Source organism: Grampus griseus, assembly GCF_964374135.1.
Source record: "Grampus griseus genome assembly, chromosome: 5".
Taxonomy (NCBI): domain Eukaryota; kingdom Metazoa; phylum Chordata; class Mammalia; order Artiodactyla; family Delphinidae; genus Grampus; species Grampus griseus.
This window is the reverse complement of record NC_138998.1, coordinates 117,690,629-117,759,020: the sequence shown is the minus strand read 5'-3', so window position 1 is coordinate 117,759,020 and position 68,392 is coordinate 117,690,629. Positions and strand designations below refer to the sequence as shown.

At 41.2% G+C, this 68,392-nt stretch overlaps 1 protein-coding gene across 4 annotated transcripts; it reads right to left on the bottom strand.

Moving 5' to 3' along the window:
• Nucleotides 1-9,386: 9,386 nt before the first annotated feature.
• Nucleotides 9,387-62,880, bottom strand: CXADR (CXADR cell adhesion molecule; the record flags this gene model as incomplete). Of its 4 annotated transcripts, XM_082655149.1 has the most annotated exons (8): nt 62,766-62,880; nt 31,269-31,435; nt 25,445-25,649; nt 18,267-18,422; nt 16,973-17,095; nt 16,271-16,409; nt 13,421-13,604; nt 9,387-9,731 (listed from the first exon to the last, which is right to left on the bottom strand). In XM_082655149.1, the coding sequence occupies exons 1-8, from the start codon at nt 62,806-62,808 to the stop codon at nt 9,720-9,722; spliced, it is 1,029 nt and encodes a 342-aa protein (XP_082511275.1). In that variant the 5' UTR covers nt 62,809-62,880. The 4 variants fall into 4 exon arrangements, with proteins under 4 accessions (XP_082511275.1, XP_082511277.1, XP_082511276.1 ...); XM_082655151.1 differs by lacking the exon at nt 9,387-9,731 and having other exon boundaries at nt 13,276-13,604; nt 62,766-62,823; XM_082655150.1 differs by lacking the exons at nt 9,387-9,731; nt 16,271-16,409; nt 16,973-17,095 and having other exon boundaries at nt 13,417-13,604.
• Nucleotides 62,881-68,392: the final 5,512 nt, after the last annotated feature.

The following is a 68,392-nucleotide window of genomic DNA, read 5'->3' as shown; positions in this document are numbered from 1 at the left end:
CCACCTTTGAGAAGTCTGGCATCTGCTTAGGGAGAGGAGACAGATACATGAAGACAGGTGACCCTCAGCTTCCTCTGAGGTTACAATCTCAAGAAGGGAGAAGTTAGGAGAACATCTTAGAAAGGATTAGGATTACGTGGTCAGAAAAGGGGTAAGCCCATAAACAGAGTCAAAGAAAAAGGATAACCTGGCAAAAGAAAAGAAAAAGGGGGGGGTGTATTTCATATCACAAAGGGCTAATTTTATTAACATTTAAGAGCTCCTCCGAATTAGCAGAATTGTAATATAAAGAAAAATGGGCAAAGCATATGAACATAGTTCTCAAAACACAAATGGTTTTTAAACATAGGAAAAGATGCTCAACTGACCAAACAGAAATAGACTTTTAAACCATGACAAAGTTTTCTTCTCAGAGATCAGGAAAGATAAAAAAGTCAGATAAGAGTATTGGTGAGGATTTGGGTGGAGATAAGCACTCTTATCCACTACAAGCATAAGCTGCTACACTTATTAAGAAGATATTGTAATAATAGCTGTCAAAATACTCTTACTCGGGCTTCCCTGGTGGCGCAGTGGTTGGGAGTCCGCCTGCCGATGCGGGGCACATGGGTTCGTGCCCTGATCCGGGAGGACCCCACGTGCCGCGGAGCGGCTGGGCCTGTGAGCCATGGCCGCTGAGCCTGCGTGTCTGGAGCCTGTGCTCCGCAACGGGAGAGGCCACAACACTGAGAGGACCGCGTACCGCAAAAAAAAAAAAAAAAAAAAAAATACTCTTTACTCAGTACCTCCCCTTCTAGAAATTTAAGGATATGTTTGCACATATGAAAAATGATGTATATACAAATATACTACTTATAATTCATTATATCAAAAAGATGGGATCAACTTAAATGGTCAATTGGAGATTGGCTAAGTTACAGTGTAGCAAGTTGATGTATTATACAGTTTTGAAAACAAATAAGGTTGTTTTAGATAGGTAGATATATAAATGAGATAATACATATATACAGAATGATCTGAGGATTTGCTAAATTAAAAAAACAAGTGTGTATAAAACCTTATTTAAAAAAAAATATATATATATACGTATATATATGCAAGTGTAAGCACAGAGTCAGTGTTGTAATGGAGGGCTAGCCATGAAGTCAAAAGCTAGGCTAGAGTTTAGACTTTTGAGTTAGAGGTCCAGGAAAGCTTTCAAGCAAGGGAGTGAACCTAAAGCTTTAAGAAAATTAACTTCGAATTGGAGAGTTTTAATCAACTCTTGTCTAGGAAAAAGATAACTGTAGAGAAATGGTCATCTACTTGCTTCTATTGTCAGGTAGGTCATTTCTTTCTAAAGTGGTCCATCACCTCTTCATGTCTTCCTGAGATTAGATGCTTCCAAGTCCTCTCCAAGCAGTAGTAAATGAATGGGAAATAATGTTTCTTTTTATAAAAGCAGCAGAACTGAAACGAATCATAATTTCATACAAGCACGCTTTCACTGAATACTTAATTTTAGTCAGCTACAGTACCAGATGCTAAACAGGCCAGGCATACAGTCATGATCCAAGCCTCATCTGCCCTCTCAGGACCATTCAGGGTTCCTTTCTGTGTGTTAGCTTCTTCTCTCCCATGCTGCACCCGAAATTTCCTAGTTTCACCTCTTCCCTCAGTCCTCTTACTACCTAGCTACCTGCCCCCCATGTTCCTAGAGTATGACCTCACCCCTACTTCCTGGAGGAAAGTGAGATCATTTAATTATATCCCGTCCACACAACCACAAACCTATTAAATCTGCCCCCAACCTCACTGACTTTCCCCTCAACCTCTGGGGAAGATGTTCTCCTTGCCCTCTTCAAGTTAATCCCGCCCACATTCCGTTTTGGCTCCTTCCTCTTTTCCAGGCCCCTTCTCCACAGCCTCAAGTCTCTCCCATCCTCACAAAACAAGCTAACCTTTGCCCTACTCTAGTTGCTGTTTCCTCTGGCTTCCTCCTTCCCTTCATGGCCAAGAATATTGAAAGAATAGTCTAGTATAGTTTTCAAATTGCGTCTTGTGAATCAGACATCTCAAGAGCTGGTGGGAATCTTATGGGGAGACAAACAATAGCCATTTCATCTTTTATATAATTTGGACTCTGTAGGATTTAATCTCAGCGAGGCATGTTTTGCATACTATGTTTCTAGATCTTCCTTAGCTCTCATCCGCACTTCAATCTATGGAACTAAGGACTGGCACAACTGTTCACCAGAACTGGTCTGCATCATGAGTGACTTCATTCCGAGAATGGTTTCTTTCTGTCTTTTGTGACCCAGAGGGCTGACTGGGGTCCTCTTCTCATTCTAAACACTCTTTCCTGAGTGATCGCACTATCGCACTCTCTTTTGTAGATTTAACATATTAATTCACATGCCTTTGGCTTAAAAAGGCCAGAACTTCACTTTTTCTCTTTACCAGTCTCCTCAAATTGTAGTTTAGAGATCACTGCATCCACAAAAAGTAGCTTGTGAAATGTTGTGTATGTAAGAAACAACTTCATAGTGCTTTCACTTAAATCCCACAACTTAATCTGCCCTAACAACCCACTGCTTTAATACCTGTGCTCTGAAATACCTCAAAAGAATGGGAAAAAAACTCTAGGAAGCAATATTACCATATAATAGAAAATTGGAAGCCTCTAGGTCCACAAATAAGAAAAAAATGAATTATGGAACATCAACTTAATAAAACATCTTGCAGCTATTAAAATGGATATATACAAATACTTCTAACAATTGCTAAGATACATATACAAGTATGATTCAACACCAAGTTGATAAAAGAAACTAACAGAGGACATTCACTTTAAAAATAATACGTATACTTAAATATACTATAAGAGAAACAAAACAGAAAGGTTTTTGGTAGTGATGTCATTTGGGTGAAATATTTTACTTTCTTCATGCCAAGTACTAGATCACTACGACTCTATAAACACCCAAAGTTAGGGTAACCACAGATCTTACTGTCCAATCTGAGCCACTCTAGAGCCAAAGGTCTATTGCTGTTGTAATTACAGTGAGATAACAGGCATAAGACAGAACTGTCTTGGGAAACTGGGATATAGTCCCTAATCCTGTAAGATATGAGGCAAATATTGCTATTATAACACAATAACAATGATGATGATGACAGCAACCAGTGCTTACAGAGCACTGACATGTGCCAGCCTAAGTGCTTGACATGTTATTACTTTATCATTCCCAGAACCATTCCATGGGATAGATGCTATTATCCTCATTTTACTGTTATGGAGAAGGAGTATAGAGGTTAATATTTGAAACATTAAAAAAAAAACATTCATTTCACAAATATTATATAAACAATTTGAAATACAGACCTTTAAAAACTGTTTCCCTGGAAAAATAGTTTCATCTTTTCAGCAAGATTCTTAAGAAGACAATCCATAATCATTTCATCAACTACTTTTTCACTTGACAAGCAGATGTGAGGTTAATAGTGTATTATGGTCACTGCATATTTGAAATAACAATAGTATACTCCTGAGGGTAAGGATGGGGGAGACTGAGAACCATGAAATAACTATATTGGCATAGTTACTCAGGTGCTGCTATTTTTATTGTACCAACTAAGCAAAAAAACCTCTTTGGGAATGTATTCCATACTAACTTTCTCTGTTTTATTTATTAGTCCTGCTTCACAGTTTCCATCATCATTTCTGTTATGGATTGAATTGTGTGTACCCAAATTCCTATGCTGCAGTTCTAATCTCCAGTATCTGAGAACGTAACCTTATTTGGAAATAGGGTTGTTGAAGATACAATTAGTTAAAATGAGGTCATTAGGGTGGGTCCTCGTCCAATATGACTGGTGTCCTTATAAAAAGGGAAAATAGGACACAGAGATAGACACACAATGAGGGAAGGTGACATGAAGTGACACAGAGAGAAGACAGCCATCTACAAGCCAAGGAGAGAGAACTTCCCTCACAACGCTCAGAAGGAACCACCCCCTCCACCAAAAAAACTACTAGAACTAATAAATAAATTCACTAAAGTTGCAGGATACAAGATTAATATCAGAAATCTGTTGTTTTTCTATACACTAACAATGAACTATCACAAAGAGAATTCAAGAAAACAATTCCATTTACAACTGCATCAAAAAGAATAAGATACCTGGAAATAAACTTAACCAAGGAGATGAAAGACCTATACTCTGAAAACTGTAAGACAATGATGAAGGAAATTGAAAATAATACAATTAAATGAAAAGAAATTCCATGTTCATGGATTGGAAAAATTAATATTGTTAAAATGTCCATACTACCCAAGGCAATCTACCAGTTCAGTGCAATACCTATCAAAATACCCATGATATTTTTTTACAGAACTAGAACAAATAATCTGAAAATTTATATGGAACCACAAAAGATCCCAATAGCCAAAGCAACCTTGAGGGAAAGGAACAAAGCTGCAGGAATCATGCTCACTGATTTTAGACTATACTACAAAGCTACAGTAATCAAAACAGTATGGCACTGGCATAAAAACAGATACATAGATCAATGAACAGGATAGAAAGCCCAGAAATAAACACACACACCTATGGTCAATTACTCTGTGACAAAGGAGGCAAGAATACACAATGGAGAAAAGACAGTCTCTTCCAGAAGTGGTGCTGGGAAAACTGGACAGCTACATGTAAAAGAAGGAAACTAGAACATTTTCTCACACCATATACAAAACTAAACTAAAAATGGATTAGAGACCTAAATATAAGACCAGAAACCATTAAATTCCTAAACATAGGCAGAACACTCTTTGACACAAATTGTAGCAGTATTTTGTTGGATCTATCACCTAAGGCAAAGGAAACAAAAATAAAAATAAACAAATGGGACCTAATTAAACTTAAAAGCTTTTGCACAGCAAAGAAAACCACTGACAAAACAAAAAGACATCCTACTAAATGGGAGAAACACTTGCAAACAGTAAGAAGAATAAGGAGTTAATATCCAAAATATATAAATAGTTCATACAACTCGATATCAAAAAGACAAACAATCTGATTAAAAAATAGGCAGAAAACCTGAATAGGCACTTTTCCAAAGACATACAAATGGCCAAAAGTGCGCATGAAAAAATGGTCATCACCAATCATCAGAAATGCAAATCACAACCAGAACATCTCTTCACACCTGTCAGAACGGCTATCATTGAAAAGTCTACAAATTAATGTTGGGCAGGATGTGGAGAAGAGGGAACCCTCTTGCACTGTTGGTGGGAGTGTAAATTGATGCAGCTACTATGGAGAACAGTATGGAGGCTCCTCAAAAGACTAAAAATAGAATTACCATATGATCCAGCAATTCCACTCCTGGGTATACAGCCAGAAAAAATGAAAACACTAATTTGAAAAGATAAATGTACCCCAATGTTCACAGTAGCACTATTACAATAGCCAAGAAATGGAAGCAACCCAAGTGCCCATCAACAGATGATTGGATTAAGATGTGATATACATACATATATATATATATATAGCATCTATATAACACACACACACACACACATATATAATGGAATACTGCTCATCCATAAAAAAGAGTGAAATTCTGCCATTTGCAGCAAAGTGGATGGACCTAGAGAATATTATGCTTGGTGAGGTAAGTCAGAGGAAGACAAACACTGTATGATATCACTTATATGTGGAATCAAAAAATAATACAAATGAATGTATATGCAAAACAAAAACAGACTCACAAATATAGAAAGCAAACTTGTAGTTACCAGTGGAGAGAGGGACAACGGGAAGATAGGGGTATGGGATTGAGAGGTACCAACTACTATGTACAAAATAAGCTACGAGTATATATTGCACAGCACAGGGAAATATAGCCATTATTTTATAACAACTTTAAATGGAGTATAATCTATAAAAATATGAATCACTATGTTGTACACCTGAAACTAATATTGTAAATCAACTGACTACACTTCAATTAAAAAAAAAAAAAGGAACCAACCCTACCATCACCTTGATCTCAGATCTTCAGCCTCCAGAACTGTGAGACAGTAAATTTTTTTTTTTTTTTTTTTTTTGCGGTATGCGGGCCTCTCACTGTTGTGGCCTCTCACTGTTGTGGCCTCTCCCGTTGCGGAGCACAGGCTCCAGACGTGCAGGCTCAGCGGCGATGGCTCACGGGCCCAGCCACTCCACAGCATGCGGCATCTTCCCGGACCGGGGTACGAACCCGTCTCCCCTGCATCGGCAGGTGGACTCTCAACCACTGAGCCACCAAAGAAGCCCTGAATTTGTTTTTTAAACCACCCAATTTGTGGTACTTTGTTATGGTAGCCCTAGCAAACTAATACAATTATACACAGAATTAATTATAAATGACTAGTCTCTTCAGGAGACTAATCATTTTAAAAGACTTGAAAACAACTGACATTATGTCATTTTTTAAAAATTAAAATCTTCCAAGATATGGTGTTTTATCTATCAAAGCAGGTCTCCCTAAAAATTCTGAAATATTACTATATACAAATTAGGCAATGATATCTAAGCATGTAAGTTTTTTGGCCTCACTAAAGGTGTACTCAAATATTTCTGAAAGTTTGTGAGGTCCAAGAAAAAACATTCTACCTACTAGTGACTTAGCATGGACACCAGTCGTCTACACAGGGTTTCCTAAACAATTCAGAGGTTCCCAAGTTTAGATGATTATTGAAATAACCTGGGAGAGAAACACTGATCTTACCCCAAACCTACTCAGAATCTCTGAGGAGGATTTTAGAAGCTTATTTCTCCAATGTTTCTCCACTTCTCTAGGTTTGCATAATAATTAGGTTGTTTCTGTGTTGGGTCCTATTGAGTCAGGTCACCCAGTCTTTATTTGTGCAAGTTAACTTTTTAAGCCCTGTGCAGAATTTTCCCTTAACACCCATACACACTCACCCTTTTTCTCTTGATACTGCCTTCTTGGAAGAAAGCAGGCCCGTTGTCTTGCAGAACACATGACACACACTTGATAAATGCACACTTGCTCCTGATGCCCATAACGTCCCTTCTAAAAATTCATTCAGCATTTACTGAGCAATATGCAAGTCAGAGTTAGGAACTGGGGATAAAGGTGAATGAACCAGCTTCAAACTCATCAAGGAGGTCAATTAAGAATGTTAAACAATTAGAATGCAAAACGTTTTTGTGCCATAAAGACCCATACAATGTAGAGGGCCCAAATGCACCCCTAATTTAACTTGAGTGAGGGGCGGGGGTGAGAATAGGAAAAATGATTCCAAGGAGACAGAGTTTGGACTGACACCTGCAGGGCACTGGTCAGGTAAACAAGGATGGGTTCCTCTCTGGCTGAGGAAATTGCATGTTCACAAAGGTAGGAGACCACAGCCCCTTAGCTATGGAGTATGGCTATCACAAAGGTGCACCTAGAGGTGTGTAAAAAATAAACCACAGGGCTTCCCTGGTGGCGCAGTGGTTGGGAGTCTGCCTGCCGATGCAGGGGACGTGGGTTCGCGCCCCGGTCCGGGAGGATCCCACATGCCGCGGAGAGGCTGGGCCCGTGAGCCATGGCCGCTGGGCCTGCGCGTCCGGAGCCTGTGCTCCACAACGGGAGAGGCCACAACAGTGAGAGGCCCGCGTACCGCAAAAAAAATAAAAATAAATAAAAAAATAAACCACAGAGAAATAGAATGGTCATCAGAGACCTTCTGTGTCAGGTTAAGATGATCTGGTTTTTAATATGATCAGATTTACATTTTAAAACAACTAATCCACTGGGACTGTGGACAATGAATGACTTGGGGAAAGACAAGATCACGACTGCTTCTAGCACTTTGTTGAGGGCTGACATCAGGTTTTTCCCTCTGTAATTTCCTGTATCTCCTCCCACCTCTCTCATTCTCCATTAGCGTTAGAATTTCCTAGCTCAGCAGTGAAACGAGAAGCATACTGATCAAGCCCTTGATTAACTAGACTGAAATTTATTTCTCAGTTCTTCATTAACTTCAGAAATTCTTTTTCTGCAGTTACCTTAGGACAATTTTTTCTCCTATAAACAGTTATAAAATTTAGAAACATCATTTAAGTAACAAAACAACAAATCCCCTTTGATTTATACTGCAGAAATATCAGCAAGAAATATTGAGCTGAATTCCTAGCACTGGCTTCCTGATCTTTTCAGCTGCCTTTACTGCATTTAGAAACTACATTTGTTTAGGACATAGACTTAAAACCATTTTTTAATCAATATTTAACAACAGATTGTTTTATATTCAATTTTGACTCAATTTCAACAGTTTTGTCATTTGGTACTTAATTAACCAGAAATATCTGGCCTTTAGAACTTCATGATTAAAATATGATCTAAATTAAAGGCATTAAATTATACTTAGTAGTTTGTTAGCATATTTTATTGTAATCTTGATTCTTTGAAAATCTGTGTACCACTATCAGCATCCCAGCAAACAGGGACAAATGCAAAGAATTTTCATTATATCAATTCTATCTCTTTAAAATCCTCCAACATCCCCTGTGATGTGGGTATTTTTATCCCCATTTCAAGCACCAGGAAACCGAAGCTAAGTAAAGCATCTAGTAATAAGTGGTATTCAGATATGTCTGACTCCAAAGCCTATGCTCTTCTTTTAACCTCCGAGTAGAAAACTTCACATTAGTATAAACCACTGGTTCTCAACTAGGGGCAGTTTTGCCCCCCACCCCAGTGGCTATTTGGCAACACTGGAGACATTTTTGGTTGTCACATCTGGAGGAAGGAGGGCAAGAACTACTGGCACCTAGTAGGTAAAGGCCAGCGATGCTACTAAACATCCTGCAATGCACAGGATGTCTCCCACAACCAAGAATCATCCATCCCAAAATGTTAAAAGTGCCAAGGTTGAGAAACTGTAGTGTAAACAAAATATTTCTCAAAATACCTTCTTACAAAAGCACTGCTAACCCCATCCTGTTTTTTTTTCTGAAATCAACACTTAGAGTCAATGAAAATAGCTTTAAAGTATAACTAGATGTGTGTATTTAATACATATAAGTACGCACATTTTTAATTCATCTGAAAAACTCTTGAATTTACGCTGTAAATTGTGACACGATAACTTTGGAGGTTTCAACCCCAGATACATTATGTTATTTACTGTCATATAGATGCACAGGACTGGAGAAATTTCTATAAATATGTTTGATATGTTTTCATTGATGTCATTGTTCTGATCTTTACTTTGTTTAATAAAAGATGCAAAGGAGAGGGGAGAAGGAAACCCTGGCTCAGAAAAGCAGGGAGGAAGAGTATAATGAAGCTTATGAAGCCACACCATGAGGCAGAAAACTACTTTCTTGATTTTATTTTTTTTAAAGGTACACAAGGTCACAAAACCAGAGCAAGTTTTTGGCTTTTTTTAAAACCAAATTTTGTTCTTACAAATGTCAAAATCTGCACCATTGGATATTTAAGCCAGAAACTCGAAATACAAAAAATCATTTTTGAAACTGACACTATCAATTCTCTACTTGCATATATGAAGTGTCAAAATATTACTTCTCAGTAGTATAAGTGTATTTGTCACAGAAATCCACAGTTAGGGATGAAAATCAGTGAATTGTGGTTCTCTTAACACTTGTGTCATTAAGTTAGTAGAAAACAGAGTTCTTTGGAGCTTTTAGTGTTCAGTGCCAAAACCAAATCCAACCGATATTCACACCACACTCTGAAATTACAAAATAGGGTATTTTATAAAACTGGATTTTAATGAACAGTGAGAAGCCAGATGTAGCCAATATTCGCTGGTGTTACCATCCATAAGATAAACAGAACCACAATTCATCAGTTTATTTATTATTCTTTCCTGCTTCTATTAGGTAGAATTTGTGCTCAGTTATAGACCATTTTAGTGTCAAATGAGTAAAAAAAATCTAACTACAGAACACGTTGCCTGTATTGCAAGAATATCCAAAGGCATTTGAAATATGAAAACTTGCCCAGAACATTTATACTACTAAACACAGGAATATTATAAAGATATATATACATATATATAATATATAATGTCACAAGCCACTAAAAAGTTAAAAGTATGCCAACATTTTCTACAAACTACTCCTTACATGACACATCAAAGCAGTAACCACAAAAAAATAAGGACTTTTTCTGTTCACACTGGAATAAGGCATCTGAAAGCCCTAAATACTGTGGAGATGGAACAAGATTAGAAAAAAAAACTTTAAACGTTCATATAACTTCAGATTTACATGCTGCACGCACACAGAAAGACAGAGAATAGTTAAGAAGCCAAACATTACAGAATTTGACATCCAACTTCATGCAGTGAGTTCTTTTCATATTTAATCAAAATGTTTATTTGCCCCTTCACTTGCTCCAAATTTCCAGAACTCAATCCTAAAAATTATCTTTTCAATAAAAACCAGGTATTAATTCATACCAATAATCTAATTGTGTTTCTTGAATTAACCTCCCCCTAAGACACAGTCTGTGTTTCCATTGTAACAACTTCCCGGCAGATAGCCCAAATTTAAAAAAGTAATTTGGCCCGTTTATCAATAAGGTTTTTGTTTTTGGCCTTCTAACAGGGAAATATTAGTAAGGTTGCCATAAGAAAAAGAAACCTGTAATCTACATATGCAAAGCACAGAATTACGTCCTCTATGATATTTCTTTTGAAGTTATCCTGCATAACTCAGAAAGATGGTGTCAAGTCTCTTAGGTATAAAGTAGAATGGAAGAGTTTTGCTTTGAAGGTTCAGTGCCGTCCTTGACTGATGTTTGGCTACTAGTGGAAATGCTTGAATAATGATTTTTTGTTGACTTGCTTGATGATTACCAATAGTAATTCTAGAACAAATACTTGATCTCTAGTTCACCAGAAACTACCACTGAGAATTATTTAGAAAGTTATCAGTGCTATTTGACTTTTGGATTCACTGAAATTTACAATGAGTAGCTGGAGACATAAGCCTAAAACTGAGTTCTGTCCTCTAAACTCAACCACATCCAGTAGGTCTCTTCAGGTCACAACAGTAGTTTTTTTTCCAAGCTTGTTTCTCAGGCTGTAGCTGGTAATGACCCTGACCTGGAAGGAAGCATTTCTGGAAGAGATTCCAATTTACTTATAACCAAATCCTAGACTAACTATGAAGTCTAAGGAAAGGAAAGCCTTACATATGTCCACCTTTTGTAGTAATTTCTACTTAGATTGATAGCATAATTTTCATTATATGAAAACTGGGACTAGAAAGGACCAAAATTTTTATTAGTAATGTCTGTGCTCTGCTGTTTATTTTTATAATATCATAAATTTTATTCATATGAAACAGACCAGAGGCCTGGTATTCAAAAACAGTTATTATAAAATCAGAAACACAGTCAAAAGAGTGTAGGGGATGCTGAAATTTTAAAAACTTTATGAGTCACACAATCAGTTAACTTGCATCCAGAAAGATCAGAAAAGAGGCAAGACTGAAAGTATGAGGATAGAAAGGTATCACAGTGATGCATTTTTAGGAACAGTACCTTCACCTCTAAGCACCTTTCAGGCGATAGCTAGCTCATAGGCACCAGAAATTCATAATAAAAACTAAATTACCCAAAAGGCACAGATGAAAACGTTAACACAAGAGTAAAAGCAATATTATGTAATGTTAAAAACCTATTTTTAAAATGCTTCCAAATATGTAAAACTATACACGAATCCATTACACATTCAGCTTCAATTTACCATTAAAAAGTGTATACAATACTCTGCCTAAGAATAAATTCATGCCAACATTAATTTATAATGTAGCATTTACCACCACAGCACCCAAAGAGATGAAAAGAAACCAACTCCCTACTAAAATCTAGGGAAAAGGTATCAGAGCTAGTGAAATAAGTTACTGCAGACCGTATTACTATAAAGAAACTGCTGGCTCATTCTACTCAATCCACACTCCCTCACAATCTTAAGGAAAGTACAATAAATTCACTTTCATCTACTAAAACAGTACTTAACACATTTGGCAGGTAGGAGTATTCCTTTTATTCCTTTTCATTTCTCTCTTTTTTTTTTTTTTCTTTTTTTTTCTTTTTTTTTAAGATTAAGTCACTTCCACAAAACTAAGACAAACTTTTCAAAGCTCAGCTTGATTTTCTGCAACTACACAAGACATGCTGGCCATACAATAGCAACTGTACATCCTCCCAAGTCTGAAACAGAATTGATAGAAGACACTTACTAGTTTAAAGTGTATTCTAAGTCTATGAAGAAAGTATCCTCCAGGAACTGCATTCAAGAGGGTAATTTAAGATTACATTTCTAGAACATATAATGTACAACACCATCACAAAAACAAAACACTGAACCAGGAAAAAAAAATTAAAATTTAGAACCAATAATTACGGAATTACAATCTGTAATTGTCAAATAATAAATGAGTTATAATTTTTTCTTTTTAGAAAAATATCACCTAAAGTTGAGGACGAGCATTTACTTGGGAATTGCAAAATACTACACTTCCTTGATAGCAGGTCACTGTTCTGAAGACCACCACAGGCCTCAGGGCATTGGAACATTAATCAACAAAATTCATCCTCACAACTGCACCACTAGTGTCATCGCTATATGTAGCTGACAGCAAATTTTCTAAATGAATCAGATAAATGCTCCTTTATTTTAGCATACAAAAGAGCTTACTACGTCCCTGCTGCCCACAGCAATCTAGCAATTAAATACTTAAGTCATTTCATATACAAGGTTTATGAATTACTCAGAACTAGTGACTTCTAGTAGTGTTTTCTAGTTATTAGAGACTCGTCAAACACATTTAGACTTTTCAAAGAAGCAAAAACAAAAACAAACATAAATCTACGTGAGTATTTTTGCCATGAATCTTTCTTTACCAATTTTGGCAGGGGGTGGGGGTCATAAATTAATTGAAAAAAGCAATATAAAAATAACAGAAATTATAAAGTACCACTTTCAGATGATTCAAGTATCAACTTGGTATGCATGTAAGTTCACCAATTTATTTCTTCACCTATGATTTCATATTCAAAGTGCCACAGCTGACTTAAGTATTGATAGTCAGAAACCTATAAAGTCAAGCTCTTAAAGGAAATATTATTTAGATGGTGAATTTGTCCTTAGAACTTTAATGCCTTTACTATTTCAATATAACCAAACAAAACTTTTTGAAGTATTATTCTTACAGTTTTTGGTTAACTTTATATATATATATATATGTTTTTTTTGAGGCTGGTAGCAAAAATTAAAACAGGTGTTCACATCTCAAGAGGAGAGCACAGATGAAGGGTACAGAGGCTCTATACTATGGACCCGTCCTTGCTCTGTGCTGGAATCATCACGGGCACCGCTCCCATCCTACTGAGATTAGGGGCAGCTACCTTAGCAGTTGGGAGCGTCGCACTCTGAGGATCGCGCTCGAAGTCTTCGCTTGGCACTTGGTTATACTGAGTCTTGGAATACCCTTCCATGTTGGAAGGGGACATGGATCCCAGGGATGAATGATTGCTGCCGAGGTAGCTTCTGGCAGTGGACGTACGGCTCTTTGGAGGAGGCACGTCTTCCCTAGAAATAAAGATCCCAATACACGTTCAAAGAACAAATTTCTAAAAACCTACAATATGTAAGCTATGAATCATGGGTAGGGAAGAGCCTCTATTTAAGCATTAAGTACATAAAATCGTGTGTGACACACAAAAAACAAGCACAATAAGGCATAATGTCATAACTGTGTATCTGTGCCAAATTTGTCATTTACAGTTTCTATCTTCACAGTGAAATGTGTTTTTTACAAAAATGTGCTATTCTATAATGCTGTCTTGCAAAGAACAAACTTCAAATATTTTCATGTTCTAGTATCACTAATCAAGATAACCTGGTTACAGTCATGTAACACTCTATAATCAATAAAGCCCTAACACCTGCAGATATTTCTACCAAAAAAAGAACAAGACAAAATATCCTTTTTATTATGAAAGTTATTCATCTAAGACTTTAGCTGAAAACTTAGCAGACTGAAGTTTGCAAAAACTGAGAATTAGGCATAAGAATTTTCACACTAAGCACTGACACAGAACATATATCTGAGTTACTTCTGTGCATTTAAAAAATAAAAGTGCCCAGACCCACCAAATGTCAATTTTCTGGGTGTTACTTTGGTCATATGTTATTTTTACAAGTTCTATAATCCAATGTGTACTTCTAGTTAAGATCTACTGGTTTAGAATATTTAAAAAATAAAAGAAAATCACATTACCCATAGTTCTATTAACTACCTATGTCACTTGATACAATCAGATCTTTAAAAAAAAAAACCCAGGGCTTCCCTGGTGGCGCAGTGGTTGAGAGTCCGCCTGCCGATGCAGGGGACGCGGGTTCGTGCCCCGGTCCGGGAAGATCCCACATGCCGCGGAGCGGCTGGGCCCATGAGCCATGGCCGCTGAGCCTGCGCGTCCGGAGCCTGTGCTCCGCAACGGGAGAGGCCGCAACGGTGAGAGGCCCGCGTACTGCAAAAAAATAAATAAATAAATAACAATCCCATGCTCTGTAGATTAGCTGTATAGAGAAATCAAACCTTAACATCTCCATTTTCTTTTTTTTTTCTTTGTGGTACGCGGGCCTCTCACCGTTGCGGCCTCTCCCGTTGCGGAGCACAGGCTCCGGACGCGCAGGCTCAGCGGCCATGGCTCATGGGCCCAGCCGCTCCGCGGCATGTGGGATCTTCCCGGACCGGGGCACGAACCCGCGTCCCCTGCATCGGCAGGCGGACTCTCAACCACTGCGCCACCAGGGAAGCCCAACAGCTCCATTTTTTGAAAACTTTATGCCTGTACTTTTTTTCCTTTCACATCTTTATTGGAGTATAATTGTTTTACAACGTTATGTTAGTTTCTGCTGTACAACAAAGGGAATCAGCTATATGTATACATATATCCCCATATCCTCTTCCTCTTGAGCCTCCCTCCCACTCTCCCTGTCCCACCCGTCTAGGTGGTCACAAAGCTTTCAGCTGATCTCCCTGTGCCATGCAGCTGTTTCCTACTAGCTATCTTGTATTTGGTAGTGTATATATGCCCATGCTACTCTCTCACTTCCTCTCAGCTTACCCTTCCCCCTCCGTGTCCTCAAGTCCATTCTCTACATCTGCGTCTTTATTCCTGTCCTGCCCCTAGGTTCATCAGAACCTTTTGTTGTTGTTGTTCCACATATATGTGTTAGCATACAGTATTTGTTTTTCTCTTTCTGACTTACTTCACTCTGTATGACAGACTCTAGGTCCATCCACCTCACTACAAATAACTCAATTTCGTTTCTTTTTATGGCTGAGTAATATTCCGTTGTATACATGTGCCACATCTTCTTTATCCATCCATCTGTTGATGGACACTTAGGTTGCTTCCATGTCCTGGCTATTGTAAAGAGAGCTGCAATTAATATTTTGGTACATGACTCCTTTTGAATTATGGTTTTCTCAGGGTATATCCCCAGTAGTGGGATTGCTGGGTCATATGGTAGTTCTATTTTTAGTTTTTTAAGGACCCTCCATACTGTTCTCCATAGTGGCTATATCAATTTACATTCCCACCAGCAGTGCAAGAGGGTTCCCTTTTCTCCACACCTTCTCCAGCATTTATTGTTTATAGGTTTTTTTTGATGATGGCCATTCTGACCAGTGTGAGGTGATACCTCATTGTGGTTTTGATTTGCATTTCTCTAATGATTTGTGATGTTGAGCATCTTTTCATGTGTTTCTTGGCCATCTGTATGTCTTTGGAGAAATGTCTATTTAGGTCTTCCGCCTATTTCTGGATTGGGCTGTTTGTTTTTTTGATATTGAGCTGCATGAGCTATTTGTATATTTTGGAGATTAATCTTTTGTTAGTTGCTTCATTTGCAAATATTTTCTACCATACTGAGGGTTGTCTTTTCATCTTGTTTATGGTTTCCTTTGCTGTTTCATGCCTGTACTTTATTGGGAGAAGGTAGACAGTCTTGAGAAAAGCATTTTGCAATGGTTCTTAATGTAGAGCCCAAAACGGGGAGGAGGGCACAGTGTAGGTTGGTTGGCTCCACACACTTGAAATAAGTAAAAGCTTTCAAATATGTTGAGGGGAAGAGCTATAGCTTTCATCCAATTCTCATAGGGGCAAATGCTTCAGATGGTTAAGAGAATTAATGCTTTAGTGACATAATAGAGTATACATCAGTCAACTCCTGTGTCACTTAATTACCTGATATCATGATGAACTTCCTTTTCGTATTTTTCTTCTCTGCGCTTTTTATGACAGCAAAAGATGATAAGACCAATGAGGACTAGTGCAAGCAAAGTTCCTATAACAGCTCCTGCAATTGTCCCAGCTCTATTTGAAGCTAGAATAAAATGTTAATAAGAAAATAATTAATATTAAAAAACGCAAAACAAACAAACAAAAAAACTTCCATCTAGTCATTTTGAAGGTAAGGATACACAATGACATTGATTTCATCGCATATACTAACGTTAAGAGACAAATTAGTTAGCTTTTTTTCTGGTCTAGGGGAAAATCCACTAAAAGAACTTTCTTCTGAACTGTGTAAGCTATTTCAAGGATAAAAGAATGAAACCACTCTAGAGGATTTTAATATTCACAGCTATCTTGGTTGGCATATAAGAATGTTCTAAAAAGCTTGTCGTCACTGACATTGGCTAAATATGGTACAAGAGTCAATTTGACAACTCTTGCCTCTTTAATGTCACTACAATAATAAAGAAGGTTTTATTAATAAAATGTAGTACTTTTTTTCTTTCCATGACTTAGAAAAGCTAGCAACCAAGCCACAGGGTGCTTTGCTCAAAGTTAGCATCCCCTTGCCCTTAATACCCACACTCACTGATGGAACCAAAGGAGGCTGTATAAAGATAACACTAACAGAGCAGAAAGAAGATAACTTACGAGGAACAACATCCAGGCGTAGCAGGCATTGATCAGAGCCCACTCTGTTTTTGACTGTACAACTGTATGTCCCAGAGTATTCGGTAGTGGCATTTTTTACAGATATAACAGGTGAAGTCATTTCTATGAGAAGAAAGGGGGTAAGGGAGCAAAACCCATTCTTATAGTAACATATTGCTGAGTTTTTAGTAAAAGCAAACTCTACTTGGTTGACAATCCAGGTAAAAGTGAGACAAACTGAAGCTACATACAGAACAAACTTGGCAAGACACGTGCATGTCTCCGGGATGCAAACGACTGTGCCTCTAGTTCATTTATGTCAAAGCCAAGGTAATCATGACCCCTTCAGCCAGGCACAGAGAGTCTCTGCTGAAGCAGAGCCACGTTGACTATAAAAAACATTCTGTGCCACAAAGGCTCTTAGGTGCAGCAGTAAGATTTACAAAATGTATGTCATCCCCCCAGACAGAAGAAACATGAAAGAAAGTGAGAGGGGGTCGTATTGTTCAGCCTCTTAGTTTGAAAAACAGAGGTGGAGAGAGATCCTGCTTAAAAGCGGGGTGGGGTGGGAGGGAGGAGGGTGGAGCATGGTAACCAGTTTGAATAACAGGTTAATTATAACATACAGATGAATAATCAGATTTAACCAATTTGAATCTTGTTGGTTAGTCACAGCTGTTGTTTTGTTGTTTTAACAGACATGATGGTTAAATAACCATATCTTCAACATGAACCCAGGCAAAACACTCAAGATCCAACTCTTGCTGTAACTTAACCACTAATTTATGATAATGAACAGTTTCCATCAATATTACCATCAATTAAAAAATATACAACAGGGGCTTCCCTGGTGGCGCAGTGGTTGAGAGTCCGCCTGCCGATGCAGGGGACACGGGTTCGTGCCCCGGTCCGGGAAGATCCCACATGCCGCGGAGCGGCTGGGCCCGTGAGCCATGGCCGCTGAGCCTGCGCGTCCGGAGCCTGTGCTCCGCAACGGGAGAGGCCACAACAGTGAGAGGCCCGCCTACCGCAAAACAAAAAAAAAATATATACAACAAAGAAACCAATTATAATATCCTAAATGGTGATCATTATAAAAATATCTCTTCACTTATACTACATGACACCAAGTTGTCATTATAAAACACTGACTAATTCCCACAGAATCCTGATTGCTCTGTCTAGAAAAGGGAAGGTATCTGGGGATTAAAAAATATACACTTACATGCACAAACCCTGCTAGACTTAAGTCTAAATCAATGGCACACGATTCAAAGTGCATAATCAGCAGTACCTGGTAACCATGAGGTTGGCAGTTTCTGTGAGTTGGACAATTTTTGCCATTCATATCGTAATGGGAGTGAACCTTCTTTCGGTTCACATTTTAGTTTAAAGTCACTTCCAATTTCTTCTGATCCATCAATGTAACATCTTGTACCTGAAGGCTTAACTGAGAAAAGAAAATAAGTTATAACTTTATACAAGAGAACGGAATGTGTGTTTCTAATGATTACTTAAACACACAGCATGTCACACAACCACTAACTCAATAGCAGGGGGTCCTGGGTTCAGAGTGGACAAGACTGAAAGACTACAATAGGTTGCCAACGCCAGTTTACTCAGCTTGATCCAGCACAAAACAGGCAAGAATGAGCTCAGGCAAGCAGCCACTGCACAAGGCCAGGCAGCATCTCAGGTGCGGCTCTGCGCCCCTCCATCCCATGGGGCACATGTGAAAAAAGCAAGGATGATGCGGGCTGGGCTACTTCAGACCCAAGGAAGCTTCTTCCCCCCACCCCCAATTCCCAACCTATTCTTCTACTTGGAGCGTGACGTGTAGCCCTCTGGGAGTATATGCATTGTCACAACCCTCTCTGTGTGCTGTTAACCCAACAATCAGGGGGTTGACGATAAATTATGCTGATAGGAGGGACAATTCACTTAGTACAGGAAGGACCAATTATTTTCCACATTTACAGCGATCCAAAACCACCCAGAGAGCAGTGTTATAAAAAGGCAGATCTGAGGTTATATTCCAGGTCTAACTCCATTATGTGAAACCCACCTGAACACTAGGTTAACACCCTGGCAGTTCAGACTCTCTTGCTGAACTGCATTAAGGCATAATACACATACAATAAAATGAACACATTTTAATCATGCGAGCTGATCACTTTCAACACTAAGCACCACTCCAATCCTCTCCCAAGCAATTTCCCTCAAGGTGACTGCAGTTGATCTCACTGCACAAACGGGTCCCAGACAGCCGCTGATCAGATTTCTATTGCTATAGATTAGTTCTGCTGCTTCGTGAGTCCTATAAATGGAAAAATACAGTATGCGCTTTTGCTTCTTTTATTCATCGTAAGGCTTTTTTATGACTGATCCAATTGATCTATGTTGTTGTATATATATATATATATCAGTGGTCTGTTCTTTCTTACTACCGAGTTGTATCCTATTGCTTGTTCATTCAGGTATTGATGCACACTGTTTCCTGTCTTGGGGCTACTGTTAAAGCCTAATTAGCTAAACTGGCCAGGAGCAGGTGTGAAGTCTGTGGAAATCAGACTGACTGGCGAGGAGGTGCTATGAGGAGCTGGGACAAGGGAGAGAGGGATTCTGAAGGTTCTGAGAAGAGTCTTCTAGAGGCAGAGATCAGTTCTGAATCTGATGCCATTTCTGAGGCAGGATTAGGAGAAGCAGGGATTAAACTGGAGACGAGGGTCATTTAGCAACCTGAGTACCCCCAGTAAAGGATGAGTAGCGCAAAGCGGGTCTGGGGGCAGCAATGAGGAGACAGCAGTAGGCTATAGTTTCCCAGCATCCCACGACCTTGGAGAGCAACATTCCCCATAAACCCTGTACCTGGCTCTATTTGCATCTCTCTTCCCAACCTGATAAATGGCAGGACTGCTTTTCTTCTGTTTTTCTGATTTTCATTCTTTCAAGTCCTGAGTGGGCTTTTATTCTTTCACTACTAAGAATAAATGTGAATGGGTTTTACAGTTTGGCACTACGTGAACAGTTTGAACAACACTGCTTGTAAATAGTGGTATATGTTTTCCTTTTTCATACCAGGTAAGTAAATGTTTATCTCTATAAGAAAGTGTCAAACTGTTTTCCAAATCTGGCTGACACGGTCTGTCATACGCAGTGGGGCATCTTTACCTAAGGTTGTCAATCATGATCTCACTTCACACATTTCCTGGTAATTCTTAAATTTAATTGGATTTCTCCCCTTTGTTACTACTTATACTTTTTAGTAAGGATCAACAGATGCATTTAACTTCGTTGTTGACTTTCCTAAGCAAATCTCTTTCTTTTGCAGACTGATCAGTTGCCCTGGACATTACACCAACTGGACTTTTGAATCAGTTTTGCGCATTACCTCATCCTCTGAGTCTTCAACAAAATGAGCCTTGTTCTCCATTTCTTCAACCTACCAATAAATCCTTTATTACACAAACTAGCAGTAGGTGAGATACTGAAGCAATGCTTTGGACATCAAACTTCTATTGGTAATACAGCGTTCTAACCCTAAACCTTCTTCTTTTCTACTGAAAAATGTCCCCTCCCCAGACATATCCAATAACAGGCAGTTGTTTAAAGTGGCTGCTCAGGAAATCACGTCCCACTGAGTTTGAGATTTCAACACACTCTATGCACAGCAGAACGAGATTTTTACCAGCACTGGTTCTGAGCGGTGCTTAGGGCCGGCTGCCTGCTTTCCACTGGGTGGAGAAAGTGCAAGTCTTTTACATACCAGCCCCAGCATTACAAAGCCAGGAAGACAAACTGCTAATCCACGGCACTTAGCTGAATTGAAAGAAAGATGAAACCACAAAAGGAACAAAAATAAAGTCTCACCCACTAAGGTTTCTTTGGTCTGGGGCTCCAGGATATCTAGCTATTGTCCTCAGAACATGTGCCACCATGATCATTAGCAGAGCTAATAAAAAGTCATTCTCAGTTAAGGGTACATGGCCGTCAACTCGTATTCGGTCAGTGTCCCACCGATTTAGCAATGCTGTGCTCCATCTATGTATTGTATCATCATCCCTCCATGCTAGTGGCTCACTGCCTCAGTCTATAGGAAACACTCTAAATCTCTATTTGGGACAGAATATGCTTTGATCATCATGTCATCCATATAGGAATATTTTTGCTTAGTTCAAAATACCTTGACTCCTGGCAAAATCCGTGCATAGATGGTAAAAATCAATGGTCAAAAGTTTGAGGAGAAACAAGATATTTGCATAGTCTCAAAGTGGTTCCCCCACTGGGATTTTTTTTTTTTTAAAAAAACATCTTTACTGGAGTATAATTGCTTTACAATGTTGTGTTAGTTTCTGTGGTAGAACAAAGTGAATCAGCTATATGTATACATATATCCCATATCTCTTCCCTCTTGCGTCTCCCTCCCACCCTCCCTATCTCACCGCTCTAGGTGGTCACAAAGCACCGAGCTGATCTCCCTGTGCTATGCAGCTGCTTCCCACTAGCTATCTATTTTACATTCGGTAGTGTATATATGTCCATGTTACTCTCTCACTTCGTCCCAGCTCACCCTTCCCCCTCCCCGTGTCCTCAAGTCCATTCTCTATGCGTCTTTATTCCTGTCCTATCCCTAGGTTCATCAGAACCATTTCTCTTTTTTTTTAGATTCTATATATATGTGTTAGCATACGGTATGTTTTTCTCTTTCTGAGTTACTTCACTCTGTATGACAGTCCCTAGGTCCATCCACCTCATACAAATAACTCAATTTCGTTTCTTTTTATGGCCAAGTAATATTCCACTGTATATATGTGCCACATTTTCTTTATCCATTCATCTGTTGATGGACACTTAGGTTGCTTCCATGTCCTGGCTATTGTAAATAGTGCTGCAATGAACCCTGTGGTACATGACTCTTTTTGAATTATGGTTTTCTCAGGGTATATATATGCCCAGTAGTGGGATTGCTGGGTCGTATGGTGGTTCTATTTTTAGTTTTCTAAGGAACCTCCATACTGTTCTCCATAGTGGTTGTATCAATTTACATTCCCACCAACATGCGATTATTTTTTAATCCCAGAGGGAAAAGTAGTAATTTTTTTTTAAAGTAGTAATTTTATAGCAGAGAAACCTATCAGATAAAACTGAAACCAAGTGATCATGGTTAACAATAGACAGGACATCATGTGCCCCCTGACATTAACTGGAGACTACAGATGTCAATGCAGCAGGGATCTTAGATTTGACCCCAGCACAAAAACGCATTAACAGGAAGCTGTGGAATTCAAATTAGGCCTGTAGTTTAGTTAATATTATTGTCCCAACATTAATCTCTTGCTTTTGGTAGTTGTACTATGCTTTTATAAAATGTTAACATTAGGAAAAATTAGGTTATGGGTATACTCTCAGGAACTTTCTGGTATTTTTGCAACTTTTCTATAAAACTAAAATTATTTCAGAATAAAAAGTTGAAAAAAAAATCCCAGTGTTGATTGAGTTCCCACACATGCTGTTGCCACGTGTTCTTGTGATGTGGGTGCAGTCTGAGCGCACCATATACACACACGAAGGAAAGTTAACCTGTGCGTGCTCTCCTCTGCAAAACAACCCAGTCTATTTATACCGAAAGGTCTCAATAATAGGCTTTTTCAGAGTTCTCAGGGAAGGTGCTGGTAATGTGTGGTCACCATATTAACCCTCTGTCAATTCCCTTTGTTATCATCACCCCGTCCAGTTTCTTTCCTGAGTTGCATCCACATATACGTCTGGTGTATCTGAAAGAGCAGGGTGGGCCTCAGCAATGGAGCGAGGGATAGCAACATACCACCCCTCACACCGAGGCAGCTAACGGTCCACACAGCACCCACGGCTCACCGAACGAGCTTTCATTACTCCGTGAACACCATGGTGGCATCTTCAGGTTTCCCACAAACGAATCAAAGTATCAGGCAGAGCCTCTGACAGTGAACCAAGCAAGAGCTCCACTGGACTGCCATTCAGTCTGGTCCCTAGAGGGGACTTTATTTAATCTTTCCTCCAGATTGTCTAAGCAGAATTTTCAGAAAAAAGTGAGCAAATTAGGCTTCTGTCCAGCTCTCACTTTCAAGAGAAACTTCTAATGTTTTCTGTCACAGTGGTCATGACTCACCTGGAAACATGGAAGAGATAAAGAAATTCTCCTCTGGCTCTGAGACAGCCTCGCCAGGTCAGAGGATTAGTCATCCCCACTTCCCTTCAGCAACCACCGCCCCCATTCTCCCCTACCCCACATTTTAATCCCTCTCTCCCTCCCTGATTTGACTTCAGGGTTTGCTTGGCCACGGTGATGCCCCACGGAGCTAACAAAAGGAGTTACTGTCTCAATGCTTCCCACAGATCTAGGCTGAGGAATAAGATGTGAGGGGGGGGCTTCCCTGGTGGCACAATGGTTGAGAGTCCGCCTGCCGATGCAGGGGACACGGGTTCGTGCCCGGGTCCGGGAGGATCCCACGTGCCGCGGAGCGGCTGGGCCCGTGAGCCATGGCCGCTGAGCCTGCGCGTCCGGAGCCTGTGCTCCGCAACGGGAGAGGCCACAACAGTGAGAGGCCCGCGTACCGCAAAAAAAAAAAAAGATGTGAGGGGTGTGAGGTTTAATGTAAAAGGCCATCCCTCCTGCCCAACAGCCATGGCTGCTGCCTCAGCGTGCCCGGCCAGAGCCTGTTCCTAAGGGATCTCTCTCTTTCCCTCTCACACACACTCACACACACACACTCACACACACAGTGCCCGTCCACACCTCTTCCGGGAACATGTGCCAATCACATTCCTCCCAGTGTACCTGTCCCCCTCAGACAGGGATTTCACAATAAATAATTCTGATAAATATGTATAGTCTGCTTGGTACAGCATGAACTAGTTAAATTTTCATATATATCCTAACTCAATGCTTCCTGGAGAGCAGTGCTTAAAGAAGATATACTCAGGGTTATAATTCCAGGTATGCCTGGGCTAAGCGTTCAGACAAATTATTAAACTTTACCTGCTTTCATATTTATAAAAAAGAAAGGCAACTCCATGTTCGCTGAATGTAGACACAAAAGGCTAGAATTTCCAATGTTACCATATTCCTTTTTCTGGTTCCTTGTTCAGGTTCACTTGCTTTCATATCACAGACATATTCTGAATGAGCTCCATTTAGCATGGAGTGCCCTTTACCAGGACCCCCTTGTGTGCCCCCTTCAGTGATGTCGCCAGAAGACTGCCTTACCAACCAAGACAACCCCTGGAGTTGCCATTGGGGTGCAAAGAAATCCGCATTCTTATTCCTAATCTCTACCTGCTCTGATATTCATTCTTTAGAAAAGTATGCTACTCAGGATGAGTCTGGAACCCAACAGACTTAAGCTCTCTGCTCAGTTTCTAAAACAAAAGGAACGAAAGGTAGAAGTTGAGGTGGGGGCGGGGGGCCGGCGGGGGAATTGTCCAGATTAGTTATTTCCAGGAGTATGGCAGGTGATTCCAGCAACCAGCATTTCCTACATAAAGTGGGTGCCCAAGTGTCCCCCAAACCTGGCACCTTAGGTCGCAGGGGAATTTACTGTCACTGAATAGTGATAGACAGTTGAGATTTTCTACATGGCAGCCATTGTACTTTTGGGTAAAGCCTACCACGATAAGATTTTAGAAGTATATTTATGAATGGTACCTTTCAGAGTTTCTCAGTTTGCAGCGGTAAAGAGTGCTTGTGCATGACCACAGAATCTAGAGGAGGATAACAAACTCTGTGGGCCTTGACTGTTTATAAAGCAGTTTATACATATCTCCTTCTAAACTATCCTGGAGAGCTGCATCTTAGTGGCCACCTGTCTAATCTCCTCACTTTAAGGATGAAAAACAGTGATGCTCATGGAGGTTAAAGGACTATCTAAGGTCTAAAGGCCTTACACCAATTCAATATTCCAGCTACCATGTTCCATCTCCTCTGTTCTAAATACTCCAATTATTCATCATAGAAACCTCATTTATTCTTTGGGAAATGCAGTTCGAAAAAGCTTAAGGCACACGTCACAATTGTGAGCTGAATAAGACTGCAAAGAGATTTAATGATAATTATTTTTATGTTTCGAAAATATAGGCTGAGGCCCAGGAAATGAAGAGGTTCTATTTAATTCTCAGGGCAAACCTGAGAACAATGGGAAAAGCCTGGATCCCCTAACTCCTGCTTTAGGGTTCTTCTCCCATATCACATAACTCCTTCGTTTACTTTCAAATGCTTTCATGAACCTCACAAAGAAGTTGGTCGCTTATTTTTCCTACCCAAAGGAAAAACAAAAAGGTAGCTTTATGTTTTATGCTATTAGAGGACATTAGAATTATGTCAAGTATTTAAAATTATTACTCTAAAAACCTAAGCTTTGTCTCACATAAATGCTGCTACTATAGTACTGTGACCACTCACCCTGTTACTAAGTAACATTATTACAAATAACTTACCAAGAACTGTCAGCTGAATCTTCTTATTTCCAACACCGGGAGCTTTTTTCACTTTGCACTGGTATGTGCCAATATCTGACAACTGTAAATTTGTTACATTTATTGACGCATCACCAGATTTGAGATCAGTACTTGTAAAATGTACTCGTCCCTTGAGATCTTGATAGTAGTCGTCATAAATTTTGTCTCCAGAATATAAAATAATCTAAAAGAAAGCCAAGATAAGACAAGGAAAAAACAAACAAGCAAGCAAACTCTCTGTCTCATTAAAGGAGCTCTGGATACACCATGGTACTGTAGGATCCAAAAAAAGAATAAGAACACGGTATCATGAGGAATCTACAAGTATTCAAATCACAGGTTAAGAAAACAGAAAGAAACCACAATACGATCCCTAAGTATGGTCACACACTGTCATTGTAAATGGGGAAACCAAGCCCACCACATGATTAAGTAATGTAGCCCTCTATCAGAGCCATTCGGTGAGACTCCACGAGAGCATGGATTTGTGAATTCTGATACACTCTATTTTCAGCTGCCTCAGAGGATGCAGTATGCCAATCAACTGTATAAAATCAGGTACAAACCACCACTACTGCCCAAAAGGGGCTTATGATAATTTACCCGTGGAACTTAAAAACAAAAAAAGACATTTTTTGTCTTAATATACTAAGTTGGAGGCACTCGAAGGTTCCAGACTCTAATAGATAAAATAATAAAATAAACCTGTTAAGATGTGTGTGCCCAGCCAGGTTAACAGGACCTTCCAATTAATCTGTGACTAAGAGCAAAGACCTTTCCTAATTCCACTAAGTTTTCTGAACCACTGTTATAGGCTTTGATGGAAATAACTAAAGGCTAGATTTAGAGGGAAAATAAGTTCTGCTAAACTTGACTTGGAAGATAACTGATAATAGTCATCTCTAACTATCACTAAAATTAATGGAACACACTTTATAATTTTTCATTCGCTAATAAAATCCTTCATTCTGGCCATCTGAGACCCAAGAGCCAAAGAGCAGTGGTACCAAAGTCAAATAATAATCAGAAAAGACAACTACAGTCTACATCCTGCAAATAATTTTTTATCTGAGATGTTTATTATGAACAATAAGATCAGAATCAGTGCCATCTGTAGGAATTTCTCCAGGACACAGACTTGGGTTCTTCTATTATCACCTCCCCTACCATGATGACCCCACCCCCAATTCACTAAAGATCTTTTGCTTGTATAAAGTGTCTGCACTGCAGACACACTCAATACCGGTTTGCTAAGCAGTCTAAGGGTCCACAGCTGACTTACTCTGTAAAACAAGCCATCACTTTGTTTGTTCCATCTTCTCCCCACACCCAATTGAGAACAGCAACACTGAGAACTCCTCGAATGAGACAGTGTCTCTTCCTCTATATTAAACTGTGGACTCTCCTGAGCCACAAAGTTCAGTCCCTCATTTTGCTACACACACGCTTCAGTAGTCTTTCAAGGAGGGCCTGACAAATAAAATGTGTCTCCAACTGTCAGTCATTTTTGTAAACTAACTCAATGTTTTCCCATGAAAACAGTCTTATAAACAGTAGTTAAGAAACCGGGAAGTAACCTTTACCAGGCAATTTTGATTCCTCTTTACAACCCAGCAGCGATGGAGACACTATCCACATTTAACTTTTAACCTGAGGAAAGCAGGGGCAGTCACAGACCTTCTCTCCCAAAGTCACACAGCTGAGATGCAAACCAGATCCATTTGGCCTGCCACTGTATACTGACTGACTTTATAAACATTTCTTTATGACTTACAGGCTTACGAAATGCTAATGCATATTGTATTTCAGAGAATTCTTACCACAACCCCGAGGCAGGTGTACTTGGTCCTATTTTACACATGAGGAAACAGAGGAGGCAGTACACGTTAGTGCAGAGGATAATCAAATGCGGGCTGGGGGGTGGCGGGCAGGGCAGGGCAGGGTCAGAGAGACTGGGGTTCAGACCCCCAGCTGTGTCTGTTGCCAGCGCCGTGACCCTGGGCATGTTCCTTCAAATCCCTGGGCCTCACTTCCCTCCTCCTCACAGGAAATGATCCTCATTCCGGGATGCTGTTTTAAGGCTTAAAAATAAGTATATATAATTAAAGTATATAAAATGCTGCCCAGCACACAGTAAGTGCACAGTACATGGTAACTGTTTGCTGACTAAAGAGATCACACAGGGAATGATGGAAATTCCTCCAGCCCAGTCCCCCACCGCACTGCCTGCTAGCTTAAAAATATTAAAATAAGGATTTGGCGAGCATTATAATGTAGCTGAAATTCTATGTAAGCATCCTCTTCTGCATCAATCTCTCCCTAGGCCCTTCTTTCTTTTGGTCTTCCTTTACTGTGTTTTAGATTAGAGGCTAGGCTTTGCCAAATTTGCCAGAATTGCCCAGAAATGGACACTTCAACCCAGTTCCTAGTTTCACACGTGTCTCACAAGTCCTGCAGGCAGCAAGGTTGGGCCTCCCACTCAGCACAGAAGTCCTTGTCTCCTTACATGAATAGAAATGCAAGGCTATAGGGCACGCTGGACTTCTTGGTCTCGAGACGTACCTGGTCACAGGGCTTCACCCGTGAGTCTTAAGCCAGAAGCATTTATGACCTGTGCTCTTCATTCATGCATCTTAACCACGGAACCAGAGTCCTGGACTCTAAAGGGGGATGGCCACTGCACTGGCGAGGGAGTCTGGGGTGTGTAGGACCTCAGGTAGAAGCTTGCACTCAGGGTGCTGGCACTGCCATGGAAAGCGGAGAGGGGATGGGGCTCCCCTGGTGGCGCAGTGGTTGAGAGTCTGCCTGCCAATGCAGGGGACACAGGTTTGTGCCCAGGTCCGGGAAGATCCCACATGCCGCGGAGCGGCTGGGCCCGTGAGCCACGGCCGCTGAGCCTGCGCATCCGGAGCCTGTGCTCCGCAATGGGAGAGGCCACAACAGTGAGAGGCCCGCATACCGCAAAAAAAAAAAAAAAAAGAGAGAGAGGGGATGAAGAGCAAGATGAAAGGGGACAGGGTATCTGGGCTGAGTATACAGGATGAGTCAGGCTCAACTTATTTTGCTTAGGGGGAGAGAAGGAAGTTCTAGTACCAGAATCAGGGCAGAGATATATCCTTGGAGGGGGTGGCCCTAGACATTTACAACTTGGGAAAGCACCTTATTTTTTTCTTCACAAATACATCATGGACAGACTGCTTGTATTTGCCAAAAATAGTTAATTACCTAACTGCACTGATTCAGCCATTAAACGGCTGGATAACCCCTTCTTTAATATGGACCATAAGTAAAAATTTCCCTTCCAAATATATTATATATAATATTCCTCCAAATACTCGAACTTCTTTTTCTCTCCCTGGTTTAATATAATTTATTAACACTGATTTTTTTTAAATTAAACATATCAGGCAAAGCTAATATGAGGCACTCTAAATTAGTGGAATATTCTGGTACCATTAAAAGGCAAAGCGTGGGCTTCCCTGGTGGCGCAGTGGTTGAGAGTCCGCCTGCCAATGCAGGGGACACTGGTTCGTGCCCCGGTCCGGGAGGATCCCACATGCCATGGAGCGGCTGGGCCCGTGAGCCATGGCCGCTGAGCCTGCGCGTCCGGAGCCTGTGCTCTGCAATGGGAAAGGCCACAACAGTGAGAGGCCCACGTACCAAAAAAAAAAAAAAAAGGCAAAGCGTGATATGTGTATTTGGAGATGAGGTTGAAATCGTGCCCCAAAGGGTTAACAGAAACTGGTGACTAACAGGAATTCTTGAGCTTGTCTTAGAGAACAGCACATAAAAGCATGGCTTGTTCAAAACCCCTCCACTTGTACCCTACCTTCTCTGACCCAGCTCGCCTTAATTATTTTTTAACTCCTTAACCACCTTTATAGACAATGCTGATGTATGGGTCACACAGTGATGGGGGGGCTTAAGTTGTTTTCCAGGAACTGGGAGTTGGCTTCTGTCCAGTTCAAGCCGGCTAAGGTTGGTTGGGACCACCGACCCTAAAACTGAGTCTGGGCAGGTGTCCATTGAATGGCCTTTTGACGTCAGAGGGCTGAAAACTCCACCTTCAATCATGCTAAGTGTCCCCATTTCTGAACATGAATCTCAAGAAAAAGCATGTAACTAAGCTATATCTGCACAGAACACTGATGACCTCACCTTTTCCTAACTCCAAACACCTTTCCCCATGCCTAAGACCACCCTGCTTCTTTATCTCATAAATATGTCAAGCCCCTTGCCTTCAGGGAGGCAGATCTGAGATTTGTTCTGTCTCCTCACTTGGCTGCCTTGTGAGTAACTCTTTCTCAGCTGCAAACTTTGGCATCTCAGCTCTTGTCTTTCAGCATTTGTCTTGCTGCAAGTCAGGCAAGGGAACCTGGTTTAATAACAAGGTTATTGGGCAATTTTTCTCCTTTGTGCTACTTTTGGTTTTTCAAGTTTTCTACATTAGACTCTTATTAATTTGTAATTAGAAAAAATTCTATAATAATACAGTCATCCCGGGGCTTCCCTGGTGGCACAGTGGTTAAGAATCCGCCTGCCAATGCAGGGGACACGGGTTCGAGCCCTGGTCCGGGAAGATCCCACATGCCGCGGAGCAACTAAGCCCGCGCACCACAACTGCTAAGCCTGAGCTCTAGAGCCCGCGAACCACCACTACTGAAGCCCGCGTGCCTGGAGCCCGTGCTCCACAACAAGAGAAGCCACCGCAATGAGAAGCCCGCACGCCACAACGAAGAGTAGCCCCCGCTCGCTGCAACTAGAGAAAGCCCGCGTGCAGCAACAAAGACCCAATGCAGCCAAAAATAAATTAAAATGAATAAATTAAAAAAAGAAACTAGATCTTAATTATAAAAAAATTTAAAATAAAAAAATAATAATACAGACATTCCTCTGTACCCCCGGTGGGGGTGGGGATGGGGGTGGTCCAGGACCTCCTTCCCCCTCCCCTCCTCACATGCCAAAATCCGCAGATGCTCAGGCCCCTCATACAAGATCGCGTACTTACGAGATGATTTAAAGTATATGCACCCTCCCATATACTTTAACTCATCTCTAGATTACCAACAATACCTAATACAATGTAAATGCTATGTAAATTGTTGCTGGCATGTGGGAAATTCAAGTTTTGCTTTCTGGAAGTTTCTGGATTTTTTTTTTCCCGAATATTTTCAATCCATGAATGGTTGAATCCACAGATGGGGAACCCACAGATATGAAGGGCCAACTGCTGTTTTGATTTTTAAGGAATTCAATGTATAGGATATTTAACTTGCAAAAATATGGAAAGCAGACTGTAATAATACAGTCTGTAATAATAATACAGTGTACGTTCATTACACTGTTAGACTTGACCCTTACACTGGTAATGGAATCCTTCTGTGAAATGTAAAAATTCAATTCTACCTAACCTTTCACAAAGCCTAGTTTACCAGGCATCTCCTAACACGTTATGCACATTCCTGCTGCACTGTCATACCCGCTCCATATACGCCTCCCCTGCTCCCTGGCTCACATATACTTCCAAGTCCAGATTTTCAGGACGTTCCCAAGTTCCTCTCCTTCCTTGCAGCCTTCTCTAAGAAGTCTGGTGACCTTTTCTTCCTCTTGAAATCGGAGGTCACTTATTATCCACTTCACTCCATTACATAAGTGTCCTCAATTTCCACAGCATGTGCCTTCCTCACCTACACCATAAGCTATGACTTTCTTCATAGCTCCCCAGGTCCCCCCACACGTTATCAGCACAGTGACAGACACCGAAGACCAGTTCCCCGGCATCTGCCGAGTAAGCAACACATACCACTTGATCCACCTTCTGATTATCAGCTGGTGATAGCAGCCACTCGATGTCCAGAGGTCCCTGGTCTTCTGGACTGAGGGTAAATTTGCATGGCAAATAGGCAGTTTCCCCTTTGGCCTTTTCAATCATCTGTTCAGGAGTAGTGATACTCAAACTTCTGGCGAAATCTAGAATATGAAACATGTATATCGACTGAGCATCTGCTCTCAGGCTGGCAGCACACTCAGCACACCTCAGTTCTTCAGAGGGAGCACAGGATGTGGGAGAAACAGGATTTTATTTGGGACCACAGTAATGAAATTCCAACTCAGTGGTCCCCAGTTTTTAAGTCTGTGCTTCTGTAGAAATAGAATGACAAATATTAATATCCATCTTATTCAATGCAATTTCCTTTCAGAACACTGGGAAGTTCCCAACATTATATGGAATACCAGCATTCTCATATGAATCATAAGAACCTAGTAAAGGATTTCTATTATCCAAGCAGATGTTTAAAACTGAACCTGGCTAGAGTCTCTGAAAGGGCAATTACGTCATACTAATTCAAGGCCATATTAATTCACGCTTCCACGGTGCCAGGGACACACTTGGAACTCCCATCACTGGGGCACATGCTGATGAATTTTGACACGTTTCCTGCCAAGGCTTCTGTAATTCCAAATTTTTATTAAATTTGATTCTGTAACTTTTATCGAATGCTTAAAAATATTTCTAAGTAATAAATTTTGATGACAATTCAAAAAGAGAAGAAAACTGTCAATTTATATACTTTTAAATGCACCAAATAATTGACCTCAATATTATCTTTAAGACATTTCTTACTGTTCGTCCCTTCTTATTTCCCTTCTGAAAAAGTCAGACATATTTATTATATCATTTTTTAAAAGACATCATAAAATTCCATAACCTATTCTCAAATTTGTATTCTATGAAACTTCCACTTAGATCACACTAATGCTGGATGGCAATATTTGAAAACTCTATAAAAGCAAAAATAGATGTCCTGAGCCCCAAACAAAAATTCCAACATAGTTTCTTCCAACTGAGTTTGTGAGAGATGGCTAAAACCCACTGTAACCCCATAAGAATTGAAAAAAAAGTCTCCTCCTTGTGGCTAATGACTTACTGTAACAAAATCAGTATCTTTTACATGCAAAATAGATGGAAATTAACTACGAGCAAAATGATGCTATTTCTTACCAATAAGGGAAAAAATACCAGGTTTAATTCACACATAGATCTGTTCACTACTTATGTCTTGCAATAAAGATTACAGTTTGAGCAACCAACAACTTAATATAAAATGCAAATTTAGTCTGTAAATGAACTATCACACAAAACTTTTTTTTTTTTTTTTTTACTATTTATACTATAAAAGTTTGAACCACACTAGTCTGTCACTGTATGTTTTTCTTGTGATAACCTAACATTTTCTTATAGGTAAAGTCAAATGTGTAACGTATGCAGATCTGAAGTTTCAAATGAATACACTGGTTTCCGTTCAGCAGCTCTACAACGTGGGCCTGACTTTCCGGGCTGGATGACGACCTGGAAGAGGCCCCAAGCACAAAGATTATGATACATGGGGCTTTCCTCTCTCCCCCACTTCCCATACCCCTGCTCACACCATAAAAATAAACACGGAGCAAAATTAAAAGTAAATCCAAGTCCTAATTCTCCATAATGATGATTTTGTTGCCGGTTTTCAAATGACGCATTCTAACAGAACAAACCAAAATGAAGAATTATATTATTATCCATCACATGAAGCTTTCCATTAGCTCGTAGAAGAGGCTTAATACACACGGACTATCAGTTGTAATGAAATGTTAGTAAGGTTGTAGCCAATAGATTGAGAAGGAAAGAAAAGTCAGGTTACATTCAAGACCATTTATATTCAGGCACCATCCTAGGCTTTTAGCACATTTAAGTGCACTCATCAAACAGCAAATTAAATTTGGACACAGACTCTCTGCAGGCCCTCCCCTAAATCAGAGGTGGTCTTGTTTTGGCCAATAGAAAGTAGCCTGAGTACTGCTGAGCCAGTCCCAAGGCTAGGCTTCAAGAGGCGTTGCTGCTCCACATAGAGAGAACTGAGGTGTCAGACCAACAGCTGTAAGTACCCAACCTGCAGCCACCCTAAAACACCAGCCCAGTCCACACCAGCTGCCTGCAGCTCCAGGAGTGACCCTAGACAGGATCATGAACTAATACACGATTGTTCTTTTAAAGCCTCTAAAGTTTGGGTTGGTTTGTTAAACAGCAAAGATTGATATGCCATCCAAAACCACTGATTCAGCCCAAATGGACCACTTACCATCCCCCCAGAAGTCCATACTACTCCATTCTCCATTTCATGTGCACATTTCTATTTTAGATGGTATGATTTGCTAGGTGTCTGTATAATCGCAACTATTTCTCCTGATTAATATTCAATCCTCTGAATAAATACTTTCTATCATTTCTAATAAACTCAATTCCATTCCCATCTCATTCACTCAGGCACTCCGCTACCTCTCCAGCCTACAATGATTTTTCCTCTGGCTTCCTAGTAATGCTCACAGTACTTTACTTTCTGCTCTCCATTATCACCCATTTGGCACTCAGCGAATACTATCTTCTTTCTTTTTTTTTTCCTTTTATAAACTCAGGCTCCATGGTTTTTGTCCCATCTTCTAGATATCAATGAGCTTATCTTCCCGTACTACCTTGTAATTTTAAGTGAATTTTTTAAATGCATGCCCTGATTCACCATTAGCTCCATCAGGGTCAGCAGAAATTGTGGATACCTTTATCCTCTGTTGCATTCCTTGCACATTAGTAGAAAATAACTGGTGACTGGATAAGTTTGATGAGTTTCAGAAATGCTGAAAAATAGCATTAATCTGCCAGAAGGTCCTGCTACTTGAAGATCTCCTGTCTATAGCTCCTACAATTGTCTGCATTTGTCTGGGTATGAATACCATATGTATGATGTAAGATAGGAACGATCTAAGTACAGTCCAGGATGAGAATTCCATTTCAAACAAATCAAGACACAGCCCAAACATATGGAGGCAAAAATATATAAGTAAGAATGAAAATTTGCTATAAAAAAAACAATTAAAACTTCCTGGTTACTCTGTGCTTCTAGAGCTTTTATTTTATAAAACATCAAATGAAAAGTTTAGAGGCATCAATTAGATATCTAAATGAGTAAAAGTTTAAATTCTCCCAATTCATGCTCTCAGTACTTATACTACAGTCATTAGAATGAAATGTAACTTCGTTTTCATGATAGTATCATCCATTCTTTCTTCTTTGATACATAAAAATTACTTTTCTTTTAAAGAGTATCTTAGAAAACAGTTACATGTGTATAAGAATGATCTGGATAGATATCAAACTGTTAGTTATTTTTCACAACTGAGATTTTAAGAAAGGTGAGCTTTATAATGAGATTTCCTTAATATGTATACTGCTAAAAGAAATTTTAAACAGACTCTTAAGTGGCTTTCAGCATTTCTTTTTCCAAAAAAACGTTTAAAACATTCAACTGCTCTTCATTGTGTTGCACTAGAAATGAATTAAAATCTCAAGATGGTAGAAAACAGTTATTGGGTTTCCTAGCAACACTGAAGGGGCCTCTCTGCACGAGGGCATAGTTTTTCAAGCACTGACGTATGCGTCAGTCACAAATTGTAGAAGACAAAAGGCAGACACTTGGTCTCAGGCAGTGTCTCTGGATATTCTTAACACCGCCCAATTCTATTTATGCAGCAAATTGAGTGATAATTTAACTTGCAAACTACTTGTAAGTTCAAACATGGTCTCAAAACTAAGTCAAATAACAAATCTTCTTATAATTTTATTCAAACATATTCAGAATGTGATGAAATACGCAGCACACGATCAACTAAAAGTACTTGGAGGGTCCTGTTAATAAGTGCTCAGCACTGGATTATGTAAATAAACAGACTGAATCATGTCCCTTTTTGGCAGTGACTGAAATAACATCTCCCAGTTTTCTGCTTGCTTTTTCTAATCTCCAAATTCCAAATCACTTGAGTCTGTGGAACCTCTCTTCTGCCCAGTCTGACTTCTATCTGAGCATCAAAATGACATGAATTCATCAGAGTATTTTTCATCTTTGATGTTGTCATCTTCTGCCAAGGCCTTCGATCTTGTTTCCACCATCAGAAAGGAGCAGAACTGGAGAGCATGGCAGGCAGTACTCCTCTAGAAGGCAGGCAACGTTTGCAACTGAAAACCTGCCTTATTTCTTTCATTTCTTTTCAAGTTTAAGGTACATGTTAACCTGGATGGTCTTCAGCTATCTTTTCCTTCTGTCAATCTTAAAATCATAAGAAGTTGGAACGTGCTCATGAAACTTTACAGTTGATTAACAAAAAAATGAAGTAAATGTGTGAGAATTTTCGATAATGTTTTGACTGAGGAAAGTCTTAAAGAAAACTAGAGAACACAAAACAGAGAACACAAAAGCTATGAAGAAAAACACATAAATTTAACTATATTAAAAATCTTAGGTTAAAAAAAATCACCATTTAGCTTTCAACAAAACTTGCTGAACGAAGGAAGGTTTTCTGCTATTCTATCACTGAGGAAATGAGACAAAAGGAAGGATCTGAAACATGTTTTCCACATATTTATCTATACAAGCAAGACACTAAATGTGGAGTCTGACCAAAGATGGCATATGCACAGGAATCTTTCAAGCAGTGACGGGTGAGGTGTTTTCACCTGGGTGGAGACAGGGGCTCCTACATAAGCTGTCTAGAGATCTAAGCAATCAATGAAATGCTTCATTACAACAGAATCAAATGGCATTCAAGAAATTCTGGATGCCCAAGGTAAGCAGGTCACAATACACTGGGGACAGCACAGGAAAGCAAACTCACAGGCCCAAGTACCTTTGTATAAGACAATGGAAACAGAAAGAGCCAAGCTAGGCAAAAGTGTTGGAAATATTGCAGCACCCATGGAGGGCGAGTCCAACTTACTGGACCAACACCTACAGGAGGCCTGTGAAATACAAACGCGCAAACCCACTTTGAGGAATTGAGGCTGAACTCACAAGACCTAATACGTGCAAGCATGTATCTGAAAACAACCCCAATGTCCAACGAAAGGCAGCATCCGAAAACAACCTAGACGCCTAATAACAGGCTGCAGAATTAGGGTAAGAAATCCAAGCTCTCCTACCTGAGACAAAGAACTAGAGCAAACACACTAGGCCAGAACGAGCCCGCTCCAGCCAAAGGACCTGACTAAAATATGGCTTTCAGGTAGTAAAATCGAGTCCCACTTATATTAATGGAAGTTCGACTAAACACTGCCACCACCAGGTTTAATTCCATTTACCTGACAGCAAAGGTAGTTATCTAATCAAATTAGATCTTTCAAAAAGAATATAACCTTTAACATACACGTTTAATAATAAATATACAAGTATAATAATACTCTGGGGGGAGTGTGCTAGCGACTGAATCGTGTCCCGTCATAGTTCTTAGGAAAGGCTTAACGAATCCCCCATGTGACTGTGTTGGAGACAGGGCCTTTACGGAGGTGATTATGTTACATTCGGTCGAAGGGCAGAGCCCTAATTCGATAAGAACTGGTACCTCCTTAACGTAACTTTGATGTTCTGATTTGTAATACATATATATTTGGTCTGTGTCCCAGTGCCTGGCACAGAGCTCCTAGGCGCGATCAAGGTGTCTTTTGTTATGATAACGGGACTTTTAGAGAATGCCTAAGGAACGTAAGGACGGGCTGGTTGCCAGGGGAGGTGAGCATGTGATGAGAGGATTAGAACTACCAGTCCCACCCCCAACCCTGGGAGGGGGAGGGGCTGGAGATTAAGTTCATTCACCAGAGCCAATGATTTGATCCATCATGCCTCTGTAATGAAGACTATAAAAACCCAAGAGGACAGTATTAGGATAAACTGGGTTGTTAAACACATGGAGGTGCTCAGAGAGCAGGGAAGCGCCAAGCCTCTCCCCATATCCTGCCCTAGGCATCTTCCATTTGGCTGTATATCCTTTTTATAATAAACTGATGATCTAGTAAGTAAAAATTTCTCTGAGTTCTGTGAGCCGCTCTAGTAAACTGAGCTAAGGAGAGGGTGGTGGGAACCCCAGATCTATAGCGGGCTGGTCAGAAGCATAGCTGACAACCTGAACGCGCAACTGGCGTCTGAGGTGTGTGTGCGCATGAGGGGGGGTGGCAAGCTCGCAGGACCGAGCCCTTATGAACCTGTGGGTCTGACGCTACCTCCGCGTGGATGATGTCAGAACACCCAGCTGGTGTCAAAGTATTCCTTGGTGGATGTGGGGGGACCCCCCCCCCACAGACAGCAGAATTGGTGTCAAATTAAAATATCCCAAATGCAACCATTTTTCTCTATGTCCAGGCCACTACCATCTCTCCCACAGGCGGGCCGCAGCACTGAGCACCCACACACTTTATAACACTGCCTTCCTTGCTCCAGCCCACCTTTTGGACTCACTTCTATTACTTTGGTCTCGGCTCAGGCACTTCCCCAGAAAGCATTCTTTCTTTGTGCCCAAATACGGACTGAATCCAATGGACTCCTCAGCCAGCTGATAAGGCCTCCATCACAAGTACTTACCCTGTTTTACTGAGGTTGCTTCTTCACTGTGTGTCCTTCCTACCCTATACCCTCAGTGAATATTTCGCATTTGATTTAGAAGCCAAATCTTCTTGATTATCATTGATTGCCTAGCAAAATTTCTGGTGCTCAGCTTAAAAATAAAAAAAAAAAAAAAGGAAAAGGAAAACTCACAGGCACAAGTAGTACCTTTGTGTAAGAGAAGGGAAACTGAGGGTCTACCAGAAATGAAAGATGTTTCATTTCAAAATAGTGGGGAAAAATTAACAAAATGTAATGTGGCTAAAAGTAGGTGAAAATATGTTAAGACTTTTCTCGATTAAAGATGGAACCACAACAATGAAAGTATCCTGGTCTGGAGCCAATCACAGAAGGAAAGCAAAGAAATCAGAGGAAGCACCAAGGGGAGAAAGATGAGTTAAGCGCACACTTGCGGAGCACCTGTGTTTGTGCACGTTTCCCTCGTCTGAAAGGCCCAGTTTCTCCCACTGAAAGCACCGGTAGCCATTCAAAGTACCTCTCACCTGTGACCTCCTCCGAAGTTTTCCCAGATCCACACAGGCAGTGTTAATTGCTTCCTAATCTCAATTACACAACCCGCACCTCTACTGAAGGTAGTTGTTTACATGTCCCTACCCTTAAGCACATACTTTCACTTGCTTAACAGGGGGCCAGGGTTTCATCTCTGGAGGGCATGTTCCAAGCCTTAATTCAACAAGACCCCAGACCTGCCTTGGACGAAACTGCTCAGTTCCAGTGGAGGGCGGGAGCTCAGAGCAGAGGGAAGGTGAAGGAGCTATTTGAAAGAGGAGTGGTGATGGGAGAGAGGACCATGAAACCTTTCGGGGAAAAGTATGGGAAGGAGAGCCACGGGAAGACTGCGCATCCAGGGGAGTAAAGGAAAGGAACAGTGAAGTCACTGGAGATACACGGAGCTCAGAGGGAGCTGAACAAGCCTGGTCGTATGCTAACAGGAGCAAAGACAGTTGCTTATTACTTTAATATTCACATTACAAGAAATGTTAGCAAATGTGGTAAGAAATTAATGTGTATGCAACTTTATGTTTAGTTATATATATATATTTTAAAGCAGCCTACCTGATCAGTCACTCATTTTTTAAAATATTTACCTATTTATTTATCTATTTATTTATTTATTTGGCTGCACCAGGTCTTAGTTGCAGCATGCAAACTCTTAGTTGCAGCACATGGGATCTAGTTCCCTGACCATGGATCCGAACCCAGGTCCCACGCATTGGGAGCGTGGAGTCTTAGCCACTGGACCACCAGGGAAGTCCCTAAGTATAGTTATATTAACATGAAAGAAATATGACATTAAGAAAAACTTTTATTCATGAATATTCTAAAATCACAACTAGGAATGAAGAAAAGTTGCTTGTCTATCTATCTCTAGAACAGCATGAAGCAAAATGAGAAAAATGTTACACAACAATGTGTGGTTTCTCAGAATATGTGGAGTTGGACTTCCCTGGTGGCGCAGTGGTTAAGAATCTGCCTGCCAATTCAGGGGACATGGGTTCGAACCCTGATCCGGGAAGATTCCACACGCCGCAGAGCAGCTAAGCCTGTGCACCACATCTACTGAGCCCACACACCGCAGCTACTGAAGCCCGCGTGTCTAGAGCCCGTGCTCCGCAACAAAGAAGCCACCGCATTGAGAAGCTCATGAACCGCAATGAAGAGTAACCCCAACACAGCCAAAAATTAAAAAAAAAAAAAAGAAAGAAAGAAAATCTGGAGTCATTCCAAAGATATTAACAAAAAAGAAAAACTAGTAATAAGAATAATTTAACTTCACATTCCAGAAGTCTTGCATATTTCTTTGGTTTCTTGAAAAGGGGTATGTTATGATGACCTTCATGTCAATTGTTACAAAGAACGTATTTGATATTGCCTTTTGTGAGAAATGTCAAAGTATGTCATAGAGGTTACTATTTTAAATAGAGAAGATGTTCAATTGTGCTGCTTAATTCAGAATACAGAATTCAGGAAACTTACATAAAAATACAGTAACATTCAGGGCTTCCCTGGTGGCGCAGTGGTTGAGGGTCCGCCTGTCAATGCTGGGGACACGGGTTCGTGCCCCGGTCTGGGGGGATCCCGCATGCCGCGGAGCGGCTGCGCCCGTGAGCCACGGCCGCTGAGCCTGCGTGTCCGGAGCCTGTGCTCCGCAGTGGGAGAGGCCGCAACAGTGAGAGGCCCGCGTACAGCAAAAAAAAAAAAAAAAAAAAAAAAAAAATACAGTAACATTCAATAATAATTCATGAGAACAATGTTAAAAAATAAACTGGGAAAATCAGGAAGTGGTATGTTTAAGGGATTGATCATGACAAGTATAATTTTGTTGTGTGTTTGATAACAAATACTACACATCAGATGTCTGGGTTAGCAAGTAAGTCACTGGGATACTTTAAACCCTGTTTTAAATGTTGCAAAAATGCAACTGCCAAGCTATTTAGGCCATTTCCTTGACCCTAAGGCCAATGTGCCAATTTCCTTCTCACCAGGGAGTTGTTTTGGGATTAGCAATGTTTAAAATTCACCTAAATAGGGCTTCCCTGGTGGCACGGTGGTTGAGAGTCCGCCTGCCTATTCAGGGGACACGGGTTCGTGCCCCGGTCCGGGAAGATCCCACATGCCGCGGAGCAGCTGGGCCCATGAGCCATGGCCGCTGAGCCTGCGCGTCCGGAGCCTGTGCTCCGCAGCGGGAGAGGCCACAACAGTGAGAGGCCTGCGTACCGCAAAAAAAAAAAAAAAAAAAAAAAAAAAAAAAAAAAAAATTCACCTAAATAGTGTTTCTTTCTAGAAAAGAAAAAGAAAAACACTTTAAGTATGTTAACACTAGTTAACTACCCCAACTGGCCTTTAAATATTGCTGGGGAAGAGAAGAAAACACCACAAGGTAGATAGAAATTACACTCTTTGCTGTCTAGGAGTTTTTGTTTAATTCCCATGTGTTACTCAATACAGGATGTTAATATGTACTTAGAGCTAAGAAAATAATACTTACAGTCAGATAATAACAATGAGAAATGACATTAATGAGAAATGACAATCAGTATGACATTAAGTATACTTACTTAATGCTGTTTTTTTCTATGCTGTTTTTTAAAATTCTCAGGTCCCCACCCGCAATGAGAAATCAAAAAGCAAGTGCCCAGGAAATAAACTGAGATGGAAATGAGGAAACCATCATCTTAACCATAAATAGTAACTAACAGTGACTGAGTACCTATTATGTGCCAGGCACGTTTCAAAATATTTTACACATATTAACTCTTTCAAGCCTCATAACGACTGAGAGAGGTACTAATATCATCCCGATTTTACAATGAAGAAACAGAGACAGTGAGAGGTATCTAAGCTACTATGGGAGCAAGATACAAATCTAGGCAGATTGGCTCCCAAGCCACACTCGTCCTGCAAGAAGTCCACCAGTCAACAACCCCAGACATAAGACATTTCCTTTTAAAAGTCACTACAAAGTAATACAGTGAGTAAGTTATTAGACCCCATTGCAATCACCTTGGTGGAAGGAGGGTTCAGGATTTACACTATTCCTCTCCTATACTAGATTTCCAAGAAGACAGCATTTTAGATAGCACAGGGTTCAGGAGTTTGGGTGGACCCTTTTTTTAAACAGAGAAATAAATACCAGACCAGGATCTGTTGTCAAGTTTGTCACAAAAAAGCTCTATCACTTTGGACATGTTGTTTCTCTAGGGCTCAAACATAAATAAACGGTGTTAGTAAATTATCTGTTTCAGATCTAAATATGTCCTACATATGACCATCAATCAAGCAACCAACAAGAAGTCTTCCCTCAACATCCATCCCCTCCCCTCCTTGCACAACTCAAAGGCAGTAGCGACAGTTCTCTGAGTTCACCTCACAGCAAGTGCAGACATTTCTGACATATGAGCAGACTGACTTATGCAAGCAGTTCTGCCCACAAATAGCATCGGCTCTGAAGTCGGATCTGCATTCAAATTCAAACGGAGCTTACCAAATGCTTAGCCAGGGCAAGTTTCTAGCCTTTTAAAGTATTAACGTTGGGGCTTCCCTGGTGAATCAGTGGCTGAGAATCCGCCTGCCAATGCGGGAGACACGGGTTTGAGCCCTGGTCTGGGAAGATCCCACATGCCACGGAGCAACTAAGCCCGTGTGCCACAACTACTGAGCCTGCGCTCTTAGAGCCTGCGACCCCCATGCTCCACAATGAGAAGCCACGGCAATGAGAAGCCCGCGCACTGCAAAGAAGAGTAGCCACTGCTCACCACAACTAGAGAAAGCCCACATGAAGCAACGAAGAGCCAATGCCGCCAAAAATAAATAATTAATTTTAAAAATAAATAAAGTCTTAACTTTTTTTCTGTAAAATGGGAATTAGTAGTAACAATGCTTACTTCTTTATAGGGATTAAATAAAACAATGCATGTAAAGCTCTTAGAACAGTTCCAGCACAACTTGGTATCATCCTTTCAATAAGCAGTATCCAGGACCCTCTGGCCTTCTGAGATGGCCCACACTCTGTCCGTAGAGTGTGCTTCTCTCTAAATAAATCCACTTCTTACCTGTCACTTTGTCTCTCACTGAATTCTTTCTGCGATGAGACATCAAGAACCTGAGGTTCATTAAGTCCTGAGACCAGATACTGAAACCCCTACCAGGTAGAAGTTGTTAACTGTGTGCTGCATACAAGCAGACCAGTTGGAACCCGGTCGATGATGCTGACTCCCAATTACCTCACTACCAACCAATCAGAAGAATGTCCATGAGCTGACCATGCCCTCCTCTTTGAACCGTTACTATAAAGCTCCTCATTACCTCCTCCAGGTGGGGATACATAGTTTTGAGGGCATTAGTCCGCTGTGGTCCCCTTTGCCTGGCAAAGCAATAAAACTATTCTTTTCTACTTCACCCCAAAATAAATAAATAAAATAGACAGTATCCAGTATGAAAACTGACTGTCATCTTCCAAGCCTGTCATTCCTACTAGGAAATAAATTCGTGTAGCGTTGGGAAGGTGTCGTTTAATCTTTTATCCCTCACACTAAGCAGAGCCTTTCATATAGGAAGAACTCAAAATCTGTTATATAAATAAAGGACACTGACATGTATCTACTAGGTTTGGCAATCAGAACCTCATTGGTGACCTAGGCCAAATCTGATTTATTGAAGGCTCGGGGTCAGGGGAGGGTGCAATGGGATATTTCTAACTACAGAGGTGGAAATATGTGAGCAGAGACAGGAAATGACTGCTCTTTTGAGGAACACGGCTCCCAAGAGTAGGAGATAGAAGTGTGCCGTGTGGTCAAGGAAAGGCTGTTTCGAAATGAGAAATGTAGAGCATGTTTATAACTCAAGAGGAAAGAGCAAATAGAATGGGAGGTTAAAATACATAGAACAGAACACTCAGAGAGTGAAAGGTCAAGATCCCAGGAGACAACAAGACCTAGAAAACAGGGGATAAGACAACTTTAAATAAGATTCGAGGGAAGGACATTTCCTCTGTAACAAAGGAGGCACAGAGTATTTACTAAGAATAAAAGAGGCAGAAAAAAATGTGGGTAGGGGGTTTTTGGAGACTGGTTGAAGTCTGAACGATGTGAAGAGGAAGGGGAGAAGAATCGAAGGACCACGAGTGGCACGACGAGTCCAACAGAGATGAGCTGATAGCTGATGAAGCTGAGCAAAGATATATGGTTTATCATCCCTTTTTTTCTAGTTTTATATTTATTCGAAATTTTCCATAATAAAAATGTTTGAAAAAGAAAACTACAATGATGTGGCACTACACACCCACCAGAGCAGACAAAATGAGAAAAGGCTATGTTGAGCATGTGCAGCAACTCTCATCTCTATTGATGGGAGTGTCAACTGGTACAATTAACTCTCTCTGTGTGTGTGTGTGTGTGTTTATTTCCTTTTTGTTTGTTTTGTTTTTTTTTGTTTTGTTTTTTTTGTTTGTTTATTTTCTTTATTTTTTTGGCTGCGTTGGGTCGTCATTGCTGCGTCCAGGCTTTCTCTAGTTGTGGCAAGTGGGGGCTACTCTTCGTTGCGGTGTGTGGGCTTCTCGTTGCGGCGGCTTCTCTTATTGCAGAGGACGCACTCTAGGCGTGTGGGCGCAGTAGTCGCGGCGCACAGGCTTAGTTGCTCCGTGGCATGTGGGATCTTCCCAGACCAGGGCTCGAACCCGTGTCCCCTGCACTGGCAATCATATTCTTAACCACTGCGCCACCAGGGAAGTCCTACAATTAACTTTTGAAAATGTTTGGCAGCATCAACTAAAACTACACAGATGTATAATCTATAAGACCCCAGAAAGCCAGTCATAGTTAGAGAACTGTATGTACGTGTGCACTAAAACAAATGTCTGAGGATGTCACAGCCACATTTTTCACAACAGCAGAAAACTGGAGGGAAAAAATGTCATTCAACAGTAGAATGGGTAAATCAACTGTGATACAGTCACACAATGCAATAACATATAGCAAAGCAAATGAATAAACTAGAGCTACACAATGGGAATAATTGTACAAGCATGATAGGAAGCTTAGGGAGAAAAACTTATACTGTATAACATTTATATAAAGTGCCAACAATAATCCATGCTGTGAGAAATCAGAAGACAGTGAAGGAAGTGACTGCAGGGGGCATGAGGGGACTTCTGAGTTGCAGGTTATGTAATATACCTTGATCTGAGTGATAACTGTATAGATGGGTCTGCTTTGTAATAATGTTCTAAGCTGTGAACTGGTAAATAATGTTTTAAACTGAATGCTATTCTATGTATGAATGTCATACTTCAAATAGAAGGTCTATTTTATTTTATTATTTTTTTCTTCTGTCAGTACGCGGGCCTCTCACTGTTGTGGCCTCTCTCGCTGCGGAGCACAGGCTCCGGACGCGCAGGCTCAGCGGCCAAGGCTCACGGGCCCAGCTGCTCCGCGGCACGAGGGATCCTCCCGGACCAGGGCAGGAACCCGCGTCCCCTGCATCGGCAGGTGGACTCTCAACCACTGCGCCACCAGGGAAGCCCAGAAGATCTATTTTAAAATGAATTTAAAAAGAACTGAAGGAGTTAAAGGCAGAAAAGTTATTTTTTTTGTTAAAAATATGATGTTCTGGGAATTCCCTGGTGGTCTAGTGGTTAGGACTCGGCACTCCCACTCCGGGATCTGGGTTCAATCCCTGGTCAGGGAACTAAGACCCTGGAAGCTGCGCTGTGCATCCATAAAGTAAATAAATAAATATGTGTGTGTGTGTGTGTGTGTGTGTAATATATATATAACGTTCTGATGTTTTATAAATGTAATTGAAAAAAAAAGTCTAGCCAAATGGCTAGCCAAAAAGTCTAGCCAACAGTCTCCCTAATGTATGCAGCTATGCATGTGCACTTTTTCTCCAGATGTGCACCCCAGTCCATGAGCAGAAGCAAAGAAACTGGCCTGTAGCATTGATCCACACCAGGAATGCGAGCTGAAATCTATGGGATGCAGGATTAGTTAAGAAATTCTGGTTTTAAAGTAACTGGAAGACTAGAAGCAGGGTGGAAGTGGGTAAGGGCCTGGAGATCTCAATGACAGCAAGGTGTGAGGATAATTTGACAAAGCTGGGAAATAGTGACAATAGAGTTTAAGATTTCAAAGGAAGAACTAAGTGTAAGGAGAGGACTGACTGCCTAAGTGAAATGCACAGAAAATCACTGTGTTTGAGGGATCAAGGAACTGTGGTGTAGAGATGTTTGAAAAGCAAACCGTAGGACGAAAATCCTAAAATACCAAGATAATGCTATGATGGGGGGGGGGGGGTGAGTATGAGGCAGGGCATTTCATGGTCAGTGTGAGGAAGCAACCAGAAGTTTGGCATAAACAGTGGGCTGAAGGGTTGGTACACAAGGTGAAGGGGGGAAATGATCTGCAGAAGCCAGTGGGTCCCCAAGAGAATAATGAGAAAAACATATGGTTTTACATCACATAACACATCTGCTCAAATCAGTACCCTGCTCTGCCTTATTTATTTACTTATTTATTTGTTTCATTTTACTCGAGAATAAGTGTCAGTCTCCCTCCTCCAGATTGAAGTGTGTCAATAGTACTGGAATGGCATCTTCCTCATACCTCCTGAAGCACCTATTACAATGTCTCACCCACTTGTACGGATTATATATTTACCCCCCAAACTTCTTCCACAGGGATTGAGATTTTTGTACGAGAAATTTAACATATAACTTAATCAGGACCAGGGAAAGTGTAAATTATAATGTAAAACCAAACGGGGGAGTTAAGAATGTGAGCGTACAGATAGATTTTCTGTAAGTATCTGTTGAATTGGATTGTGACCCACCCATTCCCCCCTGCCCCTCACAAACACACAGAAATACTCGGCGCAGGAAAGCATTCAGATTTCATTTCTGATTAAAATTAAGTCTCAACCACAGGGCAGACAGCAGAAGCAAAAAGAACTACAATCCTGCAGGCTGTGGAACGAAATCACAATCACAGAAAGATAGACAAGATGAAAAGGCAGAGGGCTATGTACCAAATGAAGGAATAAGATAAAACCCCAGAAAAACAACTAAAGGAAATGGAGATAGGCAACCTTCCAGAAAAAAGACTTCAGAATAATGATAGTGAAGATGATCCAGGACCTCGGAAAAAGAATGGAGGCAAAGATCGAGAAGATGCAAGAAATGATTAACAAAGACCTAGAAGAATTAAAGAACAAACAAACAGAGATGAACAATACAATAACTGAAATGAAAAATACACTAGAAGGAATCAATAGCAGAATAACTGAGACAGAACAACGGATAAGAGACTTGGAAGACAGAACAGTGGAAATCACTGCCGTGGAACAGAATAAAGAAAAAAAGAATGAAATGAAGACAGCATAAGAGACCTCTGGGACAAAATTAAACGCAACAACATTTGCATTATAGGGGTCCCAGAAGGAGAAGAGAGAGAGAAAGGACCCGAGAAAATAGTTGAAGAGATTATAGTGGAAAACTTCCCTAACATGTGAAAGGAAATAGCCACCAAAGTCCAGGAAGCGCAGAGTCCCAGGCAGCATAAACACAAGGAGAAACACGCCAGGACACACAGTAATCAAACTGACAAAAATTACTGACAAAGAAAAATTATTAAAAGCAACAAGGGAAAAATGACAAATAACATAAAAGGGGACTCCCATAAGGTTAACAGCTGATTTCTCAGAAGAAACTCTACAGCAGAAGGGAGTGGCATGATATATTTAACGTGATGAAAGGGAAGAACGTACAATCAAGGCTACTCTCCCGGGCAAGGATCTCATTCAGATTCAAGGAGAAAATCAAAAGCTTTACAGACAAGCAAAAACGAGAATTGAGGACCACAAAACCAGCTCTACAACAAATGCTAAAGGAATTTTTATAGGCGGGAAACACAAGAAGGAAAAGACCTACAATAACAAACCCAAAACAATTAAGAAAATGGTAATAGGAACATACATATAGATAATTACCTTAAATGTGAATAGATTAAATGCTCCAACCAAAAGACACAGGCTCGCTGAATGGATACAAAAACAAGACCCATATATATGCTGTCTACAAGAGACCCACTTCAGACCTAGGGACACATACAGACTGAAAGGGAGGGGATGGAAAAAGATATTCCATGCAAATGGAAATCAAAAGAAAGCTGAAGTAGCAGTTCTCATATCAGACAATATAGACTTTAAAATAAAGACTATTACAAGAGACAAAGAAGGACACTAAATAATGATCAAGGGATCAATCCAAGAAGATGTAACAATTATACATACATATGCACCCAGCATAGGAGGACCTCAATACATAAGGCAACTGCTAACAGCTATAAAAGAGGAAATTGACAGTAACACAGTAACAGTGGGGGACTTTAACACCTCACTTACACCAATGGACAGATCATCGAGAGAAAATTAATAAGGAAACACATGCTTTAAATGACACAATAGACCAGCTAGATTTAATTGACATTTATAGGACATTCCATCCGAAAAGAGCAGACTACACTTTCTTCTGAAGTGCACACAGAACATTCTCGAGGATAGATCACATCTTGGGTCACAAATCAAGCCTTGGTAAATTTAAGAAAACAAATATCAAGCATCTTTTCCGACTACCACACTATGAGATTAAAAATCATTTACAGGGGGCTTCCCTGGTGGTGAAGTGGTTGGGAGTCCGCCTGCCAATGCAGGGGACACGGGTTCGTGCCCCGGTCCGGGAGGGTCGCATGCTGCAGAGCGGCTGGTCCCGTGAGCCATGGCCGCTGAGCCTGCACGTCCGAGGCCTGTGCTCCGCGACGGCAGAGGCCACGGCAGTGAGAGGCCCACGTTCCTCAAAAAAAAAAAAAAAAAGGGGGCTTCCCTGGTGGCGCAGTTGTTGAGAGTCCGCCTGCCGATGCATGGGACACGGGTTCCTGCCCGGGTCCGGGAAGATCCCACATGCTGTGGAGCGGCTGGGCCCGTAAGCCATGGCCGCTGAGCCTGCACTTCTGGAGCCTGTGCTCCGCAACGGGAGAGGTCACAACAGTGAGAGGCCCGCGTACCGCAAAAAAAAAAAAAAATCATTTACCAGGAAAGAACCGTAAAAACCACAAACACATGAAGGCTAAACAATACATTACTAAATAACCAAGAGATCACTGAAGAAATCAAAGAGGAAATCAAAAAATACCTAGAAACAAATGACAATGAAAACAAGACGATCCAAAACCTACGGGATGCAGCAAAAGCAGTTCCAAGACGGAAGTTTATAGCAATACAATCCTACCTCCAGAAACAAGAAAACTCTCAAATAAATAATCTAACCTTACACCTAAAGCAGCTAGAGAAAGAACAAACAAAACCCAAAGTTAGTAGAAGGAAAGAAATCATAATGATCAGAGCAGAAATAAATCAAAGAGAAACAAAGAAAACAATAGCAAAGATCAATAAAACTAAAAGCTGGTTCTTTAAGAATATAAACAAAATTGATAAACCTTTAGCCAGACTGATCAAGAAAAAGAGGGAAAGGACTCAAATCAATAAAATTAGAAATGAAAAAGGAGAAGTTACAATGGGCACTACAGAAATACAAAGCATCTTACTACTACTACAAGCAACTCTATGCCAATAAAATGGACACCTGGAAGAAACAGACAGATTCTTAGAAAGGTATAACCTTCCAAGACTGAACCTGGAAGAAATAGAAAATATGAACAGACCAATCACAAGTAATGAAATTGAAACTGTGATTTAAAATCTTCCAACAAACAAAAGTCCAGGACCACATGGCTTCACAGGCAAATTCTAGCAAACATTTAGAGAGGAGCTAACACCCATCCTTCTCAAACTCTTCCAAAAATTGCAGAGGAAGGAACACTCCCGAACTCATTCTACGAGGCCACCATCACCCTGATACCAAAACCAGACAGAGATGCTACAAAAAAAGACACTTACAGACCAATATCACTGATGAATATAGATGCAAAAATCCTCAACAAAATACTAGCAAACAGAATCCAACAGCACATTAAAAGGTTCATACACCATGATCAAGTGGGATTTATCCCAGGGATGCAAGGACTCTTCAAAATACACAAATCAATGTGATACACCATATTAACAAATTGAAGAAGAAAAACCATATGATATCTCAATAGATGCAGAAAAAGCTTCTGACAAAATTCAACACCCATTTATGATAAAAACTCTCCAGAAAGTGGGCATAGAAGGAACCTAATAAAGGCCATATATATGACAAACCCACAGCAAACATCATTCTCAATGGTGAAAAACTGAAAGCATTTCCTCTAACATTAGGAACAAGACAAGGATGTCCACTCTCACCACTATTAGTCAACATAGTTTTGGAAGTCCTAGCCATGGCAATCAGAGAAGAAAAAGAAATAAAAGGAATACAAATTGGAAAAGAAGAATTAAAACTGTCACTGTTTGCAGATGACATGATACTATATGTAGAGAATCCTAAAGATGCCACCAGAAAACTACTAGAGCTAATCAATGCATTTCATAAAGTTTCAGGATACAAAATTAATGCACAAAAATCTCTTGCATTCCTATACACTAACAATGAAAGATCAGAAAGAGAAATTAAGGAAACAATCCCATTCACCACTGCAACAAAAAGAATAAAATACCTAGGAATAGGGGCTTCCCTGGTGGCGCAGCAGTTGAGAGCCCGCCTGCCAATGCAGGGGACACGGGTTCGTGCCCCGGTCCGGGAAGATCCCACATGCCGCGGAGCGGCTGGGCCCGTGAGCCATGGCCGCTGAGCCTGCCCGTCCGGAGCCTGTGCTCCGCAGCGGGAGAGGCCACAGCAGTGAGAGGCCCACGTACCACAAAAAAAAAAAAAAAAAAATACCTAGGAATAAACCTACCTAAGGAGGTAAAAGACCTGGACTCAGAAAACTATAAGACACTGGTGAAAGAAATCAAAGATGACAGAAACAGATGGAGATATACCATGTTCTTGGATTGGAAGATGACTATACTACCCAAAGCAATCAACAGATTCAATGCAATCCCTATCAAATTTCCAATGGCAGTTTTTTACAGAACTAGAACAAAAAAAATCTTAAAATTTATATGGAGACACAAAAGACCCCAAATAGCCTAAGCAGTCTTGAGGGAAAAAAACAGAGCTGGAGGAATCAGACTCCCTGACTTCAGACTATACTACAAAGCTACAGTAATCGACAATATGGTACTGGCACATAAACAGAAACATAGATCAATGGAACAAGATAGAAAGCCCAGAGATAAACCCACGCACCTATGGTAAAGTAATCTATGACAAAGGAGGCAAGGATATACAATGGAGTAAAGACAGTCTGTTCAAAAAGTGGTGCTGGGAAAACTGGACAGCTACATGTAAAAGAATGAAATTAGAACACTCCCCTAACACCACACACAAAAATAAACTCAAAATGGATTAAAGACCTAAATGTAAGGCCAGACACTATAAAACTCTTATAGGAAAACATAGGAAGAACACTCTTTGACATAAATCACAGCAAGATCTTTTTTGACTCACCTCCTAGAGTAATGGAAATAAAAACAAACAAATTGGACCTTTGCACAGGGCTTCCCTGATGGTGCAGTGGTTAAGAATCCGCCTGCGAATGCAGGGGGCATGGGTTCGAGCCCTGGTCCGGGAAGATCCCACATGCCACGGAGCAACTAAGCCCGTGTGTCACAACTATTGAGCCTGTGCTCCTAGAGACCATGAGCCCCATCTACTGAGCCCGTGTGCCACAACTACTGAAGCCCATGCACTTAGAGCCCGTGCTCTGCAATGAGAAGCCACCACAATGAGAAGCCCACGCACCACAACGAAGAGTAGCCCCCACTCACCGCAACTAGAGAAAGCCTGCATGCAGAATGAAGACCCACCACAGCCAAAAATAAATAAATAAATTTATTTTTTAAAAAATATTAAAAAACAAACAACCCAGTCAAAAAATGGGCCAAAGAATACATACAGATGGCCAAGGGGCACATGAAAAGCTGTTCAACATCACTCATTATTAGAGAAATGCAAATCAAAACTACAATGAGGTAGCACCTCACAATGGTTAGAACGGCCACCATCAAAAAAATCTACAAACAACAAATGCTGGAGAGGGTGTGGCGAAAAGGGAACCCTCTCACACTGTAGGTGTGAATGTAAATTGATACAGCCACTATGGAGAAAGTATGGAGGTGCTTTAAAAAACTAAAAATAGAATTACCATATGACCCAGCAATCCCACTACTGGGCATATACCCAGAGAAAACCATAATTCAAAAAGACACATGCACCCCAACGTTCATTGCAGCACTATTTACAATAGCCAGGTCATGGAAGCAACCTAAATGCCCATCGACAGATGGAATGGATAAAGATGTGGTAAATATATACAATGGAATATTACTCAGCCATAAAAAGGAACGAAACTGGGTCATCTGTAGAGATGTGGATGGTCCTAGAGTCTGTCATACAGAGTGAAGTAAGTCAGAATGGAATTTCTATATTCCATTAACGTGGAATCTAGAAAAATGGTACAGATGAACCAATTTGCAAGGCAGAAATAGAGACATAGATGTAGAGAACACACGTATGGACACCAAGGGGGGAAAGCGGGGTGGGGGGTTGGGGGGGAATGAATTGGGAGGTAGGGATTGACATACATACACTAATATGTATAAAATAGATAACTAATTTAAAAAAATGAAAACCCTTCCATAAATAAATAAATAAAATTAATTCTCAGTGAATTGAGGGGAAAGGAGTAAGCCACATTTCTGTTCAACTCCAGTCTGAAGTTAAGAGGTCTAAAGAAAGAGCAAAGCACACATAATGGAATCCAACTCTTCGCGGGTATCAAAAATGGAATTTTCTTATACAACCTATCTGTTCAAATTAGCATGCAATCATTTCAGCCTTTCTAAATAAAAGTTTTTTTTAAACCTTAAAAAAAAAATTAAGTCTCAGCCTGTTTTCAATCTATGTAGTGTATTATTTTCCCCATGTTCTCTAATACAGAGATGCTAATTTCAGAAGTCTCTGGCAAAACAAATGCAAATAGGGTATTTTGCATTATGGGTAAAGCAGATCCGTTGCCATAGTGAATATTTTCATCACCTTCGTAAAATAACATGTATTGCTTCATTTTAAGAAATCTGCCTTTGCCTCCTTGTTCAAAAACGACCTCAGGCTCTCTTTTCTTCCTTTAATTAACATGAAACAGGAAAAGTGAGTACCTGGCCAAAAAAACAACAACAAAAAAAGCAAAGAAACTGAGGTGAAGTGTCTTATAAAGATGAGATCACAGGAAAAAAAAAGCAAAGAGACATAACAGCAAAACAAGCAAATGTTACCTACTTACGGAAAATACTGAAGTTAATAAAGAAAAGGTTAGTTACAATTTAAAAAAAACCCTGTTGTAAGCATGTCTAACTGTTGTAAGACTGCCTCAATCTTGGCATGACTTCCTTTCTAATATCCCAAAATAAATTCAAATTTCCTAGCAACCATCACCAGGGACCACTCTATACTTTCAATCTCTCCATAAATGAATTTATTCCCCCCATAGGCAAGCTAAAAATATTATTTTGTCCATATATTTGTTTCTTCTACCTTATACCTAAAATATAGATGCATATAACTACCAAAAAAGGACAGCTGATATAATTTTGTGTGCAACAAATGCTCTGATGTTTACAAGAAACTAAATAACAAGAGACATTATTTAACTTGCTGTCAACGGGAATACTGTGATACAAATAATTATTTTAGATAAAATCTCATGAGAGCAGTTCCAAAGACACTTTCCATTTGACAAAGCTGTTGTGATGGCACACCACACCCATGCTATTTTAGTTAGTGGAATGTTCTGAAACTAAATGTGGTGGAAGGTGACTGGGAACTAAAGCTCCAAGTTCTAGACCTGTGCTGACCAAAAGGGTATCTGCTAGCCACACACAGCTACTGAGCACGTGAAATGTGGCCAGTGCAAACTGAGATGTGCTGTACGTAAAATACCAGATTTTGAAGGCTTAATATAAAAAAAAAAAAATCTTACTGATGTTCAACTTGACTACATATGGAATTAATATTTTGTATATATTGGGTTAAACAAAATATATACAAATTGATTTCACCTTTTCCTTTTCACTTTTAAATGTGACTACCAGAACATTTTAAATGACATATGTTTCTACTAGGACAGCATTGTCTTGGACCAATGCCATAATTTATTGAACTTAAGGCCTTGGCTTTACAACTTGATTCCTTATTTAAAAAAAAAAAATGTGTCCTTCCTACCCATAGGCTGTCAGGAGAGTGGATTCAAATGAGATGCATGTGAAACTGTCTTTAAAAACACAGTAAGATCACTTTTCTAGCCCAGAGTTACCAGCTCATTCTAAAAGTATCAGATTTCACAGTCTACAACCAAGTAGGTTAAAGAGTCTTCTCAATTCTTACTGTAGAACTATCCAGGGCACAAAACACTTGAAGTTTCTGTCTGGTCCATTAAAGAAAACCCCCATGGGAATAGTCTGGTATTCAAGAGTTCAAAGCACTCTTCACTGGGGAATCTGAGAGACTGAGGAGGGTCAACTAGAGTCACTCTAACAATTCAACAAAGATGTGGCTCAACACGTTTGATTTCACCGTATCTGCATATTCCTTGAGATTCCTTGAGAGCGTTTTTATCTGTGCAGCCAAACCATACTTCCTTTGGAGAAACCTGTAAAACTCACACAGGGACTCCCCTGGTGGCGCAGTGGTTAAGAATCCACCTGCGAATGCAGGGGACATGGGTTCGAGCCCTGGTCTGGGAAGATCCCACATGCCTCGGAGCAACTAAGCCCGTGTGCCACAACTACTGAAGCCCGCGTGCCTAGAGCCCGTGCTCCGCAACAAGAGAAGCCACCGCAATGAGAAGCCTGCGCACCGCAACAAAGAGTAGCCCTGGTGGCGCAGTGCTTGAGAGTCCGCCTGCCGATGCAGGGGACACGGGTTCGTGCCCCGGTCCGGGAAGATCCCACATGCTGCGGAGCGGCTGCGCCCGTGAGCCATGACCGCTGAGCCTGCGCGTCCGGAGCCTGTGCTCCGCAACGGGAGAGGCCACAACAGTGAGAGGCCCACGTACCGCAAAAAAAAAAGAGTAACCCCGGCTCGCAGCAACTAGAGAAAGCCCGCGTGCAGCAACAAAGACCCAAGGCAGCCATAAATAAATAAATAAATAAATAAATACTCACACAGAACACACAGTTACACGATAGGGAAGTGAAAAAGTAATCATGATTAGTTATGTTGCTTCTTCCAGAAATCTAAAGTTTCATTTCTTAGAAGTAAATGAAACAGCATTCCCATTCCAACCTGTAAAGTATCTTTGAAAGAATGAAAGTGATTTAATAGTCTGTAAAGAAATTTGCATTGTCTCAGTATGTACAAACATTGGTTAATGTGACGATTAATCCTTTTCTCACCAACTATCAAAGGACAAACTGAACCCTGCCATTGATCTCACACCTACCCTAAAAATAGACTGTTACTATCTCCTTCCCTTATCCTACCTTCCCTTTGTCAACAGAGCAGGCAATAACCTTTTCTTCTACCAGCACCCTGCCAATTAAAATAAACCGTAAATACTGCTGAGTCAAGCTAAGGCCTTTAAGGCTTAAACTTTAATTGGCTAGCTCATTATTAGAAACCAGAAAGGGTGAGTCAATGAGGGGAGGGAAAGCCTACAGAAAAGACCAGTGGGAAAGCACAAAAGAGGTAAATGTTCCTTTAAGTCACCATTTTGCCACTGAATACAGAAACATTTTCAACTTCCTTCCCATTTTCTTTTACCTGGAGACAGTAATGGATTCAACAAAGTGAACAAATTACAAAGAATATCAATAAATGAGCCCCAAGAGATCACCAAACCATAAACTACCAGCTTCCTGTACAGACCACTTCACTGTGCCAAGGTGAAGTTCTCCCATCCCCCTCACACTCCACCATTTGTAATTTCAGCCCCACTGAAGAAATTAAGTAGAAAATAAAGGAGCCAGGGCCATAAAAGGTTACTGCTCTTTACTTCCACTTAGCATCATATTCTTAATAGAAACCAACCTAATTCCAAAACCAATCTAACAATTATTCTAGAACATTAGGTTTGTTTTCTTTAAAAAATGCAAGGAAGGCACTTCCTTGATGATCCAGTGGCTAAGGCTCTGAGCTCCCAATGCAGCGGGCCTGGGTTCCATCCCTGGCCGGGGAACTAGATCCCGCATGTGCGCCGCAACTAAAGATCCCACGTGCCACAACTTAGACTGGCGCAGCTGAAATACATACATAAATAAAAATAAAAATGCTACGTAGATGACAGTAAGATAAAGCCATAAGCTCATTTCAGTTAGATAATTTTTAATTATTTTCCAGGTTACCTTAATAATTAATTGAATAATTTTAAAATTATTTTAACGTTCACATCCATTACTTGCTGCCCACCAAATGAAGCAAATCAAAAGCTCCCAGTCTCAATTCTTGCCTTTACTTAGTTACACCTGATAATGATTTGAGTACGAGAGAGGAAAGGCAGAAACGAAGGGAGAGGGGAGAACAGGCTGCAAGCAGGGGATTAAAATGAGACTGGAGTGGTAACATAAATTCACTCCAATACTGAATGCATGGCAGGGCTGACACACACAGAGCTGGCCTGTGCAGGACACCGAGCCCAGCCCTGCTCACCTCTTCAATGATATACCTATTCTTAATCTTCAAATACTCTTTCCTTTCCAGGTCTTTTCTCAAGCCAACAAACAGAAATTCCTGCCTAGTACATCTTTCCCCATTTATTTCCTCACTCAATGAAAAACCAATTATGAAGCTACTTCAACCATCTTAAGAGAATGGTGGTATACACTGAGGTACGCTGTATCCCTCCAGGAGTGGCCGGAGGGATACAAGTGACTTAGAAACTGGGTGTAAGCTGGGGAGAGAATACGAAAAGTCAAGTAAGGTATGCAGATTTTTGCCTGGGCATTTTGGTGGCTGAAAATGCCATTTAATGCGAGAGAGAACAGTGGTTTGGAGACAGGTTCAACTGGTGGTACCTGTGGGAAGTCTAAGCAGAGCTGTCAAGTGAGTGGTTTGACATTATGGGCAAAGCTTTGGGAGAGTGAGACAGGAAACAGACTGGAGGCTGTAAGGACATAAATGGTAACTGAAGCCAGAAACTGACATTTAAGTAGAGGGAGGAAAGTGGGCCCACAAAGCAGAATGAGGAACAGCTCAAGGAGGAAAGAGATTAGTCAATAGAGCCATTCTCGCTAAGAGGTTTAAGAGGTTGAAGGTGTGACATGTCCACTGGATGCAGCCACAGCGGCCACTGCAGTTTCACAGGAGTAGAGTGGGGTGAAAATCAGATTGCAAAGGGTGGAAGAATTGATGGATATGAAGGAAAATAATGGAGTCAACAAATCCACTCCTTCAAGAAATCCGGTGGAGAAAAGGAGAGACAGGCAGTGCTGAAAGAGGGATATAAGGGTTGAAGCCATGTCCGGAGGGATATTTAAGTTTTTTTAAAGTTGATGGGATCCCTACATAAGAGATGGGATGAGACAGTGACATCCCCTGGGAAGCCAAAGGGTTCAGAGTCCCGGAATGAGTGTAAAGAGGAATACACTGTTTTAAAGAAGAATGATCATGTGAGCAAGGTTCTATGTCTGGGAGGTTGGGAAGTGAAGAGTTCTAGATAAACAATGAAGACCTACTGTATAGCACGGGGAACTGTATTCGGTACCTTGTAATAACCTATAATGTAAAAGAATCTGAGAAAGTGTGTGTGTGCGTATATATACACACACACACACTGAATCACTTTGCTGTACACCTGAAACATTGTTAATCAACTAAACTTCAATAAACACACACACACACACACAGAAGTTAGAGTTCTTATCTTCTGGCTTCTACCTTCTCCCATGGAGTCTGCTCCTGTCCCCTGGAATGAAGGCCATACGTGCAACATGCACTAAACCAGCTGCAAGTGCAAAGCAATCTCTTATTCTCTACTTACCTGATGCCCTCTCCTCAATCTCTTAAAATCTAGCTTTACTCTCAGTACAGGTACTGTCCTCCCTCTGGATTCGATCACTTCCAAAATGTTCTCAATAATCTCCTAATGTAAGACCCACTGGCCTCATTTCTTCGTCAGTTTCTGGGACACCCTCATCCTCTAGTTCCCCTGCACTCTCCATCACTCCTTACTGTCCCCGGTTCCTCACCTCCTGATTACTTATTAGATGTTGATGTTCCCCAGTATCACATTTCACCTTCTTTTCTAGTCCTACCTGCTTTTCCTGGTTAACCAGACACAGATGCCACCTATCAGCAGTGATGCTCAATTCTGTATCACCCATCTTTGCCTCTCTCCTGAGATCCAGTCCTTTGCTTAAGTCTTCCTACTGGGTATTTTTCACTTCCATTCCCCTCAAGCACCACAAATACAACTTGTCCAAAGCTCACTGTCATCTCCCTAAAACTTGCTTCTCCTTTCTTTACTCCCTATAGATTAGCGACATGATCATTCACTCAAGCCAGAAATCTTACTGGCTCCCTCCAACTTTTTCTTGCCACTCATTCAATCAACCAAATACCAGGTTCCTCTGCATCTCCCTCAGAACAATTTTCAGATGAAACAGGAAGCCCAGCACCACTCTGCTGTATTTCAACAGGGACTGCTTGTGTCCAGGTCATCCCAGATGGATTAATGCGTTAGATCTATTGGTCCTACCTGCCTCCAGAACTGCTGCAGAGTTCTACACAATTCAAGAGAATAAATCTCAGTGTATAACCTCACTTCTTTAACACCTCCACAAGCTTCTCAGTGCCAGTCTTGGGGGATCGTCTCCTAAGCTCTCGGCACAGTCTCTGGGTCTCTGTCCACTCAAAGTGTACTCAGCAGTGACATCATGTGGAACCTGTTAAAATGTAAACTCTCAAGCTCCACCCCACATGCCCTCATAATGACTCAGGTGCACATCAAAAAGAGAAGTGTTAGTTAGATGCCTTATACGCACTGAACCCAAGGCACATTATACCCTTTCAGATCTCCATCTGCTGGGAACGTTCCACCAAACCTTTTGCACCTTGCAAACGCCTGCACTATTGTAGGGGCATCTAGCACAGCCATAGTATACAGTAGGCCATAGATATTTGAACGACTGGATCGTTTAATCAGTTAATTAATGGTAAGTTCAGTTGAGGACCTACAGAGTCTGAGGTACTCAAGTGCATTCAGATGGGATGCTGAACGTTAGGCAGCTGGAAATAGTGGCCCAGAATTCAAAGGAGAGGTGAGTTGGCAACATTTTTGTCACTAGCAACAATTCTGAGTGTACAGTGATGGACAGATGAAGTCACCCAGGTTTAAGATGGAGACTGAGAAGAGGGCTATGGGTTAAATCATGGGGGAGGCTGGCATTTAAGGGACCTATTGAAGAAGGTAGTGAAGGGCAGGTTAATAGGTGTCAAGGAGCTCTAAAGAAATAAATGGATTTGGCACGTGGTTATTGATACCTTTGGCAACTGAAGCAGGTGAGTGAGACAGAATAATGAGGTCAGAGATAAAGCAGAGGCTTAACTTCTAACAATGGAATGAAGTAAGGCTAGTGGAATGATCACTAGTGGAGGACCATCTTTATTGGATGAGAAGGGAAAGAGATATAACTGATGAGAGCCATATCATATACATAGGCCTATTGGCAAAGAGGCTGAAAACGTTCAGCCGTGCAACATTTGCTGAACACTTGCTGTCTGCCAGGTGCCACAAGCTAACACCGGGACTGTAACAATGAACAGCAGCACAGGTAATGCCCCTGCCCTCTGACCTAGTGCAATGAGATATATTGGGTAATTTTATGGAAACCCCCACAACAGATAGGGTAATGAGCCAATGTTGGGTGGGTTGCCTTGGAGAAGGGCAACTTTTGCCCTGGTGGTGGTATAATGACAGGAATGTATTAAGAGAGAGGCATATGGAGGGGATAAAGTTCACATCTAATAATCTTCATTTTTTCAAGTAAAGGAAAAAACACCAGGTAAAGCAAAACAATAAACATTTCCCACTATATCAACTGATATAGTGGGATTCCCGTTCTTGACACAAGCAGCAACTGAAGCACAGAGAACAGGGTCCTGCTGCCACTGCATGGCTAACAAGTGGTTTGGAGACCAGAATCACTGGCCAGTACTTTGCTTTCACTCATATTGACACTGTGAAAAGCAGAGCAGCACCCCAAACTTTAACACTGTCATCCCTAGGTGACAATGATGCTGCTGGGTCATGGGCCATTTAAGCTTACAACACCAGTCTAAGCCCTGGATCCTCGTGCTCGCAGAGAGACTGAAAATATTCAACTAAGATCAAGAAATTAAAAGGCTAATAATAAAAGCCTTCAGTACTTGGCACAGGGTCAAACCAACAGCAGGTTCTTAATAAATGACAGTAACCAGTGATACAAATTTAAGATGTCGATTAGAGGTAATCAAAGAGGAAAGTGGCAGCATAGTGATAAGAGCAGGGATTCAGAAGGAAATTTGTGACCTTGGCGAGTAAAGTTATACAACCACTTCATGCCTCAGTTTCTCCACTTGTACAGTAGGGATCATTATAATACATATATATCCTCTAGGGCTGCAAGGTACATTAAATGAGTGTATGTAAAGCCCTTAGAACAGTGCCTGGCATTTAATAACTGAGTAATCAGGGACATCCCTGTTGGCGCAGTGGTTAAGAATCCGCCTGCCAATGCAGGGGACACAGGTTCGAGCCTTGGTCCAGGAAGATCCCATATGCCGTAGAGCAACTAAGCCCGTGCGCCACAACTACTGAGCCTGCACTCTAGGGCCCGTGTGCCACAACAACTGAGCCCGCGTGCCTAGAGCCCATGCCCCGCAACAAGAGAAGCCACCGCAACGAAGAGTAGCCCCTGCTCGCCACAACTAGAGAAAGCCCGCGCGCAGCAACGAGGACCCAACGCAGCCAAAAATAAATATATTTTTTAAAAAATAACTGCATAATCAAGGCTTTATTTTTACTTCTGCTACTGCTCTACCACTACTGACACTACTATTACTAGCGGTACGACTTGCTACTAGGTAGGCAATAAAAACGCATCAAAAAATGTTCCATCATCAACCAGAGTACAACACAAAACTCTACAACCCACATAGAGACAGCTCTAGAGGAAGATCTACTAATAGCACTGCAATTTCTTCCTCTAGAGACAGCTCTAGAGGAAGATCTACTAATAGCACTGCAATTTCTTCCTCTAGAGACAGCTCTAGAGGAAGATCTACTAATAGCACTGCAATTTCTTCCTCTAGAGACAGCTCTAGAGGAAGATCTACTAATAGCACTGCAATTTCTTCCTCTAGAGACAGTTCTAGAGGAAGATCTACTAATAGCACTGCAATTTTTAATATGTAAGCCTCCACCTTGTTTTGCCAATTGTAGAATCCAATAATGTTACCACCCAAACTGAGTTCATGGCAATAAATTTCTAAGATGTCAAGAAGTATCTGAAGAAATACCCAAAGCCATACATCAATTACAGTTTTTGAGTTGTTTCCTAAGCTGGAAAATTGAAGTAAAATAGTTTAGTTGAAGCCAACAGTCCTTTAAAGAGATGTTCACTGTACCATAGTGTACAGTTTATGAGCAGAATGACTCTATATGTATCAAAATATCCTAGGATGAGATTGTGCCTACCAAAGTGAGGCATCCAGAAAAAAATGAAATCCAGACAATTATCCTGATATCCCTGGGGGTGGGGAGGAATCCTCTATATGGTTTATGTTCTTCCACTTCTCTGCTCTAGATATAGGCTAAAACATTTTTTTCCACAGAGATCACAATGTTCTCAACTTCTACTTCAATTTAGTCCTTGACCAAAACAAGGTGTAACGTTATCATGTAAAATGGTTACTGACTCTTAGCTTTTCTGGAAGCTTTACTTTGGAAATTTCAGCCATGTCTAAATGATATGTATTAAAAAGGTGGAGGTAATGCTATAGACTCATATCGAAGATTAGATTTGTTAACAGAATGTTGATCCCATGAGTAATGCTCACAGCTGGGGCATCCAACAATGGAATTAACATTTCAACAGGAAGCAGAGAGCCATCCCAACAGAAAGGGCCACTCGATCCAGCTCTAGAGCGCTTAAAAAAATTATCCTTCCGGAGGCTACACAAAGTGTGCCTCCTAGGGTCCCACCGATGGATTTTTTTGTTGTGGTGGTTGGTTTAATGAATCCTTTGGTTCTAAAATGCTTACTTTGACAAGACAATATCAGTTGGTTAAAGCACGGACATGGCAACAAATCAGTTTTTTAAAGATATCGAACGATTATGCCTTATATCCACGCAGTTTTAAATGCCCTTTTACCCCTCCCGAGAAAGGCGCAGTCGAACATGTATTACTTGGCGAATCCTTTCGAAATTCCCTGTACAAGTCATCATCAAAATGAATCAAAACATTATAAACTCAAAACCAAGGTTACTAATTTCTCCTTTGCACTTTGCCCCGCGACTGCAGAAATCAATACTGCATTTTTGCAGGAATCTACTTCTGATTTTCCACGGTCCACTTCGTCGAGTTACCGTCTAGTTAACAGCTCGTGCCTGGGCTCGCCTCTTCCATGAGACCAAGAATGCCCAGCCTACAGTTCGTTCAGCGCCTCTTTCCTAGAGGTAGGTTGGACGATCTGAGGCACTGAAAAGCTCACTGTCCATTTAATCATGGCGTTTGTAATTCGGTCTCCTGGCTTGGACTGCTCGACACCTGAAAACTCGCCGCCCAAGGCTTTTGAAACCGGGTAACCCCGATGGAAACGACACCGCGGCTAACAAGGGAAAGGGCAAGAGCAAATAAAGCAAAGCCCGCACCCGCGGCAAAGAATAGTCTGGGAGAGACGCCAGGCGCAGCCGGCACGCCGCGCCCACCCACCCGCGCCCGGGGAGCCCTCTCCACCGCCGCCCCACATCCCGGGGCTCGGTCCCCCACTCCAACGCACCCCCGGTACCCCACGGCCCCGCAGGGCTCCCCTCCCAGCGGCCCCACCCACCTTCGGGGCTCGCGCGCCCGGTCCGGCGAAATCACCCCGGTGCAATTCCGCGCGCACCTCCACCACTGCCGCAGCGCCCCCAAATCGCGCCCGCCCCCTCCCCCAAGCCTCATTGTTCCCGGGTGGCCGCAGGCAGCGAGCGCCCCAGGGTTGGCCAGGCAATAAAGACCCGAGGGACCGATCTGTCCCCCACTCACCCGCGACTCCGCACAGGAGCACGAAGCGCAGCAGAAGCGCCATGGTGGCGGCCCAGTTGTGGGCGACGACTGCAGGTAGGCGGCTCTTACCCGGGGTCTCAGTCACCCGGCTCCCCGCGCGTTACCGACCCGCTGGCTGCGGCGGCACCTCGCAGCCCGGTCCCACCCCGCCCTCGCTCGGCAGGTGAAACACGTCACTTCCGGTAGTAGCGAAGCCCCGCGGCGCGCGCCGTCCCTGCCAGGCGCGTGGGGTTGCTGTGGCAACCAGGAGCCCCCGGCGGGCTGCCCTGGGACCCACGCGAGTAAGGAACTCCTGCCAGCGGAGCTCGGGCGTTGACGTGCGCCGGCAGCCACTCGCCCCAAGCTTGAACTCGGATCCCCCCCCTCAATGCCTTCAGTTAAACTGGGTTTGTGCACGTGGGTCGGGCCAGCCCCTCTCCCCAGACGACTGAAACGGCTATCGCACCCTGGCTTAAAGGCAAGGCAAGGGAAAAATCTCGCCCACCTGCGCCCGGACCCTGAAACGCAACTAAAGCAGTCAGCCCCTCCTGCACTTACCCCACCCTCCCCTCAGGGTAGTAGGGGGTGGGAGCCTCCAGCCACGCCTCCTATCTCTGGATGTTTGCTGCTGCGGCGGGCTCTTCCACCTAAGGCCCTAGAGGAAGACAAGTGGGCAGCCCTGGCATTTGCTCCCCTCTCGTAGAGTCCTTTCAGGCTGATGTAGAAGAAGGCTAGAGAAGGCTTTTCCCCACCTCCAGTAGTGACTAAGCTAATTTGGGAAATACCCGGATTGGGCTTCCTCCCTTGTGTTTAAACGTTATTCCAGCTCTGAAATTGGCCAACAAGGACTAGTGAGGTTGAAAAGCGGGTCTCAGTAGGGACGGTTAAAGGCTTGGGGCGGGGGGCGGGCGCGGGCAGTAGCTGGGAGACCAGGGGATTAGAGATCTTGAATCTCGCAGGATCTCCCGGTCAGCCCTGCAATGTCGCTTCTGCCTCCTGGTGCCCTCCATTACTTGTTCTTCGTTGGTCTTTCCAGATAACGTTTATTTATATCTGCTGAGAGACTTTGGTGTCTTAGTGAGGAGAGAAGCAGTATTGTGCAGTGGGTAAATTCTTGAGCTCTGAAATGGGGTAGTAACTGGGCAAGTAACTTAGAAACAGCACCTACTCCAAGGGTAGCTGTGAAAATTAGAGACAATGCACAAAAGTATGCTTGGCACCGTGCCTGGCACATAGTAAGTGGTCAGTAAAGTGGAAGCTAATAAAAAATAATATTGGAAAATTCTTGTTATTTATTGAACTAGCAAAGAAAGTAAACCAGTTATCGGGAAGACCAAAATTGCCCAACTGCAATTTAGGCAGGTGATTTGCAACCCGGGTTGCACATTAAAATTATCTGGAGAACTTTTGTAAAATACAAATACCTGAACCCCTACTCCGGCGATCCTGATTTAACTTGTCTCCAGTGGGATCCTGGCTGATCTAAGGAGAGTCCAGAGTAACTGTTAGGGACTTCCTATTAGTTGAGGAAACAGGAATTCTACTGGATATAATTGAAGGTATAAAATATTTGGAACTTGAGATTTTACATACCACATTATATTTTATGAGATTAGAAGAGATTAAGTATTAAAGTTCATATCTATTTCAGACTGTTTATGAGGACTCTTCTAGTATTAATCACTTCCAAGCAGCACACATTTTGTTATCAGGTTGCTACCTTGAGTGTCTCCTTCAGTAGAAGGCCACCACCCCCAGGGGTCATCTCAGGGGTCATCTAGAGGAAATCTTTAGCAATTACCCAAAAGGATTTTCATCTTAATCCTTTTCCTTTTGGTACTTTGTTTTACACTCCTTACATTTTGCCTCCTTCTGTGGTAGGCATTTTCATACCTATCAATCACTTCTCTTACCCTGAATATTCCTAGAAGGCCAAAAGGCACATTATTCATCTTTTTTACTCTTGGGAGCACAGCCCATAGTAGGTTCTCTAGCATTTTTTGTTGAACTGAATATATTTAATTCATATATTAATAAAGTGTATGTAAATATCTGTGTAATAACTCACAAATCATTACATCTTAATATAGCTTTTTAGCAAGTAAAGGTAAATTTCACAAAATTAATGTTTTCTACTTCTTTAGATTACTGAACACAGGTTTTTCAAATGTTATCATCTCTAAGATTTACGTAACTTTGAAAGGAGCAGTTTATCTTATTTAGTGAACTATTTTTCTTTTACAAATTACATTAAAACTGGGGAAAAAAGTTATTTGAATTGAAGTCATCTTTAGACTTTGGCTTATGAGTACCTTATTTCATATAAACAGTAGCTGAAATTATGCAGTAGTCTGAAACTTCTTAATGACACCTTAAATAGTCTTTGTTGTTGTTGTCAGCTTGGAAATTATGTCTCCTGGAATCTGTAATGAGATAATCTCATTAATTCTGGAATGTACAAATTATGGATTGTTTAGTATCCTCAAACCAAGGTAACAAATAGCACGCAACCATTAAATAAATTGCCCTTTCTTAGGGACCAAGCACTCCAAGACAAGTGTTGGTTGGAAAGGAAAGGCTGCTTTATTCAGGAGGCTAGCAACCTGGGGAGAAGGTGGACCCCCAGGTGGAGTTATTCAAGAACCAACTCCAAAGACTCTGCTCGACCATGAAAGTTTTAAAGGGAAAAAGGGGGAGTTAATTGCAGTTAATCATTTGGGGAAGGTGTCAGAGTCTTTGTTATCTTCCACTGTGTGCAGATTTTCTTCTGATTGGTTAGTGATGAGGTGACAGTTTGGTACTCCAGGACTCTTGTGCTCAGCCTGGAGTTACCTTCCTCCGCCTGGGTGGGGGGGCCTTAGTTCCTGCAGAAGAACTCAAAGATATTGTTATGTATATTCCTTGAGGAGGAACCAGGATCCTGCTTTATTGCTGTGCTGTTGTTACTTGATTGCTCTTCCTTTGTTTCTGCATTCCCTCACTTTTCTGATTAGCAACTGTTTGAACCTGCCCTTTGGACTTCAGGGAAGGTCAAAGAGGCTGATTGAAACCTATTTACTACAAACAAGAAATGGGTGACACAGAAAGGATTTGTACCCTGGAGGGCCCCATGGGGTCCTGCTCGGTTTTGAAACTATTTGAAGCTTCATTTGGACCATTGCTGGCCTAGAATTCAACTTTCTTGAGTGCATTCAGTCAGTAAACTTTCATCCATCTGCTTTTTAGTTTCCAAACATTTGGTACTTCATCTTCTGTCTTCTTTGTCCTTATACCTGGAGGCCTTTTAAAGTCTATTTACTGTGATTTTAGTGAGGTTTTCTTTGGGAGAGTAGAGGCAGATGCATGTGTTTAATTCTCCATCTTTACTCAAAAATCTGCCCTCAGTTGGGGTGAAATGTTCCCATGAATATTGAAATTTTTAAAGTCTGAAGAGAATTGATATCTTTACTCTTCCCCTGAATAATACAAGGATCTTAGACTGGTTTAACCCCTATCAAATCCCTCTCCCAATTTATTGTAATCCGTTGTTTTTGTTCTGTCGACCTTATAATTATACATTGCCTTTTTTTAAAAAAAATATAGCCAGTGTCTAATTAGATTTGTCTTGTGGAAAGGGAATGTTTCCCGCCACTCCAATAAACAAAGAATGTTGCCTGCCATTCCAGTTCTACAAGGATCAAGCCATCAACCAATGCAACTGCCCTCCCCCACCCAATAGTGCACCCTGAGGAGAATTCAGGATGGAGAAAAACAGGAAGCATTCTGTACTTTGGATACCAGCCCTAGATAGTTAAGATGCATGCCTAAGGAATGATTTCAGTGAGCCCAGACTCTTGCATCTTCCCACATAGAGAAAAGCACTAAAATCACTGACGAGATATCTGGTTTTTTGTGATTAGCAGTAATACTTTGATGTTTGATGACATGTGTGTGTGTTTGTTTGTTTGTTTTTTAGCAAAAAACTCCTATGTATATCCTGGCTCCTCCCTTACCTCTTTAAAGCAGTTCCCCGTAACTATCTGAGAGACTGCTCCCCAGGCTATATCCTCATAAGGTCCACAAATAAAACTTCATTCACAACTTTTAGATTGTGTGGGGTTTTTTATTTATTTATTTTTGCTGTGTTGGGTCTTCGTTTCTGTGCGAGGGCTTTCTCTAGTTGCGTCAAGCGGGGGCCACTCTTCATCGCAGTGCGCGGGCCTCTCACTATCGCGGCCTCTCTTGTTGCGGAGCATAGGCTCCCGACGCGCAGGCTCAGTAGTTGTGGCTCACGGGCCTAGTTGTGGCTCCGCGGCATGTGGGATCTTCCCAGACCAGGGCTCGAACCCGTGTCCCCTGCATTGGCAGGCAGATTCTCAACCACTGTGCCACCAGGGAAGCCCTGTGTGTTTTTCTTTCGTCAACAGTCTACACATTCCTCACCATTTCTTCTTGTATCTCAAAACACTTCTTTTCCTTCCTCCAGAAGTATGTCCTCTACAAATTCCTTTACTGAGGGTCTCTTTAAGGTAAACTTTGTTTCTGTTTGTCTAAAAACATCTGTCTTTACTTTGCCTTCATTCTTAAAAGGTAGAGTTCTTGATATAGAATTTGGGGCTTACTGGTCTGTTCTGTCAATGTCTGTTCTTTCAAAATACTATTCCACTGTATTGTCTTCCTTTGCTGCTCTAATGAAGTCAATCTAACGGTCCTTGTAGTTAATCTGGCTGTTTTTAAGAGCTCTTTGATTTGTTATTCAATTTCATTACAATTGTGTCTAGTTTGGAGTTGCTGTTTATTTATCCAGCCAACGATTTCCTGCACCTGAGAGAATTACTGCCATCCCCCAATTCTGGAAAAATCTCAGTATTCAAAATCTTGCTGAATATTGCTTTTCCCACTTTCTTTTATCATACTCTGAGATACCCATTAGATGTATTTTACACCTCTTCATTCTAACCTTCATATCTCATTCTCATATTTTTCATATGTTTGATATTCTGAACTGAATCCCAGGTAATTTTTTCAGTTTTATCTTCAAGTTAATAACTCTGCTCTTCAGTTGTGTTGAATCTTCTGTTCAGTTCTCCGAATGGATTTTAATTTCAGCTACATTTTTCATTTATAGATATCTAATCTTTTTCATATTTGTTCCCTACTCATACTTCCAAATATCTCTTATATTTCTTTAAGCATATTAAACACATTTAATATAGATTAGGTGTACAATAATTACATTATTTGAAGTCTGTGTGTCCCATTTTATTTCTTTGTTGTTTATGCAGATTCTCGCTCATGTTAGGCTTCTTTTTTCATGTTTTATGATGATTTTTTATCATAGGCTTGTTATTTGTGGAACTTCATCTGTGTGAATCATTTGAGAGATTTAAGTGCTTTCCTTGAGAGAGGATTTGTATTAGCTTCTTCCAGGATCTTAGGGGCACTACCAATCCAGGGAAACTTAAAAAATGATTTTGGGCATTACGTTTATCAGATAACACAGTTAATATAAGTTTGGATCAGAAACTAGCATGAGGAAGGGCTTGTAGTTATAAATTCTCAACGAGGCTCATCACTCTGATCACTTCAATAACCCTTTTAGAAAAAGTAACAATCCTGGGCTTCCCTGGTGGCGCAGTGGTTGAGAA